The 72,089-nt window shown below is 39.1% G+C and overlaps 1 long non-coding RNA gene across 2 annotated transcripts; it reads right to left on the minus strand.

Annotated features, from left to right (window-relative positions):
- Nucleotides 1-15,213: 15,213 nt before the first annotated feature.
- On the minus strand, nt 15,214-50,038 carry LOC127576023 (uncharacterized). Of its 2 annotated transcripts, XR_007957159.1 has the most exons (5): nt 49,915-50,038; nt 36,263-36,291; nt 33,761-33,802; nt 22,979-23,171; nt 15,214-15,924 (listed from the first exon to the last, which is right to left on the minus strand). It is a non-coding gene; the product is annotated as an uncharacterized LOC127576023 (long non-coding RNA). The 2 variants fall into 2 exon arrangements; XR_007957160.1 differs by lacking the exon at nt 36,263-36,291 and having other exon boundaries at nt 49,915-50,030.
- Between the last annotated feature and the right edge of the window lie 22,051 nt (nt 50,039-72,089).

Raw genomic sequence — 72,089 nt, forward strand, 5'->3', positions numbered from 1 at the left:
CAAACATGCCCCCATGGAGAAATCAAAACATAGAAAGGAACTTTATAGTAGATACTGGAGCAAAGATACTGAAGGTTAGTAAAGAATTATTAGATATAGTGGCGGAGGAGTTTCAAAGCTTTTCATAAATGCAATAGCTAATTTGGGCTGTAAACCCTGTCTGCCTTTGTATTGATCAAGCACCATATTAATCAAAGATACTGCTTCAATTGTTTGTCTGAAACTTGTAAAGAGCAGAGTCAGCAAATTGTTTCAATGCTGCCCTAATGCTATTAACAATTCTATTGAGAGTTGCATTTTACTGCATTGAAATCTCTTTAGGGCACAAACTTGCACCATAATGAAAGCTAAAGCATGTACTAAATACAGTCTCATTACTGATCATTTGTTGCATTAGCTTTCCTGGGATACTCATGCAATTTTGGCTGAGTGCCCTCAATTCCCTTGATTGTACATCTCCTGTCAATGGTTAAACAATGTCTTCAGGTAGATTTTGATACAAGATATCTGGAAATTTTATTTCACTAATTTTTGTTGGCTTAAACTGACACTAACATCCTTTCAATTTCCTAGCAAAGGAATGATTACTCCTGTAGTCTCACTCAGCCTTTACATGTTTTGTGTATGATTTGTTATTTAAAAAACTACTGCATGATATAACCTTGAGGCAATGACACTTTTAAATGCTTTAACCATCTTTCCACAGCAAGAAAGAAAAATTTTAGAATTTGTTGGAAAAAAAGTTATTTGTATTCATTATCCCAGCAGATCTAAAAATGCCTCATGGCCAATTAAGTATTTTTAAACTACAGTGCCAAATGTTATTAGGAAAAGATAGCAGCTATTTTTTAACCAAATAACAATTCCACACAATCAATGATAGTGGTCAGATAATCTGTTTCAGTCATATGGGTTAGAAAACAATTATTGACCAAATAATCAGGAGAACCCTCCTGCTTTCCCTTGAATATTGTCATGCAATAGTTTTCATCCACCCAGAAGTCTCACATGAAAGACAACACCTCCCACAATCTAGCACTCACTAAGCATTAGCCTGGTGTTAGCCTCAGTTATATACTTCAGTCAGACTAGAGGTTGAGCCTGAAGATGCAGAAATCTGGAGCAAAAAATAAACTGCTGGCAGGACATAGTGAGTCAAGCATGTGACTTGAAATGTCAACCATCCCTTTGCCTCTACAGATACTGCTCAACCTGCTGGTTCTTCTGGCAGTTTTTTTTTTAAAACTGGAAATTGAACCTGTGACTTTCTGAATGACAAGAGTCCCATTACTAAATCAATTCTGAAAATAGTTAGACAAGTGAAAACAAAATGATGAAAGCAAATGAGCCAAACATAGAATCATACAATCATAACATGGAAGTAGGCCTTATCTTTGCCCATATCAACTGTGATAGGAATCTATGCTAATTCCATTAGCCCACATCCCTCTATGCCTTCTCTATCCAAGTACCTATCCAAATGCACTTGAAACATTGTAATTGTATCTGCCTCCTCCACTTCCTTTGGCAGCTTGTTCCAAATACTCACCACCCTGTGTGATAAACATTCGGGAGCTCCTTTAAATTTCTTCCCTCTTAAAACTTGTGCCTTTTAATTCTAGACTCCCCAGTCATGGGGATAAAAGATTCTGACTATCTATAGCACTCAATTTTATAAACATCTACAAGGTCACTTCAGTTTCCTACATTCTAGTGAGGTTAAGCCCTGCCAATCCATTTTCTCCAAGCAATATACTCGTGAATCTCTTCTGCACTGTCTATTGCTAACACATTCATCCTGCAGTGTGGCAACCAGAACTGTACACAATGCTCCAAATACAGTCCAGCCAATATTTTGTATAGCTGCAATGTGATGTCCCAACTCTTATATTCAATGCCTTGACCTATGAAAACATACCAGATACCTTTTTACTGCCCCATCCACTTGTATCACCAATTTCAGGGAGCTAGAGACTTGCACCCCAAGGTTTCTCAGTACATCAATGCTCTCAAGGTCCCTACCATTTACTCTATACCTCCAACCAGAATTTAACTTCCCAAAATGCATTATCTCACACAGGTCCGGATTAATTTACATTTGTCAGCACTCCCCCCCAACTTTCCAGTTGATCTATGTCCTACTGTATCCTTGGATAACCTTTTACTATGATTGCACCAATTTTTGTGTTGTCTGCAATGATACCAATCATACCATCCATATTTTCAACCAAGTCATTTATTGATCCATGTTGTACACCACTTGTTAGACTCTTCAAAAGAAAAAACACCCATCTATCACTATCCTCTGCCTTATTAGCCAGCCAGTTTTGGATCCATAAAACAGAACATTACAGGCCCTTCAGCCTACAATGTTGTGCCAACATTTTATCCTGCTCTAATATCTAACCCTTCCCTCCCACATTGCCCCCATTTCTCTATCATTCATGTATCTAAGAGTCTCTTAAATGTCCCTAATGAATCTGCCCCCACAACCTCTGTAGGCAGTGAGTTCCACGCACCCACCACTATGTAAAAAAACTTACCCGACATCCCCCTTATATTTTCCTCCAATCACCTTAAAATTATGCCCCCTTATTTTAGTGATTGTCACCCTAGGAAAAAGTCTGACTGTCCACTCGATCTATGCCGTTTATCTTGCACACCTCTATCAAGTCACCTCTCATCTGTCTTCTCTGAAGAGAAAAGGCCTAGTTCACTCAGCCTATCCTCATAAGACATGCTCTCCAATCCAGGCAGCATCCTGGTAAATCTTCTCTTCACCCTCTAAAGCTTCCACATCCTTCCTGTAATGAGGTGACCAGAACTGAACACAATACTCCAAGTGTGGTCTAACCAGAGTTCTAGAGCTACAAAATTACCTCACAGCTCTTGAACTCAATACCCTGACTAATGAAGGCCTACACACCATATGCCTTCTTAACAACTTTATTGACCTGCATGGCAACCTTGAGGGATCTATAGATGTGAACCCCAAGATCCCTGTTCCTCCACACTGCTAAGGGTCTTGCCATTAACCTTGTATTCTGCCTTCAAATTTGTTCTTACAAAATGTATCACTTCACACTTATCCAGGTTGAACACCATGTGCCACTTCTCAGCCCAGCTCTGCATTCTAGCAATATCCTGTTGTAATCTGCAACAACCTTCTACACTAACCACAACACCAACTTTCATCATCAGCACACTTACTAATCCACCTTGCTACGTCCTCATCCAAGTCATTGATAAAAATCAATGAGCAGGGGTCCCAGAACAGATGCCTGTAGAACGCCACTGGTCACCATCCTCCAGGCAGAATACACTCCATCTACCACCCTGTCTTCTATGAATGAGACAATTGTGAATCCACACAGCCAAGTTTCCCTGGATCCCATGCCTCCTGACTTTCTGAATGAGCCTTCCATGAGGAACCTTATCAAATGCCTTACTAAAATCCATGTACACCACATCCACTACTCTACCTTCATCAATGTGCTTTGTTACATCCTCAAAGAATTCAATCAGGCTCATGAGGCATAACCTGCCCCTCACAAAGCTATGCTGACTGTCCCTAATCAGCCTATGCTTCTCCAAATACCCATAAATCCTGTCTAAGAATCTTCTCCAGTAATTTGCCTACCACTGAAGTAAGACTCACTGGGCCATAATTCCCAGGGTTATCCCTACTCCCATTCTTAAACAAAGGAACAACATTTGCCACCCTTCAATCATCTGTCACTACTCCAGTGACCAGTGAGGATGCAAAGATCATTGCCAAAGGTGTAGCAATCTCTTCCCTAGCTTCCCATAATAACCGTGGATATATCCCATCTGGCCCCAGTGACTTAGCTATCCTAATGTCTTTCACAAGTTCCAGCACATCCTCTTTCCTCACATTGACATGACCCAGCATATCAGCCAGTTGTATGCCATCCTCAAACATCAAGGACTCTCTCTCCAGTGAATACCGAAGTGAAGTATCTCAACTCCTACCTCTCAACTCCAGGCACGTTTCCTCTTATCCCTGATCAGTCCTACCATCATTCTGATCTTCCCCTTATTCTTCAGATGTGTCAAACACCTTGGGGTTTTCCTTGATCCAACTCACCAAGGATTTCTCATGCCCCCTTCTAGCTCTCCCAAGTCCATTCTTAAGGTTTCTCCCGGCTACCTTGTAACTCTCCAGAGCCCTTTCTGATCCATGCTTTCTAAACCTCAGATAAGCTTCTCTTCCTCTTAATATATTCTACATCTCTTGTCAAACACTCTTCCTTCATTCTACTATCTTTACCCTGCCTCAATGGGACAAACCTATCCAGAGCCCCATACAAGTATTCCTTAAACAACCTCCACATTTCCACTGTGCACTTCCAAGAACATCTGTTTCCAATTTACACTCCCAAGTTCTGGACTAATGGCATCATAATTCCCCCTCCCCCAGTCAAATACTTTCCCATATCATCTGCTCCTATCCTTCTCCAAGGCTATGGTAAAGGTCAAGGAGTTATGGTCACTATCTCCAAAATGCTCTCCTACCGAGAGATCAGAAACCTGATCAGACTCATTGCCTAGTACCAGGTCCAGTATGGCCTCTCCTCCAGTTGGCCTGTCCACATACTGTGTCAGGAATCCTTCCTGGACACACTGAACAAACTCCTTCCCATCTACCCCCTTTACATTTAAGGAGGTGCCAATCAGTTAGGGAAGTTGAAATCACCCATGACAACAACCCTGTTATTTTTGCACCTTTCCAAAATCTGCCTCCCGATCTGCTCCTCAGCATCTCTGATGTTATTGGGGGTGGGGGTGGGGGTGGTATGTAGAATACTCCCAAGTGTGATTGCTCCCTTCCTGTTTCTGACTTGCACTCACACTGACTCAGTGGATGATCCCTCCAGAACATCCTCTTTCTACAGTTGTGACACTGTCCCTGATCAGCAAAGCTGCTCCCCCACCTCTTACCTGTCCCTTTTGAAACATCAAAACCCCAGAATATCAAGCACCCACTCCTGTCCTTGCAACAGCCAAGTTCCTGTAATGGCCACCAGGCCATAGTTCCATGTACTTACCCATGCTCTAAGTTCATCAGCCTTGTTCCTGATACTTCTCACATTAAAGTAGGCACACTTTAGCCCATTCAACTGACTGCAATTTTGCCCTTTCAACTACCTATCCTTCCTCACAATCTTTCTACATTCGGCATCTACTTGTACACTAAATGAACCAACTTCTGACCTGTCACTCTGGGTCCCATCCCCCTACCAAGTTAGTTTAAACCCTCCCCAAAAGTTCTAGCAAACATGCCTCCAAGAATATTGGTTCCCTCCAGTTCAGGTGTAACCCATCCCTTTTGTACAGATTGTACCTTCCCCAGAAGAGACCCCAATGATCAACAAATCTGAAACCCTGCCCCAATTTCTCAGTCACACATTCATCAGCCAATTCCTCCTATTCTTACCCTCAATGGCACAGGCAGCAATCCAGAGATTACTACCCTTGAAGTCCTGCTTCCTACCTAACTCTCTACATTCCCTCTTCAAGACCTCATCTCTTTTCCTACTAATGTTATTGGTACCAATATGTACCATGACCTCTGGCTGTTCACCCTCCCCCTTCAGAATACTGTGGGCCCAATCCAAGGTGTCCCTGACCCTGGCACCCAGGAGGCAACATACCATCTGGGAGTCTCTTTCACATCCACAGAATCTTCTGTCTGTTGCCCTTACTATGGAATCCTCAATCACTATCACTCTCCTCTTCTCCCCCCTTCTCTTCTGCACCACACAACCAGGCTCAGTGTCAGATGCCTGATCACTATGGCTTTCCCCTGGTGGGTCATCCCCCAACAGTGTCCAAAGCAGTATACCTGTTATTGAGGGGAACAACCATAGGGGTACTCTGCACGACCTGCCTATTCTCCATCCTTCTGACAGCCAACCACCTACCTGCCTCCTGCAGCTTAGGAGTGACTGTCTCCCTGTAGCTCTTACCTATGAACTCCTCATTCTCCCGTAGGAGCCAAAGGTCATCCAGCTACAGCTCCAGTTCCAGTTCCCTAACACAGTCTGTAAGGAGCTGCAGCTGGATGTACCTTATGAAGATGTATTTACAGGGAGACAGGATGCCTCCCAGAACTCCCACATCTCACAAAATGAACACACCACTGACCCTGGAGCCATTCTCACTACTCTGTCCTGGCACTAAAAGGAACACCAAAGCAAAGAATGAAAGGAACTTGCCTTTACCTCTTCTCATCAAAGCCTCAGATCTCCCACTCACACAATGGCCACTCTGTTAATACCTGCCTTCCTTTTATTTGCTGCCGTTAATAAGCAGATCAACTGGTAACAATTTGCAAATGTGCCTCATTTAGTCTCTTGCAAGGTGAAACTCACAGGCACAGGCACAGAGACTCGCCTCTTTTTAAAGGTCCCATTCCAAATTTGGCTCCAACTCCCGACTCTGCAAGGTGAAACTCACAAGCATAGGCACAGAAGCTCACGTCTTTTCATTCACTTCTTGTCAACATGCCTCGGAATCCTTATTCACTGAACCGCTGGACCTGTCTATCACTCAAAACCTTGTCAAAAACCTTACTAAAGTCTGTGTAAACTCCACCTCCTCTTCTGCTTTCATCAATTTTCTTAGTTACTTCTTCAAAAAACTCAAATCAGATTTGTGAGACGTGATCTTCCCTGCACAAAACCTTGCCTTTCTAAGTGAACACAAATCCTGTCACTTAGAATCTTCTCCAACAGTTTCCCTACCACTGATGTAAGGCTATTTAGCCTGTCATTTACAGACTTATCCCTACTGCCCAATTTGAACAAGTGGACGGCAGTTATCTTATTTCTTTGGAAATTGTAAATGATAAGCAGTTTAGTCATTTATCTCAAACTTATAATCGCCTCACACCTGCTTTACAAATAATAAAGTGAATGCAGGAAGAGAGAGAAGATTGGGAGTTTTTTTACACACTCAGTCGTAAAGCTTAGGACAAGCTTCAGCAAAGAAAATACAGGAAAGGAATTCACAGTTATTTTATCTAAGTCCAGAAGATCACTGACTTGTACAGGAAAGTCATTTCTGCTTCTTTATTTTGGCATCTAAATGCAAAATATTACATTACTCAACATAACTGAATGTATTCATAACTGTTCTTCTGAGTTGCTCGAGGAAACGAGGTGAAGGATTTGAAATCCAAAAGTAAAATAATGTATCTGCTGGAAATCTGAAATAAAAATAGAAAATGTTGGAAGCACTCAGCAAATCAGGCAGCATTTGTGAAGGGAGAAAAAGAGTTTCAGGTCATTGGCCTCATCTTGACAAGAATTTATTTTTGTGCTCATTTTTTAACACAAGCATAGTTTGTTGGATTAGAACATTTCAGTTTGTCACCTTATGTAGATAAGTTTGTGCATATTTTGGTTTTAACATGTTTTCTTTTCCTACAACATTACTGGAATTTTAAACATTTAGTGAGTTGGCGAGAGAAAAGGGACATTTGGTAGACAGTGTGGCAAACAATGCTAAAATAGCCAAATTAAAAAAAAGAGGAAGGACGGCGTATTATATTCCATATCAAGTCAAAAAAGGAGGAATAAAAAGAGGGAAAAAACTTTCTTAAACTTTGCAGCAACATTTCTGAATAAATGAGATTCCAGGATTTCCATTGCTCACTTTCTGGGCAAGAGAGGCTAAGTATCAGTCAATAACAATTACGTCCTTAAAAGGATACTTACACTGTTAATTACTAGGCAACTTGCCGCAGTAAGTTTAATGGATAAGTAATGAACAAATGTCATAATTTGATGGAAATTATGGTGAGGTTAAGAATGAAATGCTGTTTTCATGGTGCCAATAGCAGAGCAGGGCAAATCAGCCAGCATCTTTAGTTGTCTAATAGTTCCTTGGGAATCTCCTATTTGCTAAAAGTTGGTGAACAGTTTGTACATTAGCATTGGCACATAGCATTCAGGCACTTCTACATTTCAGCAAAATCTGATCTTAAATATTTTTGCTGAAGACCTTAAAATGCATTAAAAAGCTATTCAGCTCAGATCAGAAGGAAATATTATCATTAAATAATGGGTTATGTTATGGTTCAAATGCCATTGAGCAGTTAGTAAATGCTGAAGACCTTAAATTGCATAAAAAAGTTATTCAGCTCAGATCAGAAGGAAATATTATCATTACATATTGGGTTATGTTATAGTACAACTCCCATTGAACAGTTAGTAAATGAGGCAGACAGCTTGCCTCAGAGAATAACAGAGTGAATGTCAGTTATCAGTGAAAACCACAAATTTATTACATTGATTTTTTAAAAAATGTGCCACATATAGAAATACCTTGAAGTTCTGCGTAGTGATGTATTGATGAGTTTGCTAGCAATATTTTGTACTGGTAGGTTCCATTGTTTTTTATTAATATCAATATCAAGTTGCATAGTTCTGAATCATTCCATAATTCAGTCTTTAGAATGACAATATGAGTCCTGGGAAAATGCTTGTTATAACACTCAGATTTAATCTACCCAGCAATCATGGATTTTTTTTAACGATTTTTGCTTTTTGATGACTCAGATAACATTTTATGTAAAAAGAAATATGAGCACAAACATCTTAATAGCAGTTACGATAAGAATTAGAAACTGCTGAGGGATGCCTCAATGGGGAAATCAGTTTGTAGGTAAGGAAGCAAGGAAACTTCTATGAATTTGTGTTTCGTGTGTGGACTCGTGTACAAGGGTAATTGGTAATTGGTTTATTATTGTCACATATACAGTGAAAAACTTTCTTTTGCATGCCATCCATATAGATCATTTAAGAACATAAGTACATTGAGTTAGTAAAAAGGGAAAAGCAATAACAGAATGCGGCATATAGTGTGACAGTTACAGTCACAGAGAAGGTGCAGTACAGGTAAACAGGGAAAGGGACTATAGGGAATAATAATAATAATAATAATAATAAGACCTTAGAATTCTCTGATCTTTGATCATATAGGATGGAAAGTCCTTGGAGGCCCACCGACCTCCATATGAATTCCTGATGTACATTGCCGGTGTCTCAATTCTGTACTGATACTAATGAATTTTTGCATATGAAGATATATGGCTAATGGAGAACAGATTCCTGTCCATCAGTTAGATGCCATTGCTCCAGACAGACTGTTACAATCAGGGAGAGAAGCTTCTTATAAACATACTTAATAGAATACAAAGCCAGGAGACACAGAGATGTTCTTCACTGGTTCATTGCAAATCACTGTTCTCAGCCATTCATTCCCCTCTGATCGTCTGTCCCCAGCTTGGCCCTCTTCTCCTTCCCAATTGTTGCCCTCTCTCCCAGGATCTATCAGAGAGACCTTGCTAGCAGCAGTTGAATTCAAGATCCTCGTCATAAGTGATCTACTTGCTGACATGAAGAAAGGATCTACAGCTTGCCTATCAATATCCCAATTGTCTTGGCAAAAGGAGTCCTTCTTTGACCCCATTTAATATCAGCTGGCCAACACAAATTCACTTCTAAGGCTCCATTTTCTTCAGCTTTTTCAAGCCAACACTGCCTTGACTTGCAGCCTGGTCCATTTCAGGATTACTTTTGCAAACCAGGATTATGTCACATTTACTTTAACCTTTACAGGCACAGTTTAACATTCTTATTATCAGGAAACAACCTCATCGCTCAAAGCTTTTCAAGGCCAATACCAAATATTGTCAATGTTCCAGAATCTGCTCTGAAGAATTCTTCATTTATCTGTGAAGGTCTTAATTGCCCTGTGACGTTTAATGAAACTGGAACAGATGTTGTTTTATTAATTAATTAAGTTTGTTGCCTGTTAAATTTGGTATTTGTTGCATGAAACTGATTTTGATATTGATCTTTATCATCAGATTTGTTTTAAACCAGTAAAAATATTCTGTTTAATTCTAATTCATGCAAGCACATGACCATTGCATTGGTTTGTTTTTGTTTTAACCTTGTGGACTTACGTTAATTTTTAAGAACATTCCTGGTTTCATTTTGAATGATGGTACTTTTCAAAGCATTCAACCATTTCCCTGTGTGGCTTTCATTCTTACCCAGTAGGACCACCCAGTCAATCTTGCTTCAGTTGTCTGACATCTTTGTAACTTTAATCCTCATGTATTCTGCTGCTGGCTAAGGATTTTCTAATCAAATTAAATCTAATACAATCATCAATGATGCTCATATGATCCACAAATTTAAAAGAAGATAAAGAAGTCCAATGTAGATGTATGGAGGCAATATTATACCATTTACTACAAGAGCACCCACAATCACTATCCACTTAAGTATCTTAAATAAATCTTTGTACTTTTCCTCATGCAATGTTGAATCTCTGGACCCATTTTTGACAATCTTGTGGCCATTGTCCTTACAGTACACATTATTACTCACATTCATGAGTGAAGAATCAGCAATGACTCTAATTTTACCGTGATTCAGAAAACTTATTAAATTTTCCTCTTTTGTCTTATAGTATTTTTTTTCTGGATGTAATTTTGCAATTTTGAGCAGTTCATTTCCTGTTCAAGAAGACAATCTCCTTGTTGGTCACATACAATTACATAACTGTCCTGGTATTTCTCCCAACATTTTGATTTATCTCAGGATTTGCTTTATTGTTGTAATGGTCCTGTTTCTAACTATAACATTTTCCACTTTCAATACTGGAAGAACTGAAGCTTGCCTTGATGTATAATTTTATTTTGGATGAGCAACTGAACTAATTGCATCTCGTGCCCCTCAGAATATCTCAAGTCTCATTGTCCATGTTATTTTAATGCTATCACATCTGTGTTAACATAAGTAATGATATTTTAAAAGTACCTCAAAATTTCATAGGCCTCCCCTCGACTAGGTGGTTGTGATCTACTGTGCTCTAATACTAATAATGTTACCACCTTTTACTATCCAAAACTATGGCCATTGCTGAGAAACTCTTCTGTTTAACCGATTATGTATCAGATAACTGCAGATGCTTGTATGAAGTGAACGCATTTCATTTTTTAACCAATATGGATCCCTTGATATGCTAAGGTCCAAACAACATATATATACTCCTTTTAAAAATTGTAAGATCAGAACTGTTCTTAAGCAAGACAAAATAAGCAACAGCCTGTCTCCGTGTAAAAGATTGAGGGGATATTAAGTATAACATTTTACACTTAACAATAATATGTGATATTTGATGTGTAGCACAGCTGATGGTCACTGGAGACTGTTGAACACAGGTGATGTTGCCTTCAATTTGTTTTCCTCTTTCCTGTATTCCCTCGTGGTCTTTAAACTTAGCTGAATCTTTCTTCCATCATCCCTCAATCCTCACACAAAGGCCATTCAATCATATATGGTCCATATGTAATTTTTAACAGAATATATTTAACTCCCCTAACTCTTGTGGCCAAAAATGCCACCAATACTTAAGAATCCATGTGACCTTTCGCTCCATCTAAATCAGAACCACATAATTTCTAACAAAATAGAAGGAGTCCATTTGGCCTGTCACACTGGCTCTCAAAATATTTCCATCCATCCTATTCCCCCATTTATTTCCCTACAACCTATTTTCTCTCCCTCTTTTCCTATCAATCCCTGCCATTCTTCCTTCCATTCACCTCTCCATAGCTTAGCTGTCATTTGTCATTAACTCTGCCACTCTGATACTTTGCCTTTTAACTGTAAAACGGAGCTACAAAATAGAAAAGCTACCATGCCAACCTTTGTTTGATTCTTTCTGTTTCCTTCTAATGCTTCGTTCATACATGTTCCTACTCCATTGTTCCCATCGACCTCCGATCACATGAACAACTATATGTACCTCTCAGTCTCCACTTATCGAATGATGAGGCAAGTTTGGTCTGCCTTGTCTTTGTCTGGAATCTTTCTAAATAACAGAGAGACAACTAACTGCATTAATAGCTACTATACAGAGAAGTAACTTTAAAAAGGAGGAACATACAGATTGTCTCAGCATTTCGAATTACAAAACCAAAGATCCTTACCACAATTAATGGAAAGAAGAGCACACACATGGTTTTCTCAGCAGTCCTATAATGTTTTAACCCTTATCTAATTTAGTCAAGCTTCCCAGTATGCCTTACAGTTACAATTTTACAGCTGTTCCCAAATAAGCGATCATGATGGGTTTATTCAATATTATGATATAAAAGAACTTAAACAAAGGAGAAAAATGTTTATCAAGCAAGCTGTTCTCTAAATTTGCTCTATAATCCTGTCCCACAATGTCCATCGTTAGAGAAGGTCTCAAGCTTACTGGCAGACACGTGTACTCCTTTACTAGGGACAACAGCCATGAACAAGATAGCTAAAAAGAAGCAGGTAGCCTGAGCAAATATCCCTGGCTCCTATCGAAACTGGACTTGTAGGTTCCCACCTCAGTTAAGACCAAGAGCAATCACAAGAAGGTCTTTTGACATGCCAGCCCCTTCCATATGTTAAGGCCAATGATCTGAAGCAAAGGATGTGTGGATTGGAAGTACAAGAGAATGTGTTCTCTTTACCTAGCGCTCATTTAAACAGATTAATAAAATGAATAAACATGAGGCATCAGCCACAAAGTTCACAGATATATTAAAACTTGTTAAAAAAAAACATAATCCTTTAGAAGCCATCAGTTTCAGTGAGAATGCTGCATCAGTCAATCATATGTGATAACAATTTTTTGGACCAGTTATTATGCTTCTAATTGCCACTTTTTATTAATTTTATTTGTTCATTTACATCATGGCTTTGCACAGTGCTATTCCTGCTGACAACTTCTACCTCTTGGCATTTTTTGTGCTAAGACCTTTATGATCCATATTCATTGCATAGAAATGTATGATTTCTTGAGATTTGCATTCTGCAACAGATATTTAATAGTTTCATGATCAAAGTAGATTCCCCTTCTGCTGCCAGCCATGTTTCTTTGCATACTGATAGATTTTAAAATAACTTTAATTTCTAACTGTGACCATAAAATGTTGTTCCTTTCCACTGTCCTTTTAACAAGCATCTTTTTGGGAAAAAAATTACTTCTCTGAAGTTCACTAGGACATTTCTCTTCAATTTGCAACTGAGAAGAGGCTTCTATTCCTTTGATATGATTTGCAAAAGTCCCAGGATGATTCAGGTGCTCTAGAGAGTCACAGGCCTGGATTTTTCCAACAACATTTGTATTCCGTGCGTCCTCAGGATGATGTAATGCTTACAGATTCAAATAATTTCAGATAACATATTAAAGTGGGAGTCTGCTGTTTCAGTTTGTAAAAGATCTCACAGCATTATTCATAGAAACACAGACAAGTTCTCCTTGTATCCAGGTAGATAATGAATCTTCAATCAAGAATAGTAAAGGAGATTATAAGTTTATTATTTCATTGCTATGTGTGTTTGCTGCATATAAAATGGTCCCCTTGTTTCTTACATTACAACAGCAAGTAAACTTTAGTAACTGCTTGATAGTGTGAGGCTATGATTGTAGCCATGCAGCTAGCAACTAAACCTCCACAAAGGATGATGGGAAAAGAAGCCAACCTTACATGAGATACAGGTTGTTTAATAAGAGAAATAGAACTGTACACAGATGATATGAAAAGCTTAAAAACAACCATCCCAGAACAGAGGACTAGACAATGTTTTTACTTTGAACAAGCCATTACACAAGGATAGTTAATGGTCTGTTGAATTTTGTGAGAAGGCTCAAAACATCGATAATACCTTAATTGGAAAAGCATTTTCCAATATTTGAATCAACAATTATTTTGAAAAGCCAAATTAAATTAAAATTAAACTGTGAAATACAAACTGAAACTAGACCTTCATGAGATAAAGAAGCAGAGTTAAAAAGTAGTTTTCTAAGGCACATTATTTTCAGTAGGGATTTGCCTGCATTTGACAGGACCCAAGGTCTAGAAGATCCAATTGTAAACTACAAGACAGCAGCCATCTGGTGAGGGTGAGGTAGGAAACGATGGGTCCACTCTGAAACATCTGCCTTGGCATCCAAGACCTCAACATCGGGCAGAACAGCCAATTGTTAATGAGAAACTTAGGTTTTAACAGTGAAATACCCAAGTTGGAAATCTTGGTTATAAGACCTACAGAGGAACCTCTCAGCAGCAATCAATTCCATGCTTCTCTGTGTCTGATTAGCTCTGTTGGGGTTTAAGGAGTCACAACATTTTGAAAAATGGATGAAAAAACACATAACCAAAGAAACTTTGAGTACCTCAGCAGTAATAACTTCAGAGACCAACAGTCGACAAGGAAGAAGAACCTTGGGTCAGAAGGCCTGCAGTACTGCATCAGTCTAGTTTTAATGATTTGTTTAAAGAGAATAAATAAACAGAGTTTGTAGTAAACCTAGTGGATGAAGTGTTTTATTTTCTCTGGCTGATCAGAAGACTTGGTTTTACAGTCAACAACAGGTTATAAAGAACTTTGGGATTTCCTGAGGTTATGAAAGACAGTGTATGAGAGCACGTTTATTTTTGTTCCTTTTTAATCTAGGGACACACTTTGCACACAAACACAAAAGATATTTTTCTCAACAGTTGAATTCAAACTAGATGAACTTCAATCATATAAAGTACAACTCTATGACTCTAAATCTGAATCAAATGAATACAAATTAAGATTCATTGGAACATCCTTTCGAATCAAGGCCACAACCCTTAGACTCAATTCTGTTGTTCATAAATACAGGAATCAAACTCAGCTACAGAATCTTCTGAATTTTCTTCTGTTCCATCCGCAGCCACTATTTTTCATTTATATGGTAGCATCACAGAACAAGTAGTAACTGGCAGAAAGAATAGAAAACTTCTAACAATGATGTTACATGACAGATAGTTAAAGTCCCAAAAGTAGGAGAAAGTGAAAAGCACAGTTCAATTCTGCATTATTGTTCAGCTGGATCTTCGACCACCATTAAATAGATATTGGTACAGTGTAATTGTAGTGTCAGAGCTCCACACAGTGGCAAACATGGTACTTACTTTTATATAACTTTTCAAACATAATATGAAAAAAAACTCTTTAAGTATATTATGAAACAAGGTCAGGAAGTTACTACAAATGGATCCTGTACCCCAATAATTCAGAAGCTGTTCTGAAGTAAAATTACATTTTTATGCATTTGATTTATAATAATAACTGCAAAAGAGTAAGCCTTCAAAAATCGTTCTATAGTGCATCTTAATAATTTATTTCTGAAGTTATTAAGTCTAATAATTCCAGATCCATACATAATAAATAAAAGTGTGCCAGTCTCTTAGCTTATCAGGCAATGGAGCATAGACAAAGCATCAGTATAACTGAGGGACCGAGGTAATTCCATGAACTACATAAAACTTCTGTGAGATCTTCTTGTACTGGTATTGGTTTGTTATTGTCACTTGTACCGAGATACAGTGAGAAACTTCTCTTGCATACCAATTGTACAGGTCAATTCATTACACAGTGCAGTTACATTGAGTTAATACAGGGCGCATTGAAGTAGTACAGTTAAAAACAATAACAGTATTGTTACTGTTCCCCTTGTCCTCACTTTGGGAAATCAGACCACCAGGCTGTGCTCCTTCTCACTGCATACAAACAGAAACTGAAACGGGAGGATCCGGTACAGAGAATCGTGTAATGCTGGTCTGAGGACGCAGATGAACTTCTATGTGACTGCTTTGAGACAGTGGACTGGACCATGTTCAAAGACTCAGCTGCCAGCCTTGATGAGTATGCCACCACCATCACAGACTTTATCAGCAAGTGTGTGGAGGACTGTGTACCAAAGTGGACAATACAGGTGTTCCCAAACAGGGTGCCATGGATGAACCGGGAGATCCACTCTCTGCTGAAGGAGAGGACTGCTGCACACAAATCTGGTAATCCTGATCTGTACAAGAAAACAATGTATGACTTTCATAAAGCTATAAGGGATGCCAAGAAGCAATACCAACTCTATTTTGAGTCCCTGACCAGCCGCCAGTTACGGCAGGGCTTACATGCCATAACAGTTTACAAGAGGAAGTCAGGCTGCATAGCTAACAACAGCGCATCCCTTCCTGATGAACTTAACGCATTCTATGCATGTTTTGAACAAAAAGGAAGTGGATTGTCACCATCCACTCTGAAAGCCACCAACGCAGCTGAACCTGTGATCACAGTGGAACATGTAAGATCAGTCTTCCGAAGAGTGAAGACGAGGAAAGCACCCGGCCCAGATGGTGTCCCAGGCCGCGTGCTCAGATCTTGTGCTGATCAGCTGGCAGAAGTATTTGCGGACATATTCAACCTCTCCCTACTTCAATCTCAGGTTCCCTCCTGTTTTAAGAAGACTACTATCATCCCGGTACCAAAGAAAAGCAAGGTAACATGCCTCAATGACTACCGGCCAGTGACTCTGACATCCACCATCATGAAGTACTTTGAGAGGTTGGTCATGGCACGCATTAACTCCAGCCTACCAGACAACCTGGACCCATTGTAATTCGTCTATCACCGAAACAGGTCTACAGTGGATGCCATCTCCCTGGCCCTTCACTCAGCTCTGGAGCATCTGGACAGTAAGGACACTTACGTTAGACTATTGTTTATTGACTACAGCTCTGCCTTCAATACAATAATCCCAAGCAAGCTTGTCACCAAACTCCGAGACCCAGGACTCAACACCTCCCTCTGTAACTGGATCCTTGACTTTCTAACAAACAGACCGCAATCAGTGAGGATAGGCAGAAATACCTCTGGCACGATTCTTCTCAGCACTGGTGCACCTCAAGGCTGAGTCCTCAGCCCTCTACTCTACTCCCTATACACTCATGACTGTGTGGCCAGATTCTGCTCTAACTCCATCTACAAGTTTGCAGATGATACTACTGTTGTAGGCCGTATCTCAAACAGTGATGAATCGGAGTACAAGAAGGAGATAGAGAGCTTGGTGGAATGGTGTCATGACAACAACCGTTCCCTCAATGTCAACAAAATTAAAGAGCTGATCATTGACTTCAGGAAAGGGGGTGGTGTACATACACCTGTCTACATCAACGGTGCTGAGGTCGAAAGGGTTGACAGCTTCAAGTTCTTGGGAGTGAACATCACCAACAACCTGTCCTGGACAAACCACGTGGATGCCATGGTCAAGGAAGCTCACCAGCGCCTCTACTTCCTCAAGACGCTAAAGAAATTTGGTTTGTCCCCTTTGACTCTCACCAACTTTTACCGATGCACCATAGAAAGCATCCTATCAGGATGTATCACGGCGATGTATCACGGCTTGGAATGGCAACTGCTCTGCCCAAGATCGCAAGAAGCTGCAGAGAGTTGTAGACACGGCCCAGCGCATTACGGACACCAGTCTCCCCTCCTTGGACTCTGCTTTTACCTCTCTTTGTCTTGGTGTAGCAGCCAGCATAATCAAAGACCCCACCCACCCAGGACATTCTCTCTTCTCTACTCTTCCATCAGGTAGAAGATACAGGAGCCTGAGGGCATGTACCACCAGACTTAAGGACAGCTTCTACCCCACTGTGATAAGACTATTGAACAGTTCCCTTATACAATGAGATGGACTATGACCTATGACCTCATGACCTCACGATCTATCTTGTTGTGACCTTGCACCTTATTGCACTGCACTTTCTCTGTAGCTGTGACACTTTACTCTGTACTGTTATTGTTTTTTTTACCTGTACTACATCAATGCACTCTGTACTAACTTGATGTAACTGCACTGTGTAATGAATTGACCTGTAAGATCGGTTTGTAAGACAAGTTTTTCACTGTACCTTGGTACAAGTGACAATAATAAACCAATACCAATAGTACAGAGTAAAGTGTCACAGCTACAGAGAAAGTGCAATGCACTTGTAGTGGTTTCCACTGTTTATTTCACTGTTGATTTACTTGGTTTATTTGGTTATTATTGTCACATGAACCGAAACACAGTGAAAAGCTTTTGCTTGCATGCCATCCAGGCAGATTCCATACATAATTATATTGAGGTAGTACAAATGCAAAAAACAGAATGCCGAATATAGTGTTACAGTTACAGAGAAAGTGCAGTGCATGTAGACAAATAAAGTGCAAGAGACATGACAAGGTCGATTGAAAGATTAAGAGTCCAGCTTTAGCATATAAAAGGTCCGTTCAAAAGTCTGATAACAGTGGATTAGACACTGTCCTTTAAACTGGTTGTATGTGTTTTCAAGCTTTTATATCTTTGATTGGAAACAACAACTTACATTGAGGTTAAGTTTAATGCTCAGTATTGTGCTAATGCTTTAACAATTTTCTATTTTTCATTCATTGATGGTTGACTTTGCTTTTGGTTAATTCAGCTTTATAAAATGATGGCCTAGAAAATGGATGGTGGATCAGAGATTTTCATTTCAGTTCAATGGATGGAATTTGATTGCAGTTCAGGATTCCAACATCAAAGGGTGCCTCACTCACCTTAGAAAAATTATTGTATCAGTTCTGAGTGGAGATACACTCACCATAAGTATGCATAGTGGACAGTGGTGACATCAATCTCATGTGAAGTGATGTGAACAACCACCTTAGCAAACTGGTATGAATGAGTGCATGGAAGCACTCTGTAAACCACCCAGGGGAAATCATCCCTAAACAGCAGGAGGAATTCCTAAAACTGTGCCATTTAATGTACTTTACTCACGTCTCTGTTAGGGACTTGAGTTGGAGAAAGCCAGTTGAAGGCTGGTGCTGGTAATATTATTGACGTGAAAGGTTCTTACTATTTCTCTGAAATAGCAAGGCTTGGTTAGACTTCCAGCCTAAGTAGCAGCAGTTAGAACAAGACCAGATGTTAAACTCCCTTTGCCAAAGGAACAAATCTAGGTAGAAAAGGTCTGGATTAGAGAACATGATCCCCAAACAAACCACCCATCTTCTCCTGTTAGAGGAGTTCAGAGACAAAGATACTGAAAAGGAGTCTGCCTGCTGTTTCGAGTCCCGTCTGTGGCAGTGAAGGTCATTGTGGTCTTGAGCTTCCCAGCTTTCATTTCATTGCAGAAGGCTACTGATAAATGCAGTGTGCATCAGTTTCTAGCTCATCACTCATAACTTCACAGATTGTCCTTACACAGGAGGAAGTGAATTCCTCTTGCCCCTTGAGGAGACAGCAGCAGGCAGGGTGGATACAAGGACCTTCCCCTGCAGCAAGCTTTCAATGACTTGCAGGGCGATAATCTCCACTATCAGTGTCCAATCCCCAAGTAGTGATCCAGATTTTTCATGGATAGAAAACCTGTCACTCATTGAATCTGCAAACAGTATTTGATCACTGTCAGAAGTTCTTAGTGGTCAATGTTGTGTAACCTGGATCCTTTTATAATCCTTTGATGCTAAGACTGTGCCTGCTGGATTTCACCCAATCAGTAACTCGTCTGGAACAAGGCCATCCCTCAGTCAATGTGTTACCTCTCAACTATAAGCCCAGCCAGAGCAGATGTACAAGAAGAGGCACTCGGCTGCAAAGGACATAGTGGAGTCAACGTTTGGGGTCCTGAAGTACTTTCCCTCTTCATTGTTACCTGCTGCATCTTTCATTGTTTTGCTACTATGCCTGAAAAGCCTTGCCACTTGGTCCACATTAGATGGGGGTGGAGGAAGAAGCTTAGAAGGAGAGAAGAGAATGGACAGAGCAGGTTTCAAGTTTCAAGTTCAAGTTTATTATCATGCACATACATACCCAGGGTAACGATGCCATGAAAATTCGCTTTTTGCAGCAGCAACACAGTACATTACAAACATAACAAACACACATCAAAATTAACTTAAATTAACTTGTATGAAAAAAGAAATAAACAAAAATAAATGTAACATTAGTGCAACTTGAGGGAAATATAGTCTGAGTTAGAACTAGGGTTTTTCAGGTCAGTTCAAGAACTTGATGGCAGTGGGGAAGAAGCTGTTGTTGAACCTCGCGGTGTCGGTCTTCAGGCTCCTGTACCTCCTGCCTGATTCAGCAATGAGGAGAGAGCATGGCCCGGATGGTGGGGGTCTCTAATGATGGATGTCGCCTTCCTGAGACATCACCTCTTGTTGATTGCTTGCCATTCCACCTGAGAGAACCATACGACTGAATAAGATTTCAGGGAAAGATACAGCCCTTGCCCTCCTGCAAACACACCTTGGAAATATTTGGACTGGAATAAGCCACGAGTTACAGTTGTGTCACACAAGTGGCTGATGATGTCCATCTCTAACAAGACTAATCCAAATTGTAGCATTTTTTACGTCGACTGTTGTAGTCTGCTTCCTGTTGAGTACATAATCAGATAATCAACTGGGTTGTAGCAATAGTCCGTAGAAGTTTGCAGAACCAGTATGGAGATGCCCTTGGATCGAACAGTTAAATTAATTTAAAATAAAACAGGTAACTTCAGTTCTAGGTTGCATGTCAGTGTGGCAGGCTGGTTGTAAACAGTCCAGACAAGGTGGACCTGCTGCTGTTCACTCTTGAAATTGGGTATCCTGCTGACGTGAAAATGCAGACCACCATGTAATTAGAGTCATGGAGTAAGACAGCACGGAAACAGGCCCCTCGGCCCAACCTGTCCATGCCGACCACAGCATCCTCCCTGCTGGTCCCAGTTGCTGGCGTTTGGGCCATAACCCACCAAGCCCCTCCCCTCCATGTACTTATCCAAATACCTCTTAATTGTTGCAATTGTACCCGCCTCAACCACTTCCTCTGGCAGCTTATTCCAGGTACTCATTTGCCCTCTGTGTAAAGAAATTACCTCTTAGGTCTCTTTTAAATTTCTCCCCTCTTATCTTGTAATTAGTTCTGACTGGAGATTATTTTTTATACTGAGTTGGTGTCATGAATTTGGTGCATTGTTCACAGCAAGTTGAAAGGGCAATGGATAATTGTGGCTTACTTTCCCCACACTTATTTTCAGACACAATAATTATACTGTCTTGAAGAATTTACTCTCCTGAAGTCATTTTATGTAAGATATTAGATGGGAGATATCAGCTAAACTATTGACAGAATGACCAACAAAACACAAATCGATTTGGCCATTAATTTGCAAAGCAGATGGATCCACTACAATCTGTATTGAATGGTTTGCTTTGATTCTGGAAGCTTTACATATTTAGCAGCATTGAAACACAAGCAATCTGTTTAGCCTTTCATTTAGATGATACGTTGATATATATTTTTCTTTCTTGGTTCTATACAGCTTAACAAAAATCTACCAATCTCATTATAGATCTTTCCAGTTGAACTAGCTTCAAGAGCTCTTGGAAATAGAGTTCTAGATTTTCACTGCTTTTGTTTCTGACAATATCTCTTAAGGACCTGGCTCTAATTTAAGGTTATTCTTCCTTGTTCTAGATTCACTGCTCGAGGATGTGACTTGTCTCTTGAACTCTTTTGCCTATGAACGCTTAATCTTTAAAATTATTTATAATTTTCTGTTAAAAAACATTCATTGGAAACAGTAGTGTTAATTTACTTTCAGGATGAGAGCTTTATCAATCTCCAGCTTCCCTTAGAAGTGGTGGTGGGCTTCCCTCCTAGACCACCACATTGTTGTGGCTGATATTGAGTTGCTGAGAAGGCTACTTCAAAAGGTAATTAGGAAGCAACCACAGTGATGGGAACTAAAGTAACAAGTTGGCCAGACTTTAATTGTTTTGTTCAAGAAGAGACGTGCAAACATTTGAAAACAAGCTGTTGTTCTGTTCAGTAAACTTTCAGAAACCTGACAGAGTTGTGTGAACAATGATACTTTGGAGTATACGTAGCAGATGGTTCATTCACATATTATAAAATGCATGGAAATTTACATGCGCAAATAGCTAAATTTCTCAACAAATATTGTTCTATGTCTCTTATAAAGCAAGCACCTTAATAACAATGAATGAACAACTGAATGAATCAACATAAACATGGTATTTTTTATCTATTAAGATGTACTGAGGCTCTTTACAAGAGTGGGTTCAGACAAAACTGATACTCAGCTAAAGAAAATACATTAGCATAGGGGACTAAATGCATGTTTAAACCAGTAAACTTTAAACACCATATTACAAGAATCTGAAAGATGGTTTGGAGCTCAGAGCTGAGTGGTATTGCTAAGACCAGACTTAATGGAACATAGAGTCCATGAGAGGTTGGCAGGAGGAAGGTTACAGAGTTAGGAGACACCATGAAAATTTTTGAACACAAGAATAACTATTTGTTAACAGGGACACCACTGCTGATTGAATTAAAGTAATGAATTACCATGAGCCAAGCCAAAAATTTGAAATATAATACGAAGTTCTCTTGGGATTTAACCCAATACATTATCCATAATATTTGGGTTAAGAAAATAATGCTTCTCATTAGATATATTAACATTGATGCTTAAAGTGTTTTCTGTACTTGCTGGAATGTGATTTTCCACATTAATTTTTGAAGAAATAATCAATTTTGCAAATAAAATTAAAACAAAACATCATACATTCAAATGAGTAATTAGACCATATCTGTAAGCTAATTTATGGTTCTAAAAAGTCATGCCACAATAAGCAATATGAGCAAATAAAGAACTGAGAGGCTGTCATCAAAACCACACAAAGTTGCAAATCTCATATTGGAGGAAACACCAATGGAACACAAAAGAGGATCTTCACTTGACAACTGAAATACCAAACAGAAATTCCCTCAATCAGTTACAATGGTCTGGATGATACCAAACCTAACCTGCTGCCTGAACTCAATGCTTGCAGACATGCACCATGCTCCTTTTCCATAGGTGAAGTGAGTGAGCATTGAGTGCTGACCGGGCCTTTAGTATTCTGTCAGATACATTTAAATTTTCCTCAAATATATTCTTAAAAACTAAAAGCTGCTGAAGACGTTAAAAATAATCAAAATACCTTAAAACAATTTAAAAATGGATAAATTAAAGTAAAATGGTTCAAAAACTTACTTGCAATTGTTTTTATTCGCAGGATTGGCATTTCCATTCCAAAGTGATGAAATCAATCAGGAATTGCGTATAGTTGATGTTCCAATAGAAAAGTCAGCTGTCAATCAGCTTGATTCAGTCCAGTAACGATGTTTTGGTACTACTGAGTAGAAATCTAGTTATTTCTCTTTCTTTCAAATTATGATGTGACAATCTGCAAGTAAGCAGTAAGATATCAAGAAACTTCTTGATTGTGTGGACTAAGTGAGGGGTTCTCCAAAGGGATTCACAACTGGAGATCATGTCACATGGTGCAATCTTCTAAGTGCTAAGAAAATTTCATGCACAAAATGGGATGATTGTAGAATGCCCAAAATAACCCTAAATTTAATTTTAATTTAAAATAATCTAACCCATTTATCAAATGTGCAATGACACTCTCTGGTTCTGAATTTCTTGATTTGATGCAAATGGCATTGGTTTCCTTGGCATTCATTAGGCTTGTGTATGACGTTAATGTGCTGCAGCCCTAATAACTAATGTGTTCTAAGGAGAGTCACTGGTTAATTCAAACATAACCGTGAACAAAACAACAGAGAAAATGATGAAGGTATTAGCAGAGGCAATGAACCTATTCAGAAGAGAAGAGGAGTGAGGCACATTGGTTAAACTGGTAAGAGAAACAGAATTGACTTTTCAGGTCAGAGGCCCTTTGTCATGATTTCATGGCTTTTACATTCCTTTGTTCAGGTCCTCTCCGACTGGCTCCATTCATCCATTGACTGGATGACCTTGTTTACAGCTTATAGCCATGGCAACCTTGGCCTCACTTATTAGAGATATTCGCTTTGTCGTATCCCTTCCTTTCCCATCCTCCCTGCAATTTAAGAATAACATGTTTTCTCTCATTTCTCAATCTGGTGAATGGCCTTCAATCTGAAACATTAAATCTGTTTCTTTTTCTTGGAGGCTGCCTGACCTGCACAGCAGTTAAGTGGGCCAGTATTCCTTTGGTACAAAGTATCTTTGACATCATTTAGAACATATAATCCAATCCATTCATAACATTACCCCAAGCTGACAACAGGTTGAAAAATAAGGCCTCTGGATCAGATGGTATCGCCACTGAAGTTTCAAAAAATTGGTAGCAGGAAACTCCTGACACAAATTCACTGTACTTCGCTCATCTGGGAAGAGAAGAAGGAGCCAAGGGAGCTCAGAGGCTCCACAATTGTGACCATCTTCAAGAAAGAAGGTAAATTTTATTGTGGTAATTACAGGGGGTCGGCCACGTGGAAAGTTATCACAATGTGGCTCCTCAAGTGCCACCTCCCAGTGGCTGAAGAGCTTTTCTCTGAGTTACTATGTGTGGCAACTTCAAGGATTTTGTATCACCTCTATATATGGCTTTTATCAACTTTGTAAAAAAAACTTTGAATCTGTGAAGCAAAAGGGACTGTGAAGGATCTTTCCCAATTTGGTTATCCTCAGAAATTTGCCTCTCTGCTACATCAGCAACCTGATGATATACACACTGTGATTTCAAACAATAAGTTTGTTGTGACTGACTGAACTGAGCCACACGGAGGCTATAGCTGGGAGATATAAAAGGTCTTTATTCAATACAGCAGATCTTCTGGAGAGAATCTATTTTTCCTCTCCTCACACAATGTTCTATGCTTTCTAAACACAAAGACAACAATAAATGATTAACTACAGTTTCAACGACTAAAATCACCTACTTTAACATTTTGGATACAGACAGATAACTTTGCAGAATTACATATCTACAATGGGAGCCCATGCCAAATAGCAGAAACCCCTTTGAATATTCAAATATTGGTGGCTGGTCCAAAAGCTTCTAAGAAGAAACTCCAGACACCCAAAATATACTTCTTTTGTTAGTGTTGAGGGATGGCTCCCTGAATATACAAATAGCCAGAGTATTAAATGAAAAAACAGACATGTCCTGAACTGTGTATTAAGTGGCCTGGAAATGCTTTTAGCAATGTGTTAATGCAAAAGATGGCCAGATAACACCTTCCCTGATCTCATCGTGATGGTTTCAATGATCACCAATCAACATGAACATTCATCGGTAATCTTCCCCTACGTAGATTCAATGGGACAAAATCAGAATGTCCCACATCCAATGATTGGTTTTGATGGCCTTAAAGTATCAGTTGAAGTTAACTTGTGAACAGGCTTTATTCCCCAAAGACTGGTTCTCATCTTAATTAACATCCTCTAACCGTAATTTCATAACTCTAGAATAATCTCTAAAATGGTCCATCACAGATCTAATACCAATGCAGTTTGGGTTCAAGCACGGCTTTGTCAATGTTCCATTACTCTTTTTGATCATTGCACCTCCAACAAGATTCCCCCTGGAGTGGGTCTAACCTGCCCAATGTCGATAATACTGCCCTCGAGCAATAAAAATCCATGCAAGATCTTAGAAAATATAGATCACTTTTCAGTATCTATGAAACCATCTCTCATCAGAAGCAGCCATTGAGAACAAAATTCACTTCCATCTCCAAAGCACCAGCACAGCCTTTAGCCATCTGAAGAAAAAAGTACAAACTAGGTAAAAAGCTTATGGTTAAATTGGGCAGCAGTGTTCCCTGCTATCCTGTACATTTCATGGATCAGTTGCAGCAGGCATCTCAAAGGTCTGGAAAGATACCATCAATGCATTCTCTGCAAAATCTGCAGCCAAGATTCGCAAAGCAGTGTGACCTTTCTCTCTCAGGTTAACATCCCAGCATCAAGGCTCCGATTAGAGGCAGCTGGGTCTGATGGTTAGGTCACATGGTCTGTCCATCTGATAGTAGACTCCCGAAAGAGCACTCTAGCTGAACTCTGTCCAAGTGATTTCAAAGAGAACAGAGAAGGTGCGTTAAAGAGGTCCTCAAAGATTCCTTGCAAAAAAGCAATATCACTATTAACTCAAGGGAATCCCTTGCTCATGACTTCTCAAAATGGAGAAGGAGCCATTGTAAAATTACTGATAATCACAGGTTCCCTCACAGAGAGCAGGCAGAAGTCAAGTGAAAACACGGCAAGGAACACAAAACCTCCCAATCAGCCCTTGACACTACTCATTCATCACCCTCTTGCCCTACCCGTGGTGGAGTCTGTGGATCCTCTATTGTCCTCATAAGCCACCTCAGAACTGGAATGGAAACAAGGCATACTTGACTCTAAGGGGCTACCTTAGGGGTACAGGAAGAATAACTTGTGACTTGGATTAACAACCCAATGATATGAGTTCAAATCTGTCACTGGAGAAGATGAATTCAAATCTTGTCAGGAAGTTAGATAATTTAAATTCAATTAATTAAATAAACTGCAACTTTAAAAATCTCAATAATAGTGACCATAAAGCCACCTCGTTGTTATAAAGAACAAAAAAAAACATTTCAACGCATCAAAATTACTACCTTGAAGTAAAATAAGGTTCAATCTGGTGTATTAACATCAAGTGAAACACCAGATTCAGAATGAAATTTGGTTGACCATAAAATCCTCACCAAATATTGGTGACTAATGTCTAACTTGGGAGAGCAGTCCACAGACAAGCCACACAACAGCCTGACACATATCTCGGAATCAGCATCCCATACTCTTCCAATACACTCCTTGAGAATGTCTGATCCCACCAAGGCAGAATCATCAGAAGTAGTGACACATTGGTATTCAGGCAGGAGGGAATGACCCTGGGAGCTCTCAACACTGACACCAAATCTCAATGACATTTCATGACTGGTCAAACCTGAGTGCGAAAAACTCCTGCTAGTCATAATCTCCCGTTTTCCCTCAGGGGGTGAGCTGGTCCTTCTTCATATTGACTAACACTAGGGTGAAGGAAGCACTCAGAGATAGCAAGGGATTATACTGTAACCAAGAATGGATAAGTAGCACTATACTTGGCCAACTGCCCTACTCCTTTAGGACATGAGTGGAAAACTGGCTGTGCATCATCAATGAACCATGAAGGAGCAGTTAAGCTCCTTTCAGCGTGTCAGACATTTTCCTTGCTCCACCCATTGCCCTCCCCCCACCTTCTCTGCCACCTAGAATAAGATGTTTTCTCTCTTTCCCAGTTCCAATGAAGGGTTTCAGAGCTGAAACATTAACTATTTCTCTTCTCATAGCTGCTGCCTGAATTGCTGATATTTTCCACCTTTTACCTGTTTTTATTTCAGAGTTCCGATACCTGTATGTTTTTGTGTCATTGAGGTTTAAAACAAATTCTAAAGTGTATGAAACACCATATTAACTGCTTGCCTCATTTGTCACTAGTGGTATTTACATAAGGTTGAACGGAGATTAATATATATGCTTGGATTAATGGCCACAATGAAAACTTGGGACTCCCTGAAGTTACGCACCAGGTCTAGCAGATTGCATATGATGATATACTCTCAAGCACAAACTTAACCTATCTTGGGTCTGTTCACTGGCAGTGATTTGCTCTGTAAGGGGCAATCAGCTGTAGCATTCTATACCAAACAGTTGCACAACCTCAGCAAGGTGCTACTGGGTCACCAACACTTTTCTCAGGATTATTCATTTTGTTTGATTTACTTTTCTATTGATTTCAACAACAGAAAAATCAGGTGGACTCTATAACAGATGGCTGAACTGTAATTTCCATTGTTCCCCTTAAGCTCAAGGTAGACATCCTTATTTCCCTATAAGAATTCCCTATCATTTCACCATTATTTCTACAGGAGAAATAGAAGCCTTTTTTAAGTACAGACAATAAATTAAGTGAGGTATGTAACAGACATCTGATTGGCACTGTCAATTTTCCACCTGCATTAAATTAGACCTGATATTCTGTACCTTAAGTCATAGCTTTTGTTGAAATATCTTGCCCTTAATTCTAACTATCTCAAGAAAGGAGACATGGTTGAGGGTCATTTTAAACCCCAGGGTTCTCCAAAATGACTGCAATCCAATCCATAAGCTTTGAAGTCCTGGATTTGTATTCTGGGTGAGGGAAAGCTTTTAGTAAAATATCAGTCATGGCTGAGTTTGATCACCTAGCACTTAAATGCTGAGGATATAATTAAGAGGGGAAGGCCAACTTGTGGGTATGCAGGAATAGATCTGTTGCAGATGTGCAGCCCCAGAAGTTAAGCGTATCTTTGTGATCTAGATGGAGCGGGAATGTTCCCCCAAAGTCTTATCAACATAAGTCTATTTCTTCTCCATTGGCAGTAACCTGTGACAAAAAAATGTATTTCTTCATTACCAGATGATTGCATCAGATTGTGTGAGCAGGATCTTCAGTTGGGATAAATCCAAAACTTTCTGAGTCAGCAAAACCAAAGCTAGAGCTTATTTTGCATTTTTATGTTCCAAGATGACTCAGAGGCAAGAATATAACCTGAAACAAGTTGGCCACGGGACATGATAGCAGAAGAAAGACAAGTAGTAATTTTGATTGAAATACTAATAAAATCTGTGATATTGCATCAATCATCTGATTTTAGCTACTATGCTCTTTTAATTCAATATCACTACTTTTACTGGAGGTTAAGGTTGTCCATAAAGAATTCATTCCATTTATAGTGCTGTTACACAAGACTAAACTTCTAAAGGCTCTTTTGATAATACAGGGGCTTGCTAAGTTTATATTGTAATGAATTCCACAACAGGATCTGCGCAAGACATATTACTATATCTTCACAGTATTCAGGATGCATCTGTTTTCTATGGCCATTATGTGCTTTCTTTAATGAGGCAATGTTCTGCAAATACAACCTAGAAACATGTTTGCTCTATCTAAAGTTTTATGGTAATATTCATAAAACTACAAAGCATGATGCTCTAAAACATAAAAGATCTTTCTTATTTGGTTTTTAAAATTCTGCTCTGTGCAGGGTATAGGGAGATTTAACAGTTATCTATGTGTGGCAGGAACATATGGCAATGTTTACGGAATAAAGTAATGTTCATTAAGCATTTTACATTCAACAGTATGAAGTCTGGCATTACTCCTTGAATTTCTGACACTTCTACTGATCTGCTACCTTCTGTTGTTATGTTCAGATGCACTTTCCAAGTTTAGAAACATTTTACCAAGCACAGTGCATTATCATTACTTTAGACAATTAGAGCCATTGGGGAATAAAAAACTCCCTTGCATTTTTCGCATATAAAAGGTCCATTTAACAACTGTTTTAGAAAATTGTTTTCTGATTGCCTGAAGCAGCAGAACTTTCAGTGTAGGTGAACCTCTTTCTAATTGTCTATCAGGGCAAAAACTTCAAAATCAAGCAATGGAAGTAAAAACAAACTTGTCCTCCAGCAAATGCGACAAAATCCATTTTGTTCTGAGTACCTAATTACAGATTTATATTCTATTTTAATAGCTGCATATTGAAAGAAAAATAGGTTTGGAAGGAGAGTAATGGATATCATCTTCAAAGTCTACACCAACTAAAAGCAATCACTTTTAGCCATCTCCATGCAAGATTGTTAGATTGGTATGAATTACTACCTACCAGCTAGATACAGCATGCTGAGGAATCAGAGGAAGCCTTGGAACATATTTGGTGAATTGAGTTCATTTAATATTTTTCTGATTAACTCTGGAGCAAATAATATTAATGGTATGATTTTCATTTCAGGTCGGTAACATTTAACAATGAAAATAGGAGGCTCTACAATATCTGAAAATAAAAGCGTATGCATGTGAATAGATAGCTGTTAAATCTACCTGCACATGAAACAAATTAAAAGCGGTATAACAGAAAGATCATCATTTTAGAGCTTCATGCTTGCAAGGTTCATGAACATTGCCACAAAGCTATTGATGACAAAAACACAATTTGAGGTTGTTTTGCTTCATGAAAGGAAGGATTCTATTGTAGAAAGCCTAAGGGTCAGTTAAGACAGTATCTAGTTAAGACCTTCTTGCATGTGGGATAATGAAGATCTAGAAAGGCCACTAATAGCCAGAAGAAAAAAAAATCTAGTTTTAAATAACTTAGCTACCCACAATTGGTTGAAGGAGCTGGGTGGGTAAATATCCAAAATGCATGGCAAGTTGTTGAAGGTTTTTACAAGAATAAAGAAATAGACTGTGTTCTGGAAGATCAATTGATTCAACCAGACACAAAACAGAGAACCAGGGATTATACTGTATTTGTAACTTCACTAAGGCCAAAGCTATATTTTTGTGTCAGGTAGCTCTCAAGTAAAATATTGTACATTCATATTTGTTAAATTTACCTCAGTTTTTCTGTTTGGAGCAGAGATTACCTTATGCAAAATTTAGGTTTGCTGATGTATGTTATAATCTTCTTGATCAGTTTCATTAACCCAGGTTGTTTGGAGAGGAATTTCAAAGATTTACTTCCTTTTCCAGGTAATTAAGGGCTCTGGATGAGCAAAGTGTAGCTTTATTGTGATGCACCAGGCATACTATGATATGCCGGAGTTCAGATCATAAAAATAAGCAACATTACACTTTACTTACTTCCATCCAGTAAAAATCCATTAACCAGTATCATCTGTTTTCTATTCTTTAGTCAACTTCCTTTCCATGCAGTTTATTGTTCTTAATGTAATAGACTTTTCTCACCTGGCATTTTATGTAGCCTTAAATCAAATGAGTTGATGCTTCCATACATGTAACATGCATTGTATTTCCGATGCCAGCACATTCAGTTGTTCCTTAAATGAATCATACTTATCTTGCTTTTCCCCAGTGTTTGATAAAGTCACTGTAATATGTGGCTTGAAATTATTGTTAGTAAATTATTATTAGTATAACAAATTATTGCTATACACTTATCTGTCTGTTGGTTGAGAGTGATAAATTCAAAAGCAGTCTTTATACATACTGAACAGCATTTATGAAACAGGTGGTGCAAATAACTTCAATAATACTGACACATTAAAAGAAATCTTCGGCTCTGAACACCTCAAAATTATTACAGATAATTCTGATTGACATATGACCTCAACATTCATTGTTCTAGGTATTCTCCTTCACTAATGAAGTTCAACAAAAATTGGCTCACATTATTTCCCATTGGAATTAATCAAAAATTCAACTAAATTATCTATTTACATCATTCATGTTAGTCACTGCATGAAACATTCCAGTGAGTGTCAGAAATAAAATGAATATGTAATGCAAGTTCTACATAAAATACCCTTCATTAATTTTATTTAGATAGACATGAGACAGAAAATATTTTGTGAGGTAATATTCAGTCAAGTGACAAAATGTTTGTATCTTTTTCAAATCTATTCCAGGTCTTAACTCACTGCCAAGAATCAAGAAAAAAGCAGTACACTGAGTACCACGTTGCCCACTTAAGCACAGACTCGTTGTTTTGCTGGTGGTTTTAGAAATATCTCAACATTTCCCATTAATTGAAATAGATTGCATGGAAGATGATCACTGAACTTCACACATTGTTTCTGCTGTCTCTCAAATTCTTTCCAAAACAGTCTCCGTACATCAAGTTCTGTCTCCATGTAGATACGGGATAATTATTATTTACTTCTTCATAAGCCAAGGCAGTTTTGTCAGGAATTTCTGAATTGAAAATAAAATCCCTTCAACGTGTGCCTTCTTTGCTTGGCTTCTTCCTTGTTTAGGTATTGGAAAAGAGGATAGGAAATGTGAGGCCATTGAAAAGACAATTTGGGGATAAGAAGTATAAATTGGAAGAATTGGATGACCAAGAACCACTATACATATATTGACAAGATCAAGGGTAATGATGGAATGACTTGGGAGCAAAATAGGGGAGCAAAGAAATGAATTAGAAATAACTTATTGACTTTGAAAGATGGAAGAGGCTAGAACGTCATGGCACTTTTGACTTTGACTTTGGATTGGTGAGTCTAAGCTGGTCAGAAGCAGGTGGATTGAACAAGAAGTAGAAATATAAAATGTCATGCGGGAGGAAATTGAGGTGTTAGTTTGGAGAAATAACACAACCAAGTTGTGAAAAATATTCCCTGGCTTGAGACAGTGGCCAGGGGGATTTGGGAGCAAGTCCACAGTGATTTTTTTTTATGGAGAGGTAAGATGATGGCTTTAGTCTTCACAATGTTTGGATGAAGGAAATAATTTCTCTTCAGATGGATGTTGGACAATGTGACAATGCAAAGATAGCAAAGGTGTAAAGAAAACAGAACTGTTTGAACCATACATTATTAGCATTCATACAGTAACATCTTTGGTGTTATGTCTCCAGTACTTGGAAGTACCTGCTTTAGGTAATCCATCTCTCCAAATCCAACAACATGAGTTTTGTGCCAGTTTGTGGTCTTGATCTTCAGACACTCTTGTCCTCAGATGGCCAAAAGCAATGCTAGCACACTGCATTTCAACATCAAAGATTGTTTAGATGAAATTACTTCCATGAAATGGAAAGTGCTCTGCATTTTCCAGGGTCTTATTGTAGACATCTATGGTTGGGGAAGATGGTTGGGGAGGGGCAGTGTTGTGCAGTGTTGTGCAGAAGTTGGTAAATTTCCTTCCTTTTGTGGATGTTTAGTATGGCCTGTCCTTGCATCTGCTTCAGTGAATAAGTCATCTAAGTCTTGGAACCCAGCCCCCGAATGTGCTCACTAGACATTTGGTGCCGGTATTTTCTTTGAGGATTGGATGATGTTGGTTTTGAAAGAGATGGAGTCAAAAGCCAAAGAAAGAGTATGACTTACTACAACAGCTGGCACGGGTGACAGGAAAGGACATTGGTTGGTCAAAACTTATTGGGAAATAAGTTGATGGAAGAAGGAGATGTTTCACATGAATGCAATGGAAGAGGGGAGATAGAAGTAAAGAACTGAAAAAAATGCCTCAATAAGCAAAATATAAAAAAATATTTTATTTTTCAGCATCTATGAATTTGACTGTATGTATTACAAAAGCTGATAAATGAGTGCAGTATGTCAAATTAATCTACAATCTCTCCAATTGTATCATGGGATTACAGGTCAGTGTCTGTTGGTTAAAGGGATTCAAGAGGTTTTCCCTAGATAGGACCCGCCTAAGATCTTGTGTTTGACTATATTTCTATTAAAAAGAAACTGCTTGTACTTCCCACTATGCAGTCAATTATCAGAGCTTACAATCTATGAATTAGCATACAGCTGTATTATAATGTCATAGGACACATTGTTAAAAGTGATTGTGTCGAAGAAGCATTTTCATGGTATGATTCATAACACTGACAGTAAATGCTCCCATGCTGAGGGAAATGGAACAGTCACTAACCAAAGGAAAACTCTTGTCAAGGTCCAATTTATCAAAACACTTGAAAAGAAAATGACTGAGGGAATTAGTATTCAAATATATGAATCACTTTATCAAAAAAACCTTGAGTTGATTCACAGATCTCACACTTTCAGTGGGAAATCATAATTGAAGATAGTACAGAATAGAAAAGAGACTAGTGGCACGTAATTCTCCCCAGTCTGTGACTGCTCCAATTGCAGCTACCCACTTGGGAACACTGGCTTGTGAGTTTATTCTTTTACGCTAGAGCCTTAAAACAAATGATGGTTAACTTTTCCATATTAACAATATCACAGTCATGTACTAATTATGCTCTCATAACCAGACAAAGACCAGCCATTATTAAAAATATTTGCAATGAACTTATTTGCAGATATATTTTTGATCATATACGGAGAGGTGACATGCGCATTAATTCAGCACAGGTTATTGGTAAATCTTCCCTTGCTGATTCTGGCCTCTCAACCTTCAGCATTGCTGCTTCATAACCCTAGAAACCAGTTCTCATCTCTGACACTCACCACTGCTGTCCAACTCCAGGACTTCACCACCATTTTGGCCTCCTGGTTAGAAGAAAGGTAACAAGGATTAGGAGTTGGAGGCAACAACATAATACACAATTGAGAGTCAGTGGCAGTAAAATTGGGAGTCTGTTACCCTCAAGCCCAGAGGCCAGGTGGAGAATTTCAGGCTTGAATTCTTGTTGGTAGATAGATAAAAACTGGGAAAAACATCTCCTATATTAATATTTTAAATGTCAGTTCTCCTAAGTGGAAGATTTGTCATGAATGTTTACATAATTGTGCAGAATAATCTCAATTTAAATTTAATAATTAGTTGTAGTTGTTTGGATTTTCTTTGTTATGTTGCATCAAAGAGCATATTTCACATCAAATGCAATAAGGAACAGTAATTGTGCTTAATGTGAATATTCTGTCTCCTCTATTTTTATTCTGACAATATCTCTACCTAGCACCCGGTATCAATTTAACTATCCATCTGTCCCTTTCTATTTTCCCTCATCCCTGGTTTGTGTTTACAATGACCATCCTTTTCCTTCACATTGAGGTCTTTACCTCTCCATGGATTTTTTATATTCAACTTGAATCAATATATATCAGATCACCAAAGAGTGGCAGAGCATAGAATTGAAGAGAAAAGGCCCGAAGTGATAGCTTTCTGCAAGACTAATAAAATTGAAATCTGCAATTAGTACATGGCCATTGCTTTTGTTGCTTCCAATTTCATTTCATTATGACTGCAAGTAATCAGGAGTAATCTTCACAGGGTGCATACCTCAACAGTTGACCTGATGCTGCAAGTGGTTAGCACTATTTAAAACCATCCCATGTATCTCCTAAAAGGGAGTACAGTTTGGCTGAAAGAAATGGTGAGAGCCTTTTCAAAGCTTGATCTGCGTGATTCTTTGAGGTAATAATAATGCAGAGAGAGAAGACTCCAAGATTTCACAATGCTGTATTCAGGAAGGTGGAGAGGAGGGATACAGGCCTAGAAATTCTATCACTTTACACAATGTTACACGACACAATTTCAATAAAATACAGCCAAGGAAAATTGGAGACTTATTGTGAGGTTAACAAAATTCATGATTTTCCTTCCAGATCTTCTGTTCATCTGTTGTGCCTGCTCTTGGAGATACAAAGGCCTACGTGATGGAACCCAGTGGTATGCAGCGGATGACCTGATGCAGGGTCTTGACCTGAAATGTGAATAATTCCTCTAGTCTCCTCACCTGCTCACACATGCTCCTCAAGCCACTGAGTTCCTCCAGCAGTTTGTGTTTTGCTCCATCAGTGGACCACCGGCTAACAAAACTGACCAGTTCTGCAGAAACTGCAAAGTGAGTCTTAATAAAACAGTAGATGATGAACAATGTCCTCTGCCTACTTCCTGAAATTGTAATGCTGAATAAATGGAGCAAAATTTTTTATGAAGCTGCACTTCTCCCATGCCAATACCCAAGTTAGTGTAAACAGAGAAACCTAACGTTTCTGAATAATTAATAGCCGTAAAGAGCTGCATGCATAGACCAGACCACCGAATGTGGTAAAATCACCACCAGATATATTCAGGCACCATAGATAAGATACTGCAGGGGATTCAGTAATGATTGTGCAATCTTAAAGATAATGCCACAGAACCAGTACCTTCAGCTACTTAACAAAGTTTTTAGAAGATTGTGCATGATAATGTCAAGATTAAACAAATCAAATACACTTTCAGCCAGAAGGATATAATTTATTTAGGTCTGGAGTAGATGAAAATATGCTGCAGCCAGCAATAAAAAGTGAAGTAATCAACTGAAGCCAGGAAACTGAAAACGTAACTGAGCTCAGGTCTATTTTTTGGAACGGTCCAATAACATGCCAGATTCTTCCCCTACCTTGACACCACTTCAACAATGATTAAAGAAAGACAAACCATGACACTGGAGTAAGGATCAGCAAGGACCTCATGAGCTGTCCAAAGGAAGCCTCATCGGTCATTATTTTCAGCATGCTATGACACCAACCATATGTTGAAACTGGTTTGCAACTTTGGAGTTGAAGTAGTGATGAGCCATATCATAGATAATGGACATGAGAGACTCATTGCCTATGTGTCCCACTTGCTAACCAAAAATGGAAGAAAAATTCACAAACTGAGGAAGATCTGTTGGTAATTATTTTTTGAACTACAAGATTTCATCAATTCTTGCTGAGAAGTCTATTGACACTGGATACGAAGTCTCACGTCTCAAATTTCCCACATTAGCTGTATTGTGGATGCCAAGGTGAATCACACTGTTATCTCAGTACAACTTGAACATTGACTATAGGTCATCAAAATAAAATGCCACAGTGGATGTCTTATTGAGACTACCCAATGAAGAAACTAAGCCAAACATCGGGAACAACATTTCTACTATGCAGGCAGTAGATGATAATTTCCCTGTCACCACAGTGGAAATAGCCAGACTACCCAAAAAGACCCAATATTGAAGAAGGTGGAAGAATACTCACTCAGTGGTTGTGCAGATTTTGACACTGATCTGTATGAAGGCACAAAAAAAGTTTCATCACAGACAAAGTTAATTAACAGCCAACCAGTGTCATATAAAATGAAGACATAGGGTAGTGATTCCATGAGAATGGCAGAAGAAGATTATGGACTAATTGACATGGACAGCCAAGGGATTTATGAATGGGCCTAGCATTGACAAAAGCATAGACCTATCCCTCTGTGTCTTTATGGAATATCAGGAAAACCACCTATAGTGACACTTCAGGTGTGGAAGTAGCTGGAATAACTATACCAATATATTCATATTGATTATTGTTGGAAAAGGATTAGAACACCATTGACAGCCATGCCAAGTTTCAGACAATACAATGATCTCATATAATTGATGAATTAAGATCCATCTTTGCCATGTTTGGTTTTGGCCAAGGAAGTCATGACAGACAAACAACCCACAGTTCAGTTCTTTTTTTGTTTTGAACAATTTATGAAGACAAAAGGAATAACAATTCCCTTCTCCGTACCACCCAGCTTCCAGTGGGTACAGGAAAAGGTCAGTGTACATAGTAAAGTAGATAATAAAGGGTCCACTTAAACATGTCCATGAAATATCCATTGTCAGCTTTCCTTCCAAGCTGCTGAGCCTCATCTCAGTCCCTAGAAAGATCTACTTCTGGTGGACTGTTGATGAAAGCTTTTGTTCAACACAATTTGAAGGGAAAAGTAAATGGCAACAGTGTGAGAGTTGTGATTTAAGCTGCGAGGGGAAGAGGTTCAGTCCACATGTTAGAAATTGCATACGGGGCTCTCCTGGCAGTTCAGAGATGCAGAAAGAGGATATTGGGCAGATAGTAGAAGTACAGAGGACTAGGAGTTATCAAGTGAAAATTGCCAATACTTTCTACAACATCCACATCCACCACTTACTCCCTAGTACACAATATCCCATTTCAAATCAAGGAAGATGTGAGATTGAAGGCACTTCTGAAGTGTGTTCTACAACCAATCTTTACAGCTGTGTGAAGAGCCATCTCATTAACTCGGTTCTCAGTAAACCAGCTCACAGTAAGTGACATAGTTCAGTGACTGCCGCAGCAATGAAACACAGGAACCAAATCTGGACTATGCCTCAGAGTAAAAGACTGTACTCAGATTATCATATCATGTGTTGCGATCATGGATCTTTGAGTATTAAGAATTACTATCTAATGCTGAAGGATTAGAAATATTTGTCCCCTTATTAACATGTTCTTCATTTGATTCATGCAGTACTACAGAAAAAGCCAACAGCTGCAATAAAAACAGAAAGTGCTGAAAATACACAGCTGGTCAGGCAACATCTGTGGAGAGAGAAACAGAGTTGGCAAATCAGGTCATTGAACACAGCAACAGCTTGTAAGCAATTGGCAAAGCATCTGTAAAGTCTAAGTTGAAGACCGTACCGAAGATTTATTATAGATGAAAATGAAGCAGGCAGAATGTTTCACAATTAGATAATTGCATTTAAACATTAATTCAAAAAATAGCATGCTTTCTTTAATAAGTACTCCAATGCTACTCAGCCATTCAAAGTTGTAAATAGGCCAACAGCCCTTCCAATAATGCAGAAAACATGCTGGGTCCTCAATTATCTTAATATGTTTTGGATATACAGAAAAGAAAACAAAGAAGACATATTAAAATAGAATCTTCCATAAACTCAGGTCTCAGAGTGTTTAACAACCAACACAGTTGCACTGAAGTATTGTTTCTGTTACAGTGTGGAAATCACGGCCTGCAACTTGTTCACAGCAAAGTCCCACAAGCAACAAAATTAGTATGTTAAGCTAATAAATAGGAACATTTTTAGTAATATGGTCAGGATGTTAAAGGAAATTCCCTTGTTATGTGATGGGATTGTTTACATTCTCCTGAGGAAATATATAGGACCTGAACTTTATGAGTCCTCTGAAGGATGAAGCCTCTGACTGTGCAGCATGTCTTCAATATTTTCTTGCTTTGATTGTCTACAGAGGTTTCTGGTCTGGGACCTGAGCTTGCAATCTTCTGATTTGAAGTCAAGAAAAATGCACCGAAGCACAATCGATACCTTAAGATTGGCCTGAAATGTCACCTCACTTTGAGCTACAAAACTGCAATCATCAGAAATGGAAGAAAATGAACAAGACATCTGTGGATATGTGCTCAATTTATGTCCAGTGCCTATCATTATCAATGACACACTACAGAGTGAAATTTGCATATTTATTATCATCTTGAGATAATTTGGGCATCTGTGTACCTTTTTGATCTTAGTTTACATGAGTTGACATTCTCATGCTGGAGTCTTACATTATACCTCCCTTGAGCTATCAATCATGCATTTCCAAATCAATCCATATTAATCTATTAACAGAAGTTTTCAAAGGCAATATTTTAAGCGTTTACTTTTTTAAAAATAGAAATATTAACAATAGAGTCCTATTTCTAACATTCTTCATATTTGTTTTTTTTAGATATGAAAAATCAGAAATCACGACAGAAGGATGCTTTTGGCAGTGTAGTGTCATACATGAGATTTATATTTCTAAGGGCTCTTAGCCATTGTTTGCTTTTACTCTAGCAAAGGGAAGGCAATTTAATTTAAATAGTATGGAATGTTTTGTAATGGAATGTAAGTAGATTTCGAGGATTTGAATCAATGATGGAGAAAGAACACTTCAATGATATAAGATTACAAATACTAAATTTATTTAAAAATTAACTAAGTGATAAGTGACTAAAATATTAGTAAAGCAATGAGTCTCGCGCTCTTGAAACACCATTGAGATGAAACAACAGCTGATCTGGAGAACTCGACGTCCTTTGTGATCCCAGTCTGAGGACAAGTCCAGTGAGGTCACTGAAACCTCACACTTGTATAGTTATAAAAAGCTTGTGCTTCCTTCCTAATTTTACATGCATTTGTCAATTATTTTAAGAAACTATCTATTCTCCTTAATACAGAAACAAAGTTGTTTACTGCACCTGGTACCACGTTGGTCTTAATTGCCTTCCTGGCATAAACAAGTTTTCCTCATCTGACTACATCACTACATGTTTCACAGCTCCATGTTGCAGAGCCTCATGATTTACTTGTTTTCCAAGTGACCCTGCTTGCTCAGCCTGGGTGCTGTCAGAAGACAACTCTATTTGAATTGCAAACATGCTTCTAACCCTCACACTACAATGTTACCCCTCAAATCAGTAAGTGTTGTGTTGGCTTAATTGGTGGTAGTCACAGCAATGAGTCATGATTGTAAGTAAGATCTAAATTCTGCTTCTCAAGCACAGCATCTCAGCTGATGCTTTGATGCTAAATTTTAGGAGCTTTGGGCTACCTGAAGAGTTGTCTTTCAAATGACATGTAAATAATGGATCAGTTTGTACCACAGGACTACTCACAGAAGGACAGCATGTTCCCTACAAAGTCTTGGTCATATTCTTTGCTTAGCCAAGTCACCAAAAGCAAACTACTTGTTATTCATTCATTTTTTGATCTTTTCTAAGGTAGATTTTCTCATTGAAAACCTAATGTATATTGTTTATATTACATTGAAAGAAGGAATGTATTATATTTTTAATTGTGGAAAATAGAGTTTATGATTGCAGGAAAGCTCATATGGTTATGCATTTCATATTCATTAAATAATTCCTGTAATCTATTCCTCAGTAATAGACCCCATTCAACAGGCTGTGCCAGCAAATCCATGGTAAATACAGTCTGAAGCTTTGAACTTTCTTTTCTGCATTCTGAGCACATTGTTGTATTTCCACCATGAATCTGTTTTGTATTGCAGGGAATTAACAAGAGATTATGGCAGAATCTGAGGTCAGCTTTCTAAATCCACTCTCCCTCTTCATTTGTTTATTGTTCTTACTAAATTCTGCACAGTAAAAGGAGTTCATTCATTGATGTTTGTTTTACTTGGAGCCCTTTCCTCCTATATTGCTCAGAAAACTGATAAACTAGTGCAGTTATCTTTCCTCTAAGACGATTCAAGTTTAACTATAACATCGACTACTGAATTTTAGATTTTTATTTAAACATGGAAAATTGAGGCAATATTTAAAGTAGCCACTTTTGACCCTCAAGGAAATTGTGCTCCAAAAAAAAACAGGGAAGTATCAGATGACAAACTACAAGCCATGCTGACATAGTAGCAAGAGAGACCTATACAAACTTAAAAAGATCCGTGACTGTCACTAAAAGCAGTGTGGTAGTATTGAATAGTTCCTCTGTCTGAGGGCCTCCAGTGTCCTGGCTTCACTTGTTCTCAATCCCTTGAATAACATTCACGCACATTGATGGTATGGCTATTCCCACATTACCCTGTGGAACAATCAGCCTTGTTCCTTTGTGTGGTGCAAGTGCAGTAAGAAGAGATGAACAGTAAACCCCTGAAAAACTGTGCATGGGAGTCAGATCCAACGCAAGTCAAGGATAGAAAATAAAGAGATGGAAATCACATAAGAACAAAATCTATTCTTTGTGCACTGAGTCACTGAGGAATTCTGTGGCAAGCAGATTGAAAGGTCCACTATGAACAATATATTAGGCATCGGTTCAAAGTGTTCATTGACCTGATTATGTTAGGCCTGCCAGATTCACAGGAGGCAAACAAGTGTCTTAGGGTTGCAATTGTCAGATTGTACAGCTTGCATGAGAGATTCAGTGCAGCAACTCTCTGTGACCTTAACTGCTCAATGCCAAATTTTCTCCAGCAACTCTAACTAAAAAGAGTTCAGTTATCACAATCAGAAGAACCAAACTTCAATATGAATGAGTCAAATATAATGAAATTGGAATAAAAATATGCATAAAATATCAATAATATTTCCTCATTCTTTGCATTGTATTTAATAATATTTACTTATCAAGAAAATGTCTAATTTTATGGCTGCAAAATTCATTTTCATAATATCTATTGCTTGGGTATTACCAGTGCCAAAGTGGTTTTCATATTGTCACTTGTGTGTGTGTGCATGCGTGCTTGTGTGTGTGTGTGTGTGTGTGTGTGTGTGTGTGTGTGTGTGTGTGTGTGTGTGTGTGTGTATGTGTGAGTGTGAGTGTGAGATGCTGTATTAGTAAGGCTGTTTTAACCATGTCATCCTGCAGAAATGTATACAGTGCATTCAACATGCATAGTTAATTTGGCAGCAGTGCTCTAAGTTGAAGCTCAAGCTCGTGCCCGCTCTTATCCTTAGGCAGCAGAAAATACATTTAGTAGCAGAAAGGAATCTTCACCAATACCTGTTAAAGCAATTGCAAAATACTGGCAGTCCCCAGTTTACGTGAGGGTTCCATTTCTGAGAATTGTCCGTAAGCCAATTTCTCTGTAAGTCAGAAATGTCTGTTACCTGCAGCTACCCATACTACATCACTGTACATACACTTGCTATAATTCTTTCGTTTCATCGAATAATCACCCTAACACTACCCATAATTAACCTAATGGAATATATAGAGTATTCCAGTCATTGATGAATACCACGAAGCATTTTATTGCTATTATTAGCTTGAAAAACATATGGGAAAATTTGCCTAAAGTTAGATTTCTGTAGGTCAGGTCATTCTTAACCAGAAGTGCCTCTGTACCTGCAGAGTAGTTGCTGATTGACATACATTAGATATTGCTACAATTCTATAGAGATATCATTCTTTTCAGAAATCTTTAGGTCAGCAAAGACTACAGATTATGCTCTGGCATGTACTGAAGGACTTTAGCTCGAGTTCATGTTTCTGCCCAACCAATTGCCCAAGACACGGGAGCATTAGTAGGAATTGCCCTTGAAATAGCATGACTGGGAGAATGTGCAGAGGATACCCAGAGCAGGAAAAGTGAATAGAAGTGGCAGGAGACAGGGAAGAGCAAGGGCTTTGAGTAGGTGATGATATCCATGCAGGGTCTTTCGGGAGAGATTTTCAGTGACAATTAGTGTGTCCAATGGAAAGCCCCAATCAGTGAAGACATCATCATTGATGCACTCAACCAACACTCCAAACTCAGACAAGGTGAACACTGCTTTACTAGGTCACCACTGCCATAACATTATGTGCCAACCTCTTTTCAGGGTGGAACTGGAGGCTTTTGCAACCTCTCCCAGTTTGTCATCCACTGTCATGTGGAAGAGATCACTGGCAAAGAGAGTTGGCAGAATTTCAATCTCTTCTGTCAGAGAGCTGCAGGTGACGTACACACGTGGCTCTGCGAGAATTATAGATTTTCTCACAAAGCCGGAGGCCACTGACTGCAGTCCCGTTGCTTTGTGTACACCACCTGCCAATTCAAAGAAATGCAGCAAATAGAGAGGATTCCATTCCCTTAATATCCAGCTGCTATTTGACAACGCACATCACAAGATGCTGGTAGATGCTGACAGCTGTCAGGATGCCTTCATTTGTCAGTAGTCTCCTATAAAATCTTAATTTGTGCCACTGCAGCATTTTAAGATTGAACAGCAACAGCTACTAAGTGACAAGAATCCATTACACAACCAACCCACAAGCGAATAACTTGCATAAAATGAGGTCCCTGCTCTAACACTGGTATTCGCGAGTAACATTTCCACTGCCTGTACTGGCCTGGAGATGCCTTTCAGTAGTTTTCAGAGCAGCTCCTGGAGCTTGTTATGGTTAGCTGTACGCTGCATTAATCAGCAATTTGGAAGATACAGCCCTTGGCGTCACCTCTACAACTAGAACATGAAAGGAAGGAGGAAATAGAAAACAAGAACAAGAGAAGACAACATAGACCAGACCCATTCTGATCAGACTGAACAAGCTACATTATCAATAAACACAACTCCAGCACCACAGTCCCCTTTTCTCTGTCACCGGCTATCACAACTTTAACGTTATGTCAATATAAAGGCTGTAACAAAATAAACTTTCCTTACTTATATATGCATGTTAAATATATATATGCATGTAAATGCATGTTAAAATGCATGTAAATGTACATTTACTCAGTGCCTGCCCTATTGTTTGTGATCAGTGCTAACCAAATGGGTGCATTTGGGCTGATGGAGATCTGCCTTGCAGTGGAGATGACTGCAGATTGCTTTGGTCAATGATCCTTGGTTTAAGGTGAAAAAGACTGAGCTTTGGATTACATCTTCTCACCAGCCTGGGCTGACTGTTTGACTGGAAACAGTAAGAGCACAAGTGGAGAGCAGTGGTGGGAACATTAAGGTTGCTGTTACGGGAGAGGGCAGCAGATTCATGGTTCATGGGACTATTGCTGCTATCTTAGGAAATCACTTGTACAAGTCTAACAGCTTGCACCTCACCATATACTGATCCCACCTCCAAAGTGAGTTCAAAATTGCCAAGGGTCTGTAACTATTGGTTGTGAGTGTTAAAACAATGAGATAATTCATCTGTATTCTTCTCTCACTCCACAGCTATCACTGAGTAAGGTTGTATATCCAGGCTATCCAAAAGGGGGAAGGTGCAAGGGTTAAAAACAAACCGCTGGAGGAACTCAGTGGATCAAGCAGCATCTTTGAAGGCAAAGGGAATTCATTTTCCAAACCAACCCTGGCACCAGTCCCCAGTTCATTCTCCGCTACATTGATGACTGCATTAGTGCCGCTTCCTGCACCCGTGCAGAACTCATCAATTTCATCAACTTCACTTCCAACTTCCATTCTGCCCTCAAATTCACTTGATCCATCTCCAGCACCTCTCTCCCCTCTCTTGATCTCTCTGTATCCATCTCAGGAGACTGATTATCCACTGACATCTATTACAACAAACCCACTGACTCCCACAGCTACCTCGACTACACCTCCTCCTACCCAGTCACTTGCAGGATGCCACCCCCTTTCCTCAGTTCCTCCGTCTCTGTCGCATCTGTACTTGTGATGAGACCTTCCACTCCAGGACATCTGAGATGTCCTACTTATTCAAAAAACAGGGTCCACCCCCACCCCCACCCCCACTGTTATTGATGGTGTCCTCACCCACATCACCTCTATTTCTCACACTTCTACCCTCACCCCATCCTCCTCTAGGCAGAACAAGGATAGAGTTCCCCTAATCCTCACCTACCACCCCATCAGCCTATGCATCCATCCCATCATTCTTCGCATCTTCCGCCACCTACAATGCGACCCCACCACCAGGCACATCATCCCCTCCCCTCACCTCTCCACTTTCCACAGGGATCACTATCCCCGTAACTCCCTCGTCCCCTCATCCCTCCCCACTGATCCCCCTCCCTCCCCAGGCACTTACCCCTGTAGCCCCGCAAAGTGTTGCACCTGCCCCTACGCTTCCTCCTTCACCACCATCCAGAACCCGAAGCAGTCCTTCACGTTGTCATTTATTGCATCCAGTGCCTCCGGGGCAGCCTCCTCTACATCAGTGAGACCGGACGCTTCATCGAGCACCTCCTCCCCATCCACTGTGCCAGCCGGGATCTCCCAGTGGCCAGCCATTTCAATTCCACTTCACATTCCCAAACTGACATGTCTGTCCATGGCCTCCTCCACTGCCAGGTCATGGCCAAATGCAAAGTAGAGGAAGACCACCTCATATTCCGCCTGAGCAGTCTCCAACCTGGCTACTTGAATATCGAATTTTTAAAATTCCTGTAACGACTACCTCTGTTCATTTTCCTCTATTTTTCCTTTTTTTTTCTCTCCTCCTGTTCCAACTGGTTACCATCATCTTATGTCTTTCCCCTCCCCCCACCCTCTCCATCTGCCCATCACCCACACACTCCTCCCACTGGTTCCCCTCCCCATTTCCCTCCCATTTATGCCATGCTCTGCCATCCTTTCCTATCCAATTCCATTATCTTCAGCCCTTTGTCACTTCCACCTGTCACCTCCTAGCTCTTGACATCATTCCAACCCTCATCTGCCTCTCACCCCCCTCACCTGGATCCACCCATCTCCTGCCAGCTCTTGCTCCATCCCTTCCCTCCACTTTTTTATATTGGCTATCTCTTCCTTTGTTTCCAGCCTAGATGAAGGGTCTCAACCTGTAACATCAACTGTCCATTTCCCTCCATAGATGCTGTCTGACCTGTTAAGTTCCTTCAGCCCCTTTCGTTTTGCTTAAGTATTTATAAAGAGCCTTCCATTACCTCAGGTGACCCGAAAGTGCTTCACAACCAGGGCAGTCCTTTTGAAACAAAATCATATAATAAACTATGAAAATGTGCGTAGCTAGTTTGAAGACAGGATTAAAATAATGAGCAGAATATCTTTCTTTAGCAAGTTATTTGAGGATAAACATTGACCATGTCATTGGGAAGAAGTCTGCATTGTTTTGACATAATTAAGCACAAAATCTTTCACAACCATTCTGGAGGGCATTTGAGGCCTCAATCTAATTACTAATTTGAAAGAAGCCATCTCCATTAGTGCCGCAGTCCAGATACTGCAGCAGATTTGCCTTATGCAATCCAGGAAAGGAATTCATGACAGAAATATTAAAGTCATCTTTACAGATACTAGGAAGGCAGTGTTGTTATTAGATATTGTTCTGGGAAATGGGATAATTAATCACTGGTGCCATGCTGCCTGAGATAATAATTAATTCCAAATGGCTCTCTTCTTCTTCATCTTCCTTCTTCTTCTCACTCTAATAAAAAATTACCAATGCACTGAAACATGCATCAATTTTCCACAAAAACTTGAAAGGCAAAATGCACAGGAGGGAAAGAGGGAAAACGTTGAAAGGGACAGCTACTGCTTCCAGTAATACACAACACATAGCATTTGCAGTGTATTAGAAATGCTTTTACAGCCAAATTCTTCTGAAATGTTTTCTATGTAGACCAAACATGTCAAATTAATGGATCTCACAATTCTATATAGTTAATGGTACGGGATGTCAAGTCCCCCAATCAGAGTTACTCAGCCTGGGAGTTTTTTTTTATTATTGAGTTTTGATCTCCCCCTCTATCCCCACCCCCAACCCCAGCATATGGTTCCTTTCTCCCAGGACTGAGATCCAGCTCTGACACTCGGAAGTGACCAGAAATGAAGTCAAAACAAGGGTGGACAGCAAGGCTGGAGGCCTGAATATTAGAACCTCAAGAGAGAAATATATGCAGCTTGGGACACAAGAGGTGGAAACTATGATGGCATTAGGATAGATTAAGACAAGGCAGGGAAAATATAGGAGGGAAGGTAACAGAAACCAGATCTCAGACTCCTGAAGAGAATAGTGGAGCAGGGAGCAGAGGAAGGGGATGTTGTCTTGAGGAGAGAAGAATATGAAGAAATTGAGGTCAGACACATAAAGCTTGGAGAATGGGTGAGGACAGCAGAGAAACATAATGAGATTGTGTAGGCATGGTGCCCAACATTTCTTTCATTCTCAGCATTGAACTGTGTGTATGAGTGATGTCAAGGCAGGACAAACCACTAAAAGGAGGAATAAAACATGAACATTTTACTACTGGGAAAAAAGTGAAAGATTGTTTCTGCTGGTGTGTAAATGTGAAATAAAAAGTGGGAAACCAAAGAACTGCACAGTCTGACTTAGTTTTGCCAGCTCTTCTCATTGAACTGGGAGAGCAAGTGAAGAGAACACAGCACATCTACACTCCTGCTCTTAGGAGGGCATTTGAGAGCGGGAGTGTAGATGTGCTGTGTCCTCATTATCAAGACAAAGCCTGACAACTTCCTGTCTCATCTGACAGTTCTCTGTAGGTAATCTCACTGAATTTACAGCCAAGGCCCCGAAGTTCATCCAAGATTGGAGTTTGGCTTGAACTTAATAATAGATGAGAGCTACTCACACTGGGGGCACAGCAGAATGCTCATGACCTTGAAAGTCTTCCTGCCTGCCATCACCATTCACTAAAGACTAGTGACCATTAATTTGTAGGATAGAATGCCCTCAAACTGGAAATCTTTTGAAGGCTCGATCATGGGTCCTGAGGTAAAGTAAGGCATTTCTGTAACCTCCCAGGAGAGACAATTGATTCCCTTTCATTCTCCGACAACTCTTCATATTCTGGTTCTCAATAAATATCCTGATACCTGCTTGATCTCAAAAACACTCTCATTTCAAAGGAGTGCTTGTCTGAACGGATGAATCAGGAAGGGATAGGATTCATTGGTGGTAGCAGACTGTTAGATGTCTGTTGTAGCCACATTCCTATTTCCTTATAGAACTGGATGTGGATGAGAGTGCAGGAGTAATGATGAGTTAGTTCACAGACAGCATACAATTTGGTGCTGTTATCGATTGTCAGGAGGTTAGACTTTGGTTATAGAATAATATTGATGAGTTGTAAGATGAACAGAGCAATTCTGAAAAATGTGCAATGATTCATTTTGGGAGGATTAGTAAGGTGGGAATATACGCAATGAATGGCAGAACTAAGAAGTACTTAGGAACAGAGGGACCTTGATGCACACGTCCAAGGATTCTTGAAGACAGCAGTGCAGGCATACAGGTATATGTTGTTTAAGAAAACATACAGGATACTTGCCTTATTAACTGGGACATAATATATAAGAGCAGGGAGGTTGTGGTATGCTACATAAATAATTAGTTAGGCCACTGCTGGAGTACTGTGTGTCATTCCAGTTGCCACACTGTAGGGCAGATGAGGTTGCATTGGAGAAGGTGCAAAGAAGATTCACCAGGATATTGACTGGGATGGAGCATTTTAACCATGAGGAGAGACTGCATAAGCTCAGTTGTTTTTTTCTTGGACCAGAGGAGGATGAGGGGGGGACCTGATTAAGTTATTCAAAATGATGAATGACATTGATAGGGCAGATAGTGAGAAACTTTTCCCTTTAGCTGTCTATGAACAGAGGGCATAGGTTTAAGGAAAGAGGTAGGAGTGTTAGAGGTGATTAGATGAAGGGTTGTATCATCCAAAGGATGGTTAAAACCTCGATACATTGCTTGAGGGGATGCTGGAGGCAGGCACTCACATCTCAGAAGTATTTATATGTGCACTTGAAGTGCCTAAATATAGAAGGTTATGGGCCGCATGCTGGAAAATGGGATTAATATGGATAGGCCCTTGATGATAAGCACATCACAGTAGGTAAAAGGGCACGTTTTTGTATTGTGTGATTCTATGATTATAACATCACAGTTCCAAACAGTTCTTAGACTGACTGGCCAGGCCCATGAGCAGAGTTAGAACCTAGAAGTGTTTAATGATGTGACTTGGTGGGTTAACCCTACTCATGAAACACCTCTGCAACTCTTTGATAGATGTCAAAGCCCCATATCCAATTTTGTCAATATTCTTCAATCTTTCCAAATATACAGACATATTTTTAAACCCATAAGCTTGGCATGACCCAGTGAGGGATCCAAGATCAGATTTTCTAGCATTATTGATGTAGGAATCTCGGCAAGCTTTTGCTCTGCCTTTGAACTCTGCTGGGAATCAAGCAGCAGAGCACAGTTAGGAAATTACCGTAGAGTTTGGTCAGTAAGCTTGGGAATTTCACGTTTGTGCAAATATCCTGCAATTTATCACTTATTCTGGGAAATACCAACAATTTTGTGCAGAACTGTGATTGAAGCCGAACAAAATTCAGGCCACTCATTTCAGGAAATGCTCTCAGACTTACAAATGGAACGCGTGCAACTAACCATTGACAGCAGGCATTTCAAATCATCAGAATGCATGTAGATAGCAAAAGGTTTATATGCAGGTCAGCAACTAATCCTACTCCTGAGTGAAAGCTTGATGGCCAAGCCTGAGAACTCAATGAAGCAAATAAATATGTAGATTCTAGAAATTTGAAACGAAATCAGAAATTGGCAGAAATACTCAGTAGGTCAGGTCACAGCTCCAGAGTTATAGAAACATAGCAACATTAAAAATAGGAGCACAAATAGGCTATTCAATCTGTTGAGCTTGTTCCACCATTCAATGTGAACATGACTGATCATCCAAATCCAGTTTTCTCCCCATATCCTTTAATCCCCCCAGTTCCAAGAAAAAAAAATCCATTATTTTCTGTGTTTTAACTCTCCTGTTTAGACCCGAAGCCTCTGATAACTTAATAGAATTACAGGGCCTCTTCAGCTGACCAGATGAACACCAAGTCTGGGATCTTCTCTTTAACTTGAGACTTTAAACTGAAACTCCACCTGATTCTTCAGATTTCTCTCATGCAGTAGCTACCACTTACTGAGGACTATAAATGTGTTCAAAGCAGGAAGGAACAAATTTCCCTGATGCTGCTCCCGAGCACTCAGTATGAAAATAAAAGTGTTTCCTGCTGTGTGTGCTGAAGTGAGTCCAATAGTATGAATAGCCTACTTCTCTACTGTAATCATTCTATAATTCTGGTTCAACACAGCAGTGTATGTGCATTGAACTCTGCCTTTTAAATTAGGTTCGAAAAGAAAGTTCCAAACACATATGTTAGTCCGTTAAATGTATAATACATGGAATATAGGATCAATTTACACCCAAGGCAATTATATTTTTTAAAACTTCATGCATTTTCTTTAAAATGAACAGTTACACTTTAATTTGAAAATGAAATACAATAATTATATCTGTCTCAAAAATGGATTTCTCCTTTTAGTACTTCAATTCATTTGTGTCACCTGTTGACCAATAAGACATTTGAAACAGCATTAGGGCAATTTACGCCCAGAATAATACATTAAATCAAGACCTACATGGTTCTGAAGAGACCGGCCCCAATGGAGTGCAGCTACCGACACTTTATTGTGTTCCAAATACACAGAAGGGCATCAGCACCAGCCCTCATTGCAGCTACACAGCAACAACAAACATAGTGGCTGACTGGGAGGAGAAAGAGGCTGAAGGGGAGAAGAAGAGACCTTCACACAGTTCTCAGAAAGCGGAAGTCTATAAAATAGAGATTCATTCCGGAAGCCAGGCTTGTTCACCAGAGGCCAGGACACCCATTGAGATACCATTGCAAAAGAAGCCTGGCAGGGCTGGCCGCAGTAATTTCCTTCATAAGTGATAACCTCCAGATCAAAACAATGCATAAGAAAATTTGTAACCTGTCTAGATATGTCAAGATGAATTCTTCAGTATACATATTGTTCTTTCATACACACACACACACACACAAACACACACACACACACACACACACACACACACACACACACACACACACACACACACACACTCTCCATTGGCACTTTACCACTTCTATCACCCATACAGAGGTCAAGGTTCCAAAGGCTTGATAATGACCAGCTCACGCAATGTGTTTCATCATGCTTAGAATTCACTTGCACAAGATGGGGGCTCTTAAAGAAGAAACCATCCTCCGGGAAATGGGCAGAGGTGTTACTGAGCCCCAAACCTCAGTGACTGGGATAGAAAGGGAAGAGCAGGTGAGGTCAGAGTCCATAACTTCCACTCCACTGCACACTTCTTTGCAAAGGATCAGCGATGCCCCATGACATGGAGTGTGCTGCTTCAGCTGATCAGGATTTTGGAGATACTGAAGGTGGGACATACAAAATGAAGCTCCTTCCATGCACTCTCACGCTGATTCAGCTAGAGGTCCAATCTCTGCCACAATGGAGCAGATCGAAGCTCAAAAGGAGTAGAGACATGCTGCCAGCAACCTGGTGGGTGTCCCCATTGAACAGAGAGATGCCCTTCATGAGCAGCTTGCAGCTTTCACTGGACATGGGTGTGCTCTCCAGCAGCAGCTCACAGTTCACCAGGAGCAAAGAGATACTATACTTGAGTAGTAAGCTGTTCTTCACAAACTGACAGAGCTACATGTCAGCAGTTTGATCTCCTAAAGAAGCAGGGGAATGGCACACGAGAACTTGTCTTTCTTCTGCAGAAGAAACATGCACCCCCTTCCCACCAATCCCCCTCACCCACTCACACACCTTTTCATTGAGAGCAAAATCCTGCTCAATTAGACAGAGAGCTGACTTCAAGGAGAAGAATGAAGTCAGCAGAGATCAAAAACTTACGATTTGAGATCTGCCTGCTAGATTTGCCACAGGCCTTGAAGTTGAAACAAGAATTGGGCTGTCTTTGTGCCAGCAAATTGTTGTGTTATTGTCCATCCAATTTGCAGAGACACCACTTGGTGTCAGACTCAGAACATTGATACCTCCCACCAGGAAGTCTCCAATTCACCTTCCACTACTGAGTACTTAACCACAACTAAAAATATCATCTGGGGATTTACAGTTAAAAATAAACGTGTTTGTTTTAAGTAGATTTCAAATGTGTTTTGGATTTAAAATTCTGAAACCCTACAATAAATTTTTAAATGGTTCACCAATTCATAAATACCACTAAACATTATTTCTAACTCTAGCATATCTTGTTTTTATATGTTTGTATAATATTCATACTCAAGATGTTTAATATTTTTTTCTCTGTTTTAAATTAATGACATTTCAGTTTCTTCCTTATCTTCAGGTGCATATTTCAACTTTAGTTTTCTCCCTATTATATGTTTTAAAAGTTAGTTAAATATTGTAGGGTTCTTTTACTTCCTGGTTTGCTGCCTGTGTGTAAGGATTCTTCAATTCGAATTGTTGCTTAGCCACTGTTGCTATTGAATCAGATATCTGACAGTAACCATATCAGGAAAGGTGCAATCTATGCCACAGACATTGGTCCATCTTTGAGGCAGCTTCCTTTGATGTCAGAGGCAAGAAACATTGCTTCATAGTTGACTGTAAAATCTCAGCCAATAATGCTCATTCCTAATTTCTTCTGACTCTTGTATTCAGTTCACATGGAAAATCTGCAGACTATGAGAATATTACCAAAGAATTATTATTTACTCAGAATACCTTCAGCAAGATTTTTATTACAGAGTTGAATGACAAATGATTTAGTACAGTTCCATTGTACAAAGCACATCTGAATGATCACCATCAAAGCATCAGACGATATTTTGTTCTCTGCCAATTGCAAAGAACAAAATTGTTATTCCCTTTTTTTGCACTATTTATTTATTTTGTAATTTATAGTAATTTTACGTCTATGCATTGTACTGCTGCTGCAAAACAACAAATTTCACGACATATAAGTCAGTGATAATAAACCTGATCCTGATTCTGATTCTAATTCTAATTCTGCACCACACCTTTCTCCGCTTCAAATGTACAATACAAAATTTGCAATTGTCATTTGCTCAAACATTCCCTGTGGTCTAACAACATTGCAAAAATATTCACTCAGTAGCAGCACCACCTTTAGCCGGAAGAGTGTTACTTATATGTGTTGCATTCCTTTAGGTGTTGGCTGCAAACATTACTTTGACTGAGCATAATGCCAACCACTGTGAGAGCTTGCAACACATAATAATGGAACATTGCACTAAAACTGACAATGTCAGTTACAGTTCTGTGTCTCACAGGGAAACCCAATTATACTGTTCAGTGAATCTCACAATTGAAGATCTTGATCTTTTAGTGACTTTTGCATACAGTTTCAGGATGATCCATAATGCATTTTAAATGTAATTAAATAGTAGTAACACCATATCTAACCCCGCAGTCTCGTGTTCCTGTCCCTGACACTTCAGCTTCTTAGATTCAACATCAGCTCAAAGCTTGAATCTCCCAATATTCCTTGTCAAATTCCTCAAATTTGAAATAAATTTTATCTGCCTCAGTTTATTAGATTGGCACTCACTCAGTGATATCTTTCTACTTCTTCTTTCCTTAAAGGTCTCCTTAAAATCCATTCTTTCAATTAAGGATTCTGACACTTATTCCAAACCTACCACAATTGCTCAGCATCTGTGTAAAGAACATATCTTCCACCTTATCTCGTTTCTATATACATGACAAGTCTGGGTTGATAATTCCTAAGTACCATTTCTCTAATGAGAAAAAAGTAATTCTTTATTTATTCTTTCAAAGATCTGATAGCACTCCAGTTAAATGTTAGCTGCTAAATCTTTTGTGAGTTTCAGACCTTCCACTGACAATCAACAAGACAAGTATTCAAACCCTGCATGCCAGTGATTCAATTATAGCTATGATTTAAATGCATCTGCAGCATTGTTGTGGCACCAGTGATTGCTTTGTTTATACTGATGGCTCTGAGGAGGCCAATCTAAATCCTCACCTCAAAACACCTCTTCAATCATAATCTCCTCACAAAAAGAGTGTGTTATTAACAAGGTAAATACTTCAAGGTGATTACAGCATATCAAGCAACCATGGAGTTCAGTTGGGGTGGAATCCGTGGCTGAAGGGAAAGACTTTAAGGACACTTTTGAACCAAGAGGGAGAAGTAACAAGGAAGAGAGCTAGACTAGGAGAGTAACGATCAGTAGAATTCAGCCTGAAATTGAATTGCATGCATATTTGTTGTGCGAAAATATGGCTGTTTTTAATGTTGATACTTAATTGAGTTTCCCACAAAAAATGGCAAGATTAAGCAGAATCCAGTTTTAAGTGGTATTAGGGTGAAGCAAACACTAAAATAGCACTTGTATGATTACTGACAGGAAGTCACCAGAATTTGTGCATCACCTGACACTTTGCTGTTTGACATTCACAGAGTCATAGAGACCTACTTCATGGAAACATATGATTTGGCCCACCACATCCATGCCCACCCACACTAATTCCATTTCCCAACATTTGGCTCATACTGTTCTGTGCCTCAGTGATTCAAGTGTTCATCTAGAGATTCTTAAATGGTGTCACTGGCCCTGCTTCAATCACTTTCTCATGCAGTGCATCTCAGGTACTCACCATTCTCTGGGTGTAAAAGGTCTCCCCTGTATCCCCTCTGAATGTCTTCTCCCTTGTCCTAAATCCATGTCCTACTCAGAGAAAGACATTAGTGCTCATTGAAACATTCAGCAAGACAGCTGCACATGTTGTCTGCCATGGAGGAGACAGAGATTACTCAAAAGGTGAAGACAGCTCATTAAGTCATACCCAAATTCTGGTCAATGAACTACTTCCCATGATGAAGGTCCCATGTGTCAGGTGCCTAGATACCCCTCAGGTCCATCATAAAAGGGATCTAGCAAGAGGTGTCTACAGTGGTCTCCTCCATGAGTGAGACTTCTACACAATAGAGCAGCACTAACTTAAATGTTATAATCTCAAGTGATTTACATACACTACTTAAATCTGCAGAATGGATACCTTCATAAAAATAAATATTTTTATTCAAGAGGTCTGAGCTTGTTTAACAAGTTGCCATTCATTATGAAATAGAGGAATGTTGCAGTAAGCCATTCAAGTAATTAGAATAGGGATTCATTCATTTACCTGTTATAGTCAGTGGAAGTGAACATACACAGCAGGAAATACAGAGATATCATAAGTCATTTCGGTGTTTTTGCCTGATAATTGATGCACAATGTTGATGTGCAGGATAGAAGTGAGGTGAGGTTACTTGTTTGTAGAGAAACAAAGGACTGCAGATGCTGGAATCTTGATGAAAAATGCTATGATGCTGGAGGAACTCAGCAGGCCAGGCAGCATCCGTGGAGAAAAGCAGGCGGTCAATGTTTTGGGTCAGGACCCTTCTTTAGGATTGAAGATAAGAAAAGGGGAAGACCAATATATAGGAGCGAAAAGCAGAGCAGTGATAGGTGGACAAAAGAGGGGAGGTGGGGTGGGCACAGGGCAGTGATAGGTAGATGCAGGTAAGAGATAGTGATAGGCAGGTGCAGGGAGGAAGGGAGAGCAGATCCACCGGAGGATGGGTCAAAGGTAAGGAGAAAACAAAAGGGGGGAAGTAGAAAAGAGAGAGATAGGCCGGGAAAGGGAAGAAAAGAAGAGGCATGTTTGTGATGGGTGTGGTGGGGGGGGGGAGGGGTGGTTTGTGGGGATTACTTAAAGTGGGAGAATTCAATGCTCATGTCGTTAGGCTGCAAGGTTCCAAGACAGAACATGAGGTGCTGTTCCTCCAGTTTGCACTTGGACTGCTGAGTTTCTCCAGCATCATAGTGTTTTCTACCTGTTTGCAGGCTCCTTATGAAAATTGTCCCTCTATTAGTGAGTCACTTAGACCCCTCTGGCTTCTCTGGTCACCTGTGAGAGGAAGCTATGGTGCTAAGAGACATTCCACCAATGGCCACCTTCTTCCTTCTGCTCCTCTTGCTTCTGTTGTTCTCCAGCCTGCACCTCATGGTCCTCGAGCTCCAGGTCTCCTTGCTGATTTTCTTTTGGGTTCACCTGCTGTCTACAGTTTACTAGATTCTGCAACATACAATACATAATGACAAAATATTTGCATTTGTTTGATTAATCATGCTGTGCTCCCCCAACTGATGCAGGAAAGGAAACCTCATCTTGAGGAGGCCAACACATTCTACAACACTTTTACTTAGTGTGGCTCATGCTGTAACTGCACTGAGCTTCGTTTGTAGTAGAACACACAGATGTGAGGATCCAGGAAAGTAGAGAGTAGGCCTTGTCCCCAAAAATCCATCCCTCCAGACAGTGTAAGTTGTTAAAAATGTCAAGCAGTGTGGACATTCAGGAGGAAGGAGACAGGTGCGCTTCCCTGAAGCATGGCTTTCACCATGAAGAAATCCACCATCTCTGACACATTGATGTAGTGGAAACCTTCCCCCTTGATGAAAACATCTGGGTTATTCAGAAGAGTTCTTCTGGGCATGTGAGTGCCGTCAATGATTGCCTGCATCCACAGGAAGCCAGCAAAGCTGGGGAATGTCAGTGTCCAAGATCCCACCTATTCCTCGCTGAAATCAAAATAGATAAAATCACTTCTTTGGGAATAGCGAGTCTGGCTGATCTCTTTGATGGAACGGTGGGGACAAACTGGAAAACAAGGCAAGCATCTGCTGTGGTCACATGGAAAGATTCTGAGGCAAAAAGCTGAAGTGGTGATCTTCAACTCCATAGACAGAGCAGTCCAAGCACAGGAGTGTGGCTGGAGGCCTTCCAGAATAATGCCATATATCTCTAACAATGACAGCTTTGGAAAACCTGGACCTGCAAGTACATTGTCCAGCAGAGAGGTGTAGTCAGAATGTGGTGTCTCTTGCAACTCTGTGGTGGTAAGCTCTTAACTCATGGGCATCTCTTTGCCTCCTGCCCCAAGGTCCCTTCCTCATACTGAATGGCCAACGGTAATGTTACCACTAAGGCAGCCATGCAGTGAGTATCTCAAGAGTATCTCTGCAGCAAAGTCCACTCCCTGTGGTCTTTGGATGATGTCTGAGCAGACTGTTTTCACCTGTGAAGTTCTCTAGTTAAGTTTCTCAACATCACCTGAATGTCCCTTGAAAAAGCGAAAACCACAAAAAAAGTAGCATGATATGCTCCAAGGTGACTGTTCCTCAAAAGATATATGATGCAGTTTTATGTTCCAATTTGTGTGCATTTTGTGAATAATTATATCATTTGGTGTACTTCCAAATCAGGTGCACTAACATGATTTGCACACATTAGAGAACAGTCCATTTTTTTTGCCTTGTGTGATTTTACTGGAAATAATCTCCACCAAAATTGATTATGTATGTAGTCAAAATTAGACTTTGTAGTGCCCAAAAAACTGGGTGCTCCTTGATCCAATTTCTAATCTTTAAAGTAGAATTCTCCATTTGAGGGATAAGACTAGAGAACGTTAAGAGGCCACAACAACATTCTTCCAAAATCCAAACAGATACACTAGTTGTGCAAAGAGGTCTCACTAACACTTCTGCACAACTGCTCGGTCAGAAACAAATACCTTTATCATTACTGTGTCCAGGTTCAATTGCTTGCATGCAAACTGAGCATAATGGGTCTTTCATGCTAAATTTGTCAGTGGAATATTTGCTGTGGAGGTGTTGATTTAACTGAATATCCACCACATCTTCCTTTTCTCCAGACTGATTAACACCAAATGAGGCGTTTAAACATATGCATCAACTGATACATCAATTAAGTGGAAGAGTTTGTCTTTAAATTTAAGCTACATGTTTGGCATACTCTTTCAAGAGAATCCTTAATCTGGAGTTACCATTATTAAATAGTTATTAAATAGTTATTGGTTCTTGGGCTCTGCCAATATCCTTCTGGTAAAGCAAATGAGCTAAAATTGGAATTGGGTACACATCAAAGACTTCTTTTATATCTAAAAATTCTTTCAATTTCAACAGCACAAATGAGGTAGATTACTAACTAATAATTTTAGCAGATATTAAAATATATTTGGATGGTATTTTAATAGATAGCTTTCCTGGTGTGTTTAATCTGCAAGAAAATCAGCACAATCAACACAACATTTTTGGCATTATAGCTGTTGTTAAAAAAGCAAGATGGTAGTTCAAGATTTGTTGTACAGTAAACCACTATTTCGGAAAATGGGAAAACATTAATAATGATGATCAATTGATGCCTAGCTAAGATCTTATAAACTAAATAAATTCTATTCAATCGTCTTGTTGTGCATTGCTTAATTGTTTCTTATAACACTTCGAATATCATACTGGCTTTTAAAGTGATTAAAAGAGAATCCTGCAGAACACGTCATTGTCAAAGTCCTCTCATTTCCATGCATAATACTGCAGTGAATGCGGCAGATTATTCCACTAAATTCATACGTCTTGTATTCCGGTAAAAGATCACCTTTCCTTCCTCTGAAAGAGTGAGGTGACTGGTGGGGGTGAGGTGAATGTTTCCACTGGGATTTACCGTAGTGAAAAAGAGCTACAATAATCTTAGAAAAATAGCTCAGTAACTGCATATAAAAAGGAAAATTAATGTGAAAACTCTCTACTTTAGTCAGTAACCTTTACTTTTTGTTCTTCCTTTCTAATGTGTCATTGTAGAAGAATCACTCACACTGTCTGTACTTCAGGTCAAACAGAAGCTTGTTTTTTTCAATTGACCTTACGCTTGCATGTGGGAGAAGTTGGTTCACACTTTCCCCCTGATTGTGCAGACCAAGGTATTTCTATACATAATCAGAGCCATGGTACAGACCACTGAGCACTCTCCTTTCAGCACTGAACCAATCATATCAAAGATAACTTGTACTCAGACAACATTGTCTTGCAGTGGTTAGCGTAACACTCTACAGCGCCAGTGAACTGGGTTCAAATCCAGCCACTGTCTGTAAGGAGTTTGTACGTTCTCCCCATGTCTGCGTGGGTTTCCTCCAGGTGCTCAGGTTTCCTCCCACGTTCCAAAGGCGTACAAGTTAGGAAGCTGTGGGCATACTACGTTGGTGCCGGAAGCATGACGACACTTGTGGGCTGGCCCCAGAACACTATGCAAAAAGATATATTTCACTGTGTGTTTCAATGTACATGTGACTAATAAAGATATTTTATTTTATCTTTACACTGCCGGCCCTGTGCTTGTAGGTCTTACCGCCACCAAGGCTTATACTGTGAGAATGGAAGATGTTGTCTTGCCAGGATTGTGTGCTGTATTAAGGACAAACTAATACTTCTGTTGTCCTTATAGAAGGACTCTGCTATATTTGTTGTAAACATGGGGGTTGGGGGGGTGTCCATATTATCTCATTCCAGATTACTCACTATCATGGGATTAATTCCCATCACATTACTTGCTTTTTATTGCATTCCGTGACATCCAACAATCTCTAAAGGCTTCCTATATGGCTTAGGAAAGTGATAACCTTGCTCTCTACCTATTTCCATGTCATACTGTTTGTTTACCTACAGACTCTTCAAGACTGACTACTAACTAACCAGAGAGCAGTGAGCACATGCTTTCAGTCTCTTTATTCACAGAACTAAGAACAAAGAATGGTATAGCAAAGGAACAGGCTCTTCAGCCCACAATGTCTGTGCAGAACACGATGTTGAATTAAACTAAATCTCTTCTGCCTGGACATGATCTATATCTCTCCATGCTCTGCATATCCATGTGTCTATCCAATAGCCTCTTAAATGCTAATCTTGTATCCACTTCAAACATAAATTAACCCTCTATGATGCTCACCCTTATTCATACAGATATTTAAATCATCTCTCCTCAAAACTTTCTTTGGGCTAGTTGAGTTTATTTAATGAATACATTCTATCTAAATTGGTTGACTGATCTTAAATTAATATTTTGGATTTTTGGACACACTTATTGTAAAATCCTTGTTATGTTCTATGACCGTACTGGCAAGGATTGAACCTTAACATTTAAGATCAATATCTTCCTACCTTTCATACATTTTCATACATTTATGTAATGTAATTTGTGATCCCATCTTAGATATATATCATTACTAGATTTAAGAATGACTACAGTGGTACAAATATGTGGATCATTATCATCTTCTCAAGGGAAATTAGGTGTGGACAACAACTGCTGACCTTGTCAGCAATGCCCAGATCTCCAAAATGAATTTAAAAAGGCCATCCTTATTATGATCATGTGGAAACCAGGAAAAAAATCCTTTAATGTGATACAAGGATTTCACACTATTATTTCTTTTTACTGACTCTTCAAGATCACCTTCAGAAGTCCCTTATTCTTTTCCCTTCTTTGCCCGAAGAACATTGACTTTGATATTCTGATGAACAAGTCAAAGAAATAAATAATGCCTTACTATTTCCATGAAAACTTCTGATAAACAGCTGAGAATGCCAAACATGCTCATACTGTATGTGGTTAAAGTTCAAAAGAAAAAGCCAGAGAATTCAATAATTATTTTAAAGGATTCACTTCATTTCATGTTCATCACTTCTCAGAAAGTTTCAAGTTAATGACTTTAGTGCCAAGACTTATCTAATTGCATGTTTTAATTTTATTCCCTTAATTTCTTTCAACAAAGACCAGAGTGAGCCAAGGAAAGCTGTCTGCGTCTTCCATCGGATCTCATATTATTTATAAAGAATGCTTTCTTTAAGTAAGGCTTAAAGGTATCAATTTCTCACTGATCTGCAACATCTGGTGATTTCCTTCATTTTGTTGGAATAATTTCAGGAGAACTTCCATTTCCAGGTCATCTGCCACATATTAAATTTATTTTTATATTTATTTATAATAATTTATTTAAATATTATATTAGCATTAACTAATAGAATTAAATATTATTTAAATCAAATAAAATATTATAAATAAAATTAAATTTAAAAATTTAATAAAAATTAATATTAATTAATAAAATATAAATTAATGAAAATATTAATTTATAAAAAATATTTTTCCGGCCTTGCTGTCAAGACGAGCTTTTATTGATCGTTGCTAAAACTGAATGACTTAAAGTAAGTCTAGAGTCACATAGAGTAGATTTTGTCTCCTGAAGAATCTCAGTGAACCAGATAGGTTTTTAGGAATATCTGGGAATTGTAATGGTCACTCCAGCTGAGACCTGAATTGCTTTGTCATTAATTAACTGAACGTAAATTCCAAAGCTGGAGTGGTAGGATTTGAATTCATGTCCCTGGATTTTTAGAATAGGGCATCAGATTATGGGTCCAGATAATTCAGTCACTGCATCACCATCCATTATTGTATGTCATCAATAATATTGTCTAAGATAAGATAAGATATCTTTATTGGTCACATTTATATCGAAACACACAGTGAAATGCATCTTTTGCGTAGAGTGTTCTGGGGGCAGCCCGCAAGTGTCGCCACGCTTCCGGCGCCAACATAGCATGCCCACAACTTCCTAACCTCTATGTCCTTGGAATGTGGGAGGAAAGCGGAGCACCCAGAGGAAACCCATGCAGACATGGGGAGAACATACAAACTCCTTACAGACAGCAGCTGGAATTGAACCCGGGTCACTGGTGGTGTAATAGCGTTACGCTAACCGCTACACTACCGTGCGTGCCCACTTGCAGAACTTTAGTGTTATATTGCTCCAGTTGGGAGACCATGTATGGGAACAAATGAGCACAATTATTAAACTTTTCGCATGAGCAATTCTTAAAACATAATTATGCTAGTAATGCAAAACTAATATTATACAGGGGTTGAGTGTTTAGTTTGGCTTAACTGCCTTATCCTATATATGATGCCTGTATTCTAGGATCACAGTGACACTCAACTAAATAAAAAGACCAGGTGAAGCAAACTTACCAAGGGGGAAAAGAACATAGTTTATATGTGGGAGAAAAAGTGGTGGGGAGAAATTCATAAAAATGTATTTCCCAAATCGAGTTTTAAGACAGAATGATCCTCAAGAAAACAATAAGATAAATCTACAACCCATCTATGCACCAACTTGAGTTCTGTTTTGCCAAATGCTTTCATAGCCAATTTTTCACATAGCATAGGCTCAATCAAAACTCTGCTGTCCATATTTTAAAGCACTTTGCAGCACTTTGAACAACATTAGTTTCCCAAGCCTGAAATTTAATATTTCAATTCTCTTGTTCAGTGCTAAGGTTTCCTCCCATATTCCAAAGACATACAGGTTAGAAAGTTTTGGGCATGCTATGTTGGCACCGGAAGCATGGCGACACTTGCTGGCTGCCCCCAGAACACTCTACGCAAAAGATGCATTTCACTGTGTGTTTCGATGTACATGTGACTAATAAAGATATCCCATCTCATCTCATCTTATCTTTTATTTCCCAATCTCTCTCACTTTCTTTTGACTTGCAACACTGCTCTGTGATCACTTACCAGAGTTCCTTTCACAAAGCTTAATAGCATTTATTCTGTAAATATTTCTCTCTATTGTTTTTCCAATTTGAAATAAACAAATCTTGCAAGAATTTTGGTGCTGTCAGAATCAGAATCAAGTTAATTACCACTGATTTGTATGTTGTGAAATTTGTTGTTTTGCAGCAGCAGTACAGTGCAAAGACATAAAATTACTAAAAATTACAAAATAATACAGTTATAGAAATATGCAAGAGTCTTTGGTGACATACCAACTGTCCTTAAACTCCTAATGAAGTAGAGCCACTGACGTACCTTCTTTGTGATTGCATCAATGTGTTGGGCCCAGGATAGATCCTCCAAGATGTTGACACCCAGGAACTTGAAGCTGCTCACCCTTTCCACCGCTGACCCCTCAAAGGGGACTGGTGTGTGTTCTCCTGACTTCCCCTTCCTGAAGTCCACAATCAGTTCCTTGGTCTTGCTGACAGTGAGTGCGCTGTTGTTGTTGTGACACCATTCAAACAGCCGATGTCTCTCACTGTTGCCATCTGACATTCTACCAACAACAGTAGTGTCACTGGCAAATTTATAGATGGCATTTGAACTGTGCTTAGCCACACAGTCACGAGTGTAGAGAAAGTAGAGCAGTGGGCTAAGCATGTATCCTTGAGGTGCGCCTGTGTTGATTGTCAGTTGATTGTCAATGTTATGACTGATCCACACTGACTGTGGTCTCCCAATAAGGAAGTCGAGAATCTAGTTGCAGAGGGAGGTACAGAGACCCAGGTTTTGAAGCTTGCTGATTAATACTGAGAGGAAGATGGTGTTGAATGCTGAGCTGTAATCGATAAACAGCAGCCTGACATATATTTTGCTGTTGACTAGGTGCTGCAAAACAGCGTGGAGAACCAGTAAGTTTGTGTCTGCTGTAGACCTGTTGTGGCGGTAGGCAAATTGCAGTGGGTCTGGGTCCTTGTTCATACAGGAGTTAATTCTAGCCATAACCAACCTCTCAAAGCAGTTGATCACAGTAGATGTGAGTGCTACCAGGTGATAGTCACTGAGGCAGCTCAGCCTGCTCTTCTTGGGCACCCATATGATTGATGCCCTTTTGAAGCAGGTGCAAACCTCAGACTGCAGCAGTGAGAGGCTGAAGATGTCCTTGAACACTCCAGTTGGTTGGCACAGGTTTTCAGTATCCGGACAGGTACACAGTCAGGACTTGACACCTTACGAGGGTTCACCCTCTTGAAGAATGTTCTGACATTGGCCTCCAAGACAGAGATCACAGGGTCATCAGATGCTGTGGGGATTTGCACAAGTGTAGTGTTGTTCTCCCTTTCAAAGCATTCATAAAAGCCGTTAAGCTCATCAGGGAGTGAGGCATCACTGCCATTTAAGACCATAAGACCAGAAGACACAGGAGCAGTATTAGGTAATTCGACAAATCGAGTCTGCTCTGCCAATCGATCATGGCTGATTTATTTTTCCCTCTCAACCCCATTCTCCTGCCTTCTTCCTGTAACCTTTGATGTCCTTACTAATCAAGAACCTATCAACCTCTGCTTTAAACATTCCCAATGACTGCACCATGACTCCCAAGTCCTCCAATTTCTGAATTCACTCCCGGTTTAGAATATAGTGTCCGCCTTTATTCTTCTACCAAAATGCATGACCATACACTTCCCTATGCTGTATTCCATCTGCCACTTCTTTGCCCATTCTCCTAGTCTGTTCAAGTCCTTCTGCAGACTCCCTGCTTCCTCAATATTACCTGCCCCTTCACCTATCTTTGTATCATCTGCAAACTTGGCCAAAAAGCCCTCAATTCCATCATCCACATCATTAACATATAGGTGAAAAATAGCGGACCCAACACCACCCCCTGCGGAACACCACTAGTCACCGGCAGCCAACCAGAAAAGGCCTCCTTTATTCCCACTATTTGCCTTCTGCCAGTCAGCCAATCTTCCATCCATGCTAGTACCTTGCCTGTAATACCATGGGCTCCTATCTTGTTTAGAAGCCTCATGTGTGGCACCTTGTCAAAGGCCTTCTGAAAATCCAACTAAACAGCATTCACTGTCTCTCCTTTGTGTTTCCTGCCTGTTACTTCCTCAAAGAATTCCAACAGATTCGTCAGGCAAGATCTCCCCTTAAGGAAACCATGCTGACTTTGGCCTATTTTATCATGAGCTTCCAAGTACCCCGAAACCTCATTCTTAATAATGGACTCTAACATCTTACCGACCACTGAAGTCAGGCTGACTGGCCTATAATTTCCTGTCTTTTGCCTCCCTCCTTTCTTAAAGAGTAGAGTGACATCTGCGATTTTCCAGTACTCTGGAACCATTCTTGACTCTAGGGTTTCTTGCCAGATCTCTATTAATGCTTCCACAATCTCTTCAGCTACCTCTTTCAGAACCCTGGGGTGCAGTCCATCGGGTCCAGGTGGCTTATCCACCTCCAGACCTTTCAGTTTCCCAAGCACCTTCCCCTTAGTAATAGTGACTGCACTCACTTCTGCCCCCGACTCTCTCGAATTTCTGGCATGTTGCTGGTGTCTTCCACAGTGAAGATTGACACAAAATACTCATTTAGTTCATCTGCTATTTCTTTGTTCCCCATTACTACTTCTGCAGCGTAACTTTCCAGCGATCCAATGTCCACGCTTGCCTCTCTTTTACTCTTTATATATCTGAAAGTACTTTTGGTATCCTCTTTCATATTATTGGCTACCTTACTTTTATATTTCATCTTTTTTCCCCTTATTGCTTTTTCAGTTGCTTTCTGTTGGTTTTTAAAAACTTCCCAATTCTCCAGCTTCCCTCTAATTTTTGCAATATTGTCTGCCCTCTCTTTTGCTTGTATGCTGTCTTTGAATTCCCTTGTCAGCCACGGTTGCCTCATCCTCCCTTTAGAATGCTTCTTCTTTGGGATGAACTGATCCTGCATCTTCCGAATTACTCCCAGAAACTCCTGCCATTGCTGCTCTACCATCATCCCTGCTAGGGTCCCTTTCCAACCAACTTAAGCCAGTTCCTCTCTCATACCTCTGTAGTTACCTTTACTCAACTGTAACACTGATACATCCGATTTTAGCCTCTCCCTCTCAAACTGCAGGGTGAATTCTATCATATTATGATCACTACCTCCTGAGGGTTCCTTTACCTTCAGCTCCCTAATCAAATCATATCACCAAATCCAGAATTGCCTTTTCCCCAGTGGCCTCGACCACAAGCTGCTCTAAAAAGCCAACTAGCAGGCATTCTACAAATTCCTTTTCTTGGGATCCAGTACCGACCTGATTTTCCCAATCTACCTCCATATTGAAATCCCCTATGACCACCATAACATTACCCTTTTCACATGCTTTTTCTATTTCCTGTTGTAATTTGTACCCCACATCCTGGCTACTATTCGGAGGCCCATGTATAATTCCCATCAGTTTCTTTTTACCCTTGCAGTTTCTTAACTCTACCCACAAGGATTCTACATCTTCCGATCTTTTGTCATTTCTTGCTTAGGATTTTTTACCAACAAAGCCACCCCACCCCCTCTGCCCACCTGCCTGTCTTTTCGATAGGATGTGTATCCTAGGATGTTTAGCTCCCAGCTGTGAACTTCTTTCAACTATGACTCTGTGATATCCACACATCATATCTGCCAATTTCTAACTGTGCTATGAGCTCACCTACCTTATTTCATATACTGCATGCATTCAAGTATAACACCTTCAGTCCTGTATTCACCATCCTTTTCAAATTTGTCTCCATGTTGCCTGAAATTAAATTCTTATCCCTTTCTAAACTTTCTGTCTTATTCTTTATTCTGGAGACTTCAGTAACCTCTCTTGCACTCCCCTTCCTTTTTTCTTTATCAATATTTTTCCAATCTGTTGAAACCGCCCCCTTACTATTTAGTTTGAAGCCCTATCCACAGCCCGAGTTATGTGATTCACCAGGACACTGGTCCCAGCGTGGTTTAGGTGGAGCCCATCTCATTGGAACAGCTCCCTCCTTCCCCAATACTGGTGCCAACGTCCCAGGAATTCGAACCCACTTCTCCCACACCAATCTTTGAGCCACGCATTTAACTCTCTGACCTTATTGACCCTGTGCCAATTTGCACGTGGTTCAGGTAGCAATCCAGAGATTATTACTTTTTTGGTAATTTATCCTGTTGCGTTTCTCCCCGTAGGAAGAAATGGCATGCAAACTCTACTGCAGCTGTTGTGCATCCGATTGTGTTTCTAACTTCACACGGAATTGCCTTTTCACTCTCACAATGGCCTTCTGTAGGTCGAACCTGGGCTTCTTGTAGGACTCTGAATCATTAGTCTTGAATGCCACAGATCCAGCCCTCAGCAGACTGCAAATTTTGTTTTGAACTTACTTGTAATTAATTGCCACTTGAATGGAATGAAAAATGTAAACCTGATCCTGATTCATCTTAAGAGTTCTTGCAATTAGAACATTTCAGGGGGAAAAGAATCACAGTTTTATGTGTACTTCTTTTAAAACTCTGCATTGTGAACTGTATGATTTTTTTAAAGGACAAAGCAATTTCACTGATAATTTACATACAAATTCTGCAATGATGATTTTTACAACTTACACCATTAATTTTATGTCAATACATTAAAAAGTTTAAGTTTTTTTAATTCAGATAAAGCTCATATTGTCCAGTGAGCATTCTGAAATAATTTCATTCATCCATTTCATAAGATTACACAGCATAGAAGGAGACATTCAGCCAGCATGTGGTGCCAATTCTTCAACAGAATTATCCAATTAGTACCATTCCACAATGTGTCCTTATCACTAAAATGCACATTGATCAATACATTACTGTTCAAATTTTTGACATAATGGCATCAAAGGCACAAAAGTCTACTGAGTGGGTAAATTACAGAATGAGAGTTTACAAAATGTTAAATAATTGAATTTATGTCTGATCATTTCCAATTGAGATATTAAAATTTGCATTTTTGAGCATAGTGCTGCATAAGGATTACAAACTGTTTGCTTTACAGAGTACAATAACTATCATCATGATGTTTTTCTGCTGTTAAATCCAAGTCTGACTTCTATTTAATAAGCTGAAGGCAAAAGATGAATCAGTTTTTTTATCTCTATATAAACCAAGACTCATTTGCTGTATGGGTTTTAAATGTAACAATATCTATAGAATAAATACCATCCAAGTGTACAGAATTCTAATGAATGTTCAGTATCTTAACTATTAGTAAAACTCATTATAATATACAAATCACAAATACAGATTCTGTATTTTCTTCTGTGTAGCAATAAGAGACATTGTACAGATATTCTTCTTTTTGTAGAAGGGCAAGTTAAATCTTACATTTATATTCCATTTGATCACATTCTCAGCATGTCCCAAAGCACTCCACAACCAATTACCTACACTTGGAATGTAGTTACTATTGATATGGAAGATCACAGAACAGCTAATATGTACCCAATACAATCCCACAGAAGACAGTGTGATAATGATCAACTAATCTGTTTTGCACATGGTAGCTGAGGGAGAAATACTGGGGATGTTTAAAACATACTTGAGTCACTCTGTCCAAGGCCTTAAATATTCCAAGACTGTAAATTGTCATTGCCTTAGTATTTTCTTTTTTGGAGACCGTGCTCTTTAGTGATACAATGTTGTATAATATTGACTATAGCAATTTGCACTCCTGATGTGCTCAGAATATATCTTCCCAAATGTGGTTGACCTTCCTGAATGCCTTATTTTGAGATGCAAACCAGAAAATGTTCTTATCTATACACGTGCATGTAGTTTTCTGACTAAGATCAATTTTTATGCAGTGAAAGAAGACAAGCCTCCCAAGATGTCAAGTTCTCATAATTTGGTAGTTGCCTTCCTAGAAAGGCAAAACTTCTTTGAAATGACTTTTAATTGTATTCTTGCTGAGAGGTAATTTATTTTGCCTGAGGATGTAATCAATTCAATTTTTTTCTTGAAATCCCAATTAATTTTACTTTTTGATTTCATGATATGGATAGAATTCTGGCCTTGGTGACACCATATGTGAAAGTGAACACTTTAATTAAAAGTGCATGAAACTGCTGGTGGCTAAATATGCTCAGCTATCAAGTCCTCTCATTCATTTCTGAGCAGGCTACGTTTGGTGCCAGGATTTGTTTTCAATGAGTTCATGTTTTAATTGACCTCTTCAAAAACACATCATTAAAGTGGAAGCATAGAAACTAAATGAACATTATAACACTGTGAACTTTATAAAATTTATTTAACTTATTGGATAATTTCTGATATATAATTGAAGAATGTCTACTAAATAATCATAATAAAGATTTGTAGAATGTCATTAAACTATGCTGTGCTGTATTTAAAGATAGATTTAAGAGATGCATATTCTGAGGCTTTGTCCCAAAATTTGGAATATTGTTTTGCAGAGAATTTGGAAAACTAACTGTAAGATCTACTGTACTTCTTACAAACCTTCCTCCTCCTAGCAAAATGCTATTACCATTAAGATAAGATTTTTCAAAAGAAGTAGCTCATACTGGAGAGCTTTGTAAGCAGAAGCCTTTGTAATCCTGAGCACGTTTCAGGAGTACAAGGGGGAGACTGTAAGTCTGCCAGTTCCTGGAAACACTTACAAATATACACAAGTGAAATGAGACCAATAATTAAAATGCATCTGATGTCAACAAATTGCAATTTCAAGCTTGTTTCTTTGGAGGCAACCAAATAATTTTGTTCATGCGTCTAAGGAATCATTCAATAACAAAAATGGGACCTCTTTTATTTCAGTCATTCCGAGTATATCTGCAGTCTGAATGTATGTGGATTAATAATTTTGCTAATAGTTCATTTTATGACTGTTGGAATTGAAACTTATTTCCTGCATTCATAAATTTACATTTCTCCAGGAGTTCCGTTTGCAAAAAAAAGTGTTCATTATGTAGCAACGGATGCAGATGCGATCTGCTGAAAGTTTCCAATCTCGCTGTTGTTGCATGTATACAGAGCCTTTTGTCTTCAGTTTACACAAGTTCTTAAGAAACTGGCAAATCCTTCAGCACAGGTGTACATTATTGCACTCATATCTTTTAAGGGAATACATTTATCCATCTTAAAAGCAGGCACAAGCAAGTCTGGCTGTATTGAGGTTCAACATTGAACTTAAAGAAGAATTTTATCAGTCCTTATTTTATCCTTCAAGGAAGAAGCCATTTGGCCCATGAGGTCCATGTTGGTTCCCAGTAGAATAATCTCATTAAGACTCTTCCTGACATACTAATATTAAATTTAGTACTGTGATTATGATATTCAGAATCATATTTTACTTACAAATGTTTCTTTTCCAGTATTTAATGTGATATTTCAACATTTTACTTAGGTCATTACCATAAATCTGTGATGCAAGGAAACGAGACTACAATATAACCTACACAAAACGATTGAAAGGAGAGCAAGTCACAAATACTTTAATTACATTTTGATATTATAACACTATAATTGGTACTTAGATTCAAACAGTTGGAATATAATGCAAGATTCAACAATTGGTGACTGGATTGCAAATGTTACCTGATTATGAACTATTGCAGAGAATGCAAAAGTATCTAGAGAAAATAAAACATATAACTGACAGGGAAGTCAAGGAATTTCTTGAAAAGGTATACTCTCAACCAGGATTTTGCATATCTTCTGTGCAGCTATTAAATTTTTGTCACTTTATTTTAATCCGTCTAGTGTTTTAACACAGAAACACAATTTGTTGGGTTGATAGTTTATACTTTGAGTTTGGACCACTTCTGTGAAAGAACCATGGAAGTTTACACGACCGAACTTAGTCTGTCTTTGTCAGTTGTTTGCTGAACATAACTTTTATATATGATTTTGGGTTTTAGAGACCTAAAAATTCTGCAGAATAAATCAGCATGATCTACCAAATGTCCAGAGTGCAGGCTGTTAATTGTTTTTAAATGGATGAATGAAAATTAATTTAAACACCTATAAATAAGCAATATGGAAAGGTAATTCATTAAGATAACACAACTAATTTCAATCTAATAATTTCTGTTGGTAGCATTTGTATTATTTGGTCCATTCCAGAAATAAAGTCATAGAGTCAGAGTAATACAGCATGGAAACAGGCCCTTCGGCCCAACTCACCCATACCAACCATGGTGCCCACCAAGCTATTCCCATTTGCCTTTGTTTGGGGCATCTCCCTCTAAACCACTACTACCCATGTACATTTCCAAATGTCTTTGAAATGTTGTTATTGAACCTGTCTCAACCCCCTTCTCTGGCAGCTCCTTCCATGTACAAATGTCTTCAGTTATGATAACAGCTGCCAATAGCTGATGAAAACTTATTGCTTCCAACAAGTTTGAGAAAGGCAAGTTGGGCATGATACCCCATTGAAATAAACACCATCAAGAGCAGTTTTCCAACAAGAAGAGGAATAAGAGAATAAGATCAAAGGGAAGATTAGAGTGGGAAAAATAGGAAAAGACAGAGTTAAGAAAGGTAAAATCAAGAGGATCACACACTAAATATATCAAAGGAAAATGTGCAGAATTTGGAAATGATGGGGGTGGGAATATAAAATGAAAGTCATTTAAGAAAATGAGAATAAATACACAAAGAAAGAGTTTGCAGCTAAAATGAGGCATCATATGTGAACAACGGTTGGCCTGGTTAATTTGTCTTTCATCACAGAACTACAGGCATATTTACTGAACAGGAATATTTCCATAATGGATTTTATGAAAACCTAAACCAACTTTGGTTTAAAGTTTGGGATGGGAGAGAGTCTGAGTATATCATCAGAACCTTAACATGGAATTTGTTAAGTTTCAAAACCACAACTTTTCAGAAATCATGGATTATGGTAGAAAATTTGCAAATTTGTAAATTTGTAATATTTCTTCTGGAATTAAAATGTGTGCCTCTTTCTCTTTCCACTGTAATTTCTTTCAGTAATTCAGTTAATCATAATAGAAATCTTTGCTTCCAGAGAGACAGCCTTGAGAGGAAAGATGCCTAAGGCCAATGTATGAGTAATGTGAACATTATAAATGATTGAAGAATATCAGTATGGGAAAGACCTGCAAATCACTCACAGAATTCTACAGCAGTTGAGGAAGAAGGACATGAATATTGACCAGGGAACTATAAATATTGATGTCATGGACTATGAATATTTTCTAGTTGAACATCAGATAAGATGAGCAAAGAATCATAGAATAGTACAGCAAGAGTCTTTCTTTTTCAATCTTTCTATTAGTTTCCAAATTAATGCAGATTAATACATGTAACATCGATAATTATACACGTAATACAAAGAGATCGGGAGGACAATCATGACATATATAGTCATAAAGAATAAAAAATATATTCTAGGCCCCACGGTTTCTTGGTAAATTAATATATTACAAAAAAAAATCAGAAAGAGAAGGAAAAAGATTTATTATATTAAAAAAACAAATCGAAAAAAAATTGTAAGTAATAAAATGAAACAAACTAAAAAAAATTCAAAAGAAAAAAAAATGGACTGATATTTCTCGATGAACAAAGAGCATTATTATGTCGTCAACTCCGCTCCTCTAAATTCAAAGATTATTGAAAAGGGATCTATATAATATGAAAATATTTGAATGAATGGACTCCAAACTTCCTCAAATTTAAGCGAAGAATCAACAGTGCCACTCCTAATTTTTTTCTAAGCTTAAACATGATATGGTTTGATAAAACTATTGAAAAGTAGCTGGAAGTATTGGATCCTTCCATTTAAACAAAATGGATTGCTTGGCCATTAATGTAACAAAGGCAATCATACGACAAGCAGCAGCAGATAAGTGGCCAGATTCCATCACTGGTAGCCCAAAAATTGCAGTGATTGGGTGAGGTTGTAAATCAATATTCAATACAGTTGAAATAATGTTAAAAATGTCTTTCCAATATTTTTCCAAAAGAGGACAGGACCAAAACATATGTGTCAGGGAAGCCACCTCCGAATTACATCTATCACATATAGGATTTATCTGGTGATAAAAACGTGCTAACTTGTCCTTTGACATATGGGTCCTGTGAACCACCTTACATTGTATCAAATAGTGTCTGGCACACATTGAACATGTATTAACTAATTGAAGAATTTTCTTCCATGTCTCCGTGGGTAAAAGTATCTGGAGTTCTCTTTCCCATTCATTCTTAATTTTATCAAGTGTCTCTGGACATATTTTCATAATTAGATCATAAATTATTGCTATCAAGCCCTTCTGATAGGGATTAAAGCCTAAAATTTT

Source organism: Pristis pectinata, chromosome 11 (genome assembly GCF_009764475.1).
Source record: "Pristis pectinata isolate sPriPec2 chromosome 11, sPriPec2.1.pri, whole genome shotgun sequence".
Lineage (NCBI taxonomy): Eukaryota > Metazoa > Chordata > Chondrichthyes > Rhinopristiformes > Pristidae > Pristis > Pristis pectinata.